The sequence below is a fragment of the Amblyomma maculatum genome, chromosome 3, assembly GCF_055883805.1.
Source record: "Amblyomma maculatum isolate TAMU_Amacu chromosome 3, ASM5588380v1, whole genome shotgun sequence".
Lineage (NCBI taxonomy): Eukaryota > Metazoa > Arthropoda > Arachnida > Ixodida > Ixodidae > Amblyomma > Amblyomma maculatum.
In genome coordinates, this window is record NC_139346.1 from 62,552,120 (window position 1) to 62,624,208 (window position 72,089).

Below are 72,089 nucleotides of genomic sequence, written 5' to 3' on the forward strand. Positions count from 1 at the left end.
GTCTGCAACCATGACATCACTGTTTATGGTATAGTAACTATAATATGCGTAGATATAATATGAGCAGGTTAATAGTTGTAGCAGTGTAAAGTGACAGTTCCAGTGATCACAAAATCTTAGCTTTATCAAACGTTATTCGTATATGATAACGAGGAACAAATGAAGTCAATTTCGAGCAATAACATCCCTTGTTTTTTTGTTATTTCGCGCGTGCCCAGCCTCAGAAGTTGAAGTTCGTAAATTACAAAAGTAAGAAAAAATGCGTGACCGTCAAATTCTTTTTACGTTTGAGAAGAGTTGACCTTGCAAAATAAATTCCAAATCGCTACCAAGAGAGGAAGCACCACGCACGCAACAGGAATAATCTTTTGTGCACTTGAGAGTATGTCCGGCGGCGGGAACAACTAAAAGAGCCGGAGGGAAGTTGAGACAGTTTTGAAGCTACATTTCCAGAAGAAGAATTCGAACTAGGGTATTATTTTGAACGCGCTTAGGGCACCCCTTTCTAGTGTCCAATTTCGATCCTTTGCATTGTCAATTTCATTATTTGGACGTACGTATTTTGCATTCGCATCCAGTTTATGTTTCTGTATATTTGTGCAGAACAATTGAGTTTAAAATTTTTGTTGCTTACTAATAGGCGTCTACCTCCATATTCTGCGTCAATTTGGCCTAAACAGCGCGCTGAATATTTTTTTTATATCACCCTTGGGAGAAACGCTTGCGAATACATGCTTATGGTTTTCACCGACCCAATGTTTGCAAGAATTTGTGTAACACGCGGCTCGTAAAATGCCGCTTTTGTTTTTAGATGAGGTGTGTGAAAGCGATTGCGAAAGTCGATTTGACCTGAGAGTCCTTTGCAGGTGCTTTTCACTTTGTTGTTTCCCACCTGCATGTTCATCGAAAATATCCTCGACTCCTAGAGCAGCTGATCTCATGATTTCCCTCTATATTAGGTTCAGCACCATTGAACCCTTCTATTTTTCTTGCACGTGAACTGTTAGTGCTTTAAGCAGCTTTACTCGGAAGGGGCAAGAAAACTCTCCATCCAAATTAGCCGCCATAACCTACTGTATAGGAATAATGGAAACAATATTGAAATAACTACTGAATGCTCTACCAACAATAAATCAGTGTATACATTTGTTCCTTTCTTCGTTCCTGCGTGGTAACAATTCAAACAAGATTTGGAGAGTACGGTGAGAAAAAGGACTGCGACAGGCCGCAAACGAGCGCGTAAAAAAAACAATGTTTTTCGGGCATCTATTTTGAGAGCAATTAAGGAAATACGAAGTGCATCGAGAATAAGCAATTTACAAAAAATGAAGCATGCAATGCCTCCCTTAATAATATAAATAGAAAGAAAGAGTTCGAAATGAAACTATAGTTTATTTACCCAAGCTTGGCCTAATTAGAAACGGACATAAAATATGGGCATGTATACAATTTATATACAATTCCAGGGAGAGGGTTATTGTGAGCATTGATCACATTTAGCAGGCACAGGGTCCCTGTCGGCTTTGTTCTCATCAAACGAAGCTGTCGAAGGAGTCGCGTTGTTACACAAGCACAACAATGTCGTCTTCATCAGAGTCACTGTCACTGTAGGAGTCATCAGGACACGAGGACGACATAATTTTCTCCGCTTTTTGTATCACCATGTTCACGAAAAAGCGCCAGCGAAGGCACACGCTTTGTCGACGGGAATGCACCAAGTCCATTTTGCTGCGCGAAACAGCTAGGATTCGGCAGGCGTCGATGTAAATCGCTTCACAATATGCGGTAGCTGGCTGAGGGACGCGCGCAGATGGAACTGAACCATTGTTGCTACCAGCAAAAGGCGATGTTGACTCCATGACTCGGCAAAAGTTGAGCAGGGACTCGTGAGGCCGCACGACTGAAGCTTGGATGCAACAAGCCAAGAATGGCTTGTTTTATGAAGCACTACACATTTTATGTGTCGAAGATGGAGAGGGTAGATAAAACTGGACTGGTTTAGGGAAAGCAGGGTCTTTACCCTTTCCTCCTCTAGTCCTGTGGAAGCCCGGCTGTTCACTCCCGTCATCTTATCTCTACAGAGAGAAAAACATATTCAGCACAAGCTGGTGGCGACCCACTTTTGCTCTCTTGCGAATTAGAGACTGACATAGGCTGGAGAGGTCCCTGTTCAGCACAGGGGAAGAATGACGACACCACACACAAAGCTCTTAATGTAATACCGACGGCCATGTTTTAATAGAATAAAGCGGCTCAAACTACCAAACTTTCACTAAGCACAGTTTCGAATGCCTGTCTATACCTTAGGCGTAAATGGATAAAAGGGGCACATGAGCACAAGGCAATGCGTGTTAGTGTCGGCACTGTTACTGTTTAAGGCTGAAATCACATGAGGAAACTTAGAATTCCAAAACCCGAAGCAGAGCAAAGTCTGCGAGTTCAATTAGGCGCTTTTCGCGGCGCTGTGATTCCTTTATCAGTGCTGGCTCACCGGCAAAAGCTTTTGTTTTTTGACAATTTTCTAGTTTATTGACGCGTGGACTATTAAAGAAAATGGCAAAGCTTGTTTTCTCCCGCCATGCGTGGAGGGAAGGTTATTTGGTGCGTTTCCCCTTACAAAATTGTCTATGATCACTTTATGCGATGTCTTTAGACAATATGATCATAGAAGCTATCGACCATCAAAAGAAAGTCTTTAGAACACGTATGATCTATGCATGACCTTTCTTCCGACAATTGGCCACCGTGATTGAATAGAATGTATTTACATAGAACATATTTATACCTCCTATGTTTATCCTATTGATAGCGTATATGGACGCTGTAACGACTGTGTTCCGATAATTGGCGACCGTTATTTTAAAGTTTCGTGTTCATACAAAGTATTAATATTTTGTGTAATGCTAACTATATTTCAAGTGTCCAATAATAATGTGTATTTTATTCACTGTTCACATTCGTGTAATATTTCGTGAAATGTGAGAGTGGTGAAAGAAACCAATGCAAATTAATACCTTCATTTATTGCACAAACCACTGACACAGAAACACTTGGTTTCCGATGGCAACGACATTGTGTGTTTGATGTAGCAGCCATATCAAATTTAACATGGTGTCACCTAGAAAAGAAATATACATACTCAAAATTTCTCTGCCAATTTCACACGCTTTGTGCTAGCATCACACACATCTCTCTTCACTCAGATGCCTCTTTTTCCTCAAAATATGGTAACAGGTTTCCAACCACTTTCTGTACAAACTAGTACCTGCAAAACACCCTCAGGAGATGGAGACTATTGCTGTGTTTAGTTGTATTCCTTTTGATCCTCTATATCATTCGACATTAGTTTATCACAATAGGGGCCCAGGAAACAAATGAGTGAAATTTACACGCCAGTATGCTTGGTCATCAGATAAACTCTCTCCTCTGCCATTTGCTACATCAAGCAAATACAATGTTGAGTGGCAACGTATCAGTATGCACACATACATTTTGGTGCATGCTACCAGAAAGTGATGCAACTATGCCTGTTTGCTCCCATTTTTCCTGAGTGATGCCTATGTTAGCCATAGCAGATAACACACACCTAAGTAATTACTGAAGGAGACCAGCTACACCAAGCACCTAGATGAATACAAGAGCAATGATAGGGAATGATGAAGTATATTATAGTTACCCTACAATATGTAGTCACACATACCTTTTGCTACTTATGCAGGTAACAAGTCTCAATAGTGTATTCCCAGAGAGTAAGAAAATAAGAAAGTGCCACTCATGCCAATCTTTTCCTTTCAAGAGCTTGTCACCAAAGTAAAATCTTTATCACATTTAAAAGCAAAATTTAGAATATTTCTTTTATAAGAAGTCCACATGGATGCTGAAGAAACTACGCTGCTACGTTCCACTGCTACTTGTCCCGGAAGTCAGGTTGCCTTGTTACTTGTCAGCACAGACCACGGCAAAAGGGGGTCTCCAGATATGGTCGAATGAAGCAACAAGAGGATTGCATGTACATATGAGAACACTAGTCAGAACAGCACGAAGAAAGATTTTTGAATAATAAAGGAAAAGTCAAATGCACAAGCAAAAGAAACATAGGAGGAGTATTACATATGGTTGCTGAGTGACAGCATGAAAAGCCCAGAATTGGAAACGCAATGCTCCACTGAGGAAAATTACATAATCATAAAATACATAAATACATAATAATCTAGGTATTCTTAGAAATAGTGGCAAGCCTTATGTAGGCACTATCGTTTGGAGATACGTGGAAAGACAAGTAAGATGGGGTGGTAAAAAATGACTGGTTTGGTTTATGTGGTTTAAGATCCAAAGCAACCCAGGCTATGAGAGATGCTGTAGGGGAGGACTTAAGAGCGTACGACGAGCTGGGGCTCTTTAACGTGCACTGACATCGCACAGAACATGAATGCCTTTTTGCTGCAATTTTGAGGTTACTGCTGAACTGGTCGTACTCAAAACAGGTTGGCGCTACTTTTATTTAAATTTAGACAAGGTCATTTTGAGGATACAAGACTTGCATGTGTCCCAGACACATTCAGGGAGACACTTTGGCGCTGTACAAAGGCTTAAAACGTGGAGAGCTTGTCTCATTAAAACCCACCCGGCCCCGCATAATCACTTTTTGGTACCTAGTATTGCCTGCTTTGGCTCGTCAATAGTAGGCTACCGACAATAGGAGCAAAATTATTTCATCCTTAAAAAATCGTGCAGCTTACTGCTGGAATATTCAGTCACACATAATTTTTGCTACACGTGCAGTTAACAAGTCGTAATAGTGTATTCCCGAGAGTAAGAAACCAAGAGAGTGCCATTCATGTCCATACTTTCCTTCAAGAGCTTGTCACCAAGGTAAAATCTTGATCACATATGAAAGTCAAATATAGGAGAAATACCTGTCTTTTATAAGAAATCCACATGGATGCTGAAGAAACCGTGCCGCTACGTCCCACTGCTACTTGTCCCGGAAGTCAGGTTGCCTAGTTTTTACTTGTCGGCACAGACCACGGCAACAGGGAGTCTCCAGATATGGCTCAATGAAGCATCAAAAGGACTGCATATGCATACGAGAACACTAGTCAGAACAGCAGGAAGAAAGTTATTTTGAATAATAAAAAAAGGAAAAGTCAAATGCACAAGTAACAGAAACAAACAAGGAATACTTCATATGTTGCTGAGTAACAGCATAAAAAGAGAAGCACAGAATTAGAAATACAATGCTCCGCAGAGGCAAACTACAGTAAAATGCTTGTGCACAAAATTCTCTTCTAGAGTGGAGGATTCATTGATATATGCACGGGGTTACGATTATCTATTGTGCATGCATACGATACTATAGGAATACATTACTGTCTGGGACATCAACCTCCACACCACCAGGTATCAAACTATTTCAGAAGTTTATGAAAGATTTCTATGCAATGACAGGAAGATCTTTCACTATCAAACACAGTTGCAAACAACACTAAAATCTAATGAGCCCATGTATGTTTCTCTTAAAAATGTGTGGACGAAGGAAATGTAGTTGCTGCTCCTTTTATTTATTTACTTGTAACTAATACTGCATCATTTCCAGCTATAGCATGCGTGAACACAATGCAAACAAACAATAGAGGTGAGCAAGCTTATCTAAAGATTTAGAATGACTTTTTGTAATAAAATGAACACAAATCATTTAACTAGCCACGTACAGGAGACAATGCATGTACTAAAACAGAGCTGCACAGATTTAAGAGCCTTAAAAGCTCTAGCAAAACACCCTTCTTGTCACTGTTGCCTTTTCACAAACACTACAGGCTGGCCGAGAGCTAGTTTAGATACAATACCCCTATTTATTGCATTCAAACTGATCACTTTTTCAAATACATTGATAAACACAGGTACACATGGCTGAGCTTTCAAAACATCATCTGTTGGACAAAACCCTCATTATACTCTTGGATAGGTCTGGTAATAAAGATCAGCATGGCGAACAGCCATTCGGCGCTTCCATGCGCTATGCAAGCTTAATAGCCTTATCAAATCTTACAGAACACTGCTGTAATTTTCAACACCTGAGAACCAAATTCCATGGGGGTTTGAAGGGACATCTTTGAGCAAAGTTCACTGTAGGATATTGCCCCCAAAAAACCCAATCACAACAATCTATAAACACATGTTCGACAGCCTCTGGCTTTCTGCACAAAATACAGTTCACACCCCATGGCAGAAAGATCTCGCTCTGCCATCTATGCTTATCCAGGCAGAACCCAAACATGCAATTTAAAAAAGAAGATTTTTAGCAGGCTGTAAAGGCATTCGTTTTACATGTTAGGATGCATTATTATTTGATAAACACAAAAGGGCCGCCACACTGATACTTCCCTTCGTATTGCAGCCCACCCCTTCTGTAACAAGCCCCTTCATGTTTGCAGAACTCAAAAACACACAAAACAATCTAACAAAAAATGTTCTCCAAACAGATAAATATCAACATATTACTTTTATTATTGCTAGTGACTATTTGGCTCTAGGGTTAACGGTGCATTTATTTAAGTTGTGAATAATATGAGCTCGGAAGTTAATTGCAAATCTTGGTGACTAGCAAGAAAGTAAATATTTGTGTATATGTTGCTTTGAGCAAAGTAAATGTTTTCATTTAGTCACAGAAAAACAGAATACCACTTGAACGAACGTCACTTCGATGATGTATTCAGTTGTACGAACTATATTAAACCCCCCCACTGAAGCTCTATTGAACACTATGCAAACGCACTTCATTTTAACAAACTTCAGTTATCGCTCATTTCAGTTCAACGAACATTTTCCGCGGTGCTATCCTATGTCTTCAAAGTCATACTGAGCGCTTAAAAAAGCACAGTCCGCACTCTTTGTAGCATATTTTTATGTTAAGAATCACTCTTCATTATCGCGTCAAGAAAAGTGGCGTTATTTAGCTTTAAAGTGAATTGGCTGTGTAAACTAGCTTATAACCAGATGAATCCATAGCTGTCTTTGCACGCTTATTTAGCTGTACAGTCATAGCCAGTCAAAGCCATATCTTCAGCCCTACTAGGCCCTTTAGCTCCAAGAATTGCGAATGTGTGCATTTTGGTTAACCATGATCTGCTTGGAGAAAATGAAAGCCTTTTCTCCTCAGCAGGCCGTTGCGATAGGCAAGATTCTCAGGAGCTTGCACAGTAATCAAGTTCAAAACCCCTGTAGTCCTTTCAAAAGTGCTGCGAAAGGTTACGCATTCTTCACTTGCAAATCAGCGCAGTGACAAATAAATGGGCCCAGATAAGATTTGAACAACCTAAAAATCTGTGACAGATTTTCTCTTCTTGGGCTCCAAAATTACCTCCGAAGGAGACTGCAGCCATGAAATTAGGAGACGCCTACTTCTGAGAAAGAGAGCAATGCTTAGCCTTGACCGCCTAGTAAAGAGCAGAGACATTAGTCTGCAAACCAAGATCCGTATAACTCGTGCTATGGTCTTTCCAGTTGTGATGTATGGATGCGAGAGTTGGACTGTGAAAAAGGCTGACCGCCGATGAAATGACGCGTTTGAATTTTGGTGCTGGCGAAGACTCTTGAGAGTTCCTCGGACTGCCAGAAGATCAAATCAGTCGATATTGTCGACCATAAACCCTGACTGCTCATTGGAGGGTCAAATTCTTAAGCTAAAGCTCAGCTACTTTGGTCATCTGATGAGAAGAGAGGAGTCGCTGGAGAAAGATTTGATGTTGGGAAAGATTGAGGGTCACCGGAGAAGGAGTAGGCAGCGAAGGCGATGGTTAGATGGCATCCTCGAGGCACTGCAGATTAAGGTATGTGATGTTAGGAAGATAGCGAGAGACCGGAAAGCGCAGCGTGACATGGTCCATAGGGTCACGAAGAGTCGGACACGACTGAACGACTGAACTGAATATTTCTTGAAGCTAATGGAAACAATCTTCCACGCATTCATTTCAGTCCAATGAATTTTCATTTACACAAACTTTTTCCTAAGGTCCCTTGAACTTTGTTCAAGTGAAGCATCAGTGTATGTGTACATATGCTGAGGCAGTCTAAATAAACAGTAACTGAATGTGAGAATGAACATGCACACATATGCACAGTGCAGTCAGCTATATTATTAAACTATGTTTTTCACTGAGCTAATAAAACACAGGTTTACTCAATTTTGCCTCAACTATAAATAGTAGGTACTACTGCAATAAAACAGCTAAGTATATCTCCTGTTTTAAAGCTCTGAAGAGGCCACGAAAACTTTTCTTTAGTGAAGACTCTGAGCAAGATTCACCAACACGTCAGTCTTGCGCTATATACACAGCAAGAATCATATAACAACACCGAGCTGGTCTCAAGCTTTGCTTTAATGAAGCCTGTTACACATCTGCCCTTTATATTCTCAAAAGAAAACAATAATTGCAAGAAAGCATGAACCAGTAAACATTTTACAGTTATAAAGCAAACACATGAATGCAAAAAACATCAGCATGTGATACCTACCAATTCAATGTCTCCTTTACAGGAAGGATGGTTTAGGGCAGGGCACCCATGGCTGATATAATAAATTGCCTCAACCGATTCATGACGCTCTCTGCTTCATATTCAGGCAGCACTCCCTCGATGGCAGATGAAATCTGCTGCAAAAGCAGTGTGACAATACAACTGCAGCAGCTGGACTGCAAGCATTATTGCCAAAAGAGCCGTAAACGCAGTAAAAGAAAGACTTCATTAAATCCATGCTTCTCAAAATCCATAACATACCATTACTTTCTCTATACTCCTAAAGAAAAGCTGTCTCAGAAAATGAATTCCTAGCAGCTCTAGGTCACATGCCATAAGTTACCAAAAAACTCGATCCAATCATCTGTTTCAATTCTGACCCTTGTCAGCAATGTTAAACATTATTAATTGAAGAATTTCCATAGTTGAAATTCACTTTTCAAAATATGCTGCTTCTCTTTGAAGGTTCTTAGAAACTAAACAAACCAGAAGACTAAGTTTGAAAGCTCGAACCCCTTAGTTTACAGCCAATTGTTAGCTTGACCCACATAACTTGCCACGCCGCCGTAAAAAAAAATGAAAACCGTTGAGACCTAAATAAACAATACGTACTGACCTACTCAGGATACAAATATAACTATATTACTGTGTTGGAGTCTGCGAATTGTTATGAATAAAATGATATATCCCCCCCCCCAATCTGTGCTTACTCGGAAGGAAAGCTTAAAATACAGTGTAATTTTACGCGCAAAAGTCGTTGCTTATGGACTATTGCAATCAACCTTGAATTACCGGCTCTATGTGCACATAGCTCAGCAAAGAAACCCTATAAATAAAAAAGATAGGTAGCGAGCGATCGCACCCATCTGATGGAAGATAAAAATAGCGTCTACATGGCTTTTACGCCTCTCTCAATATTTGAAGCTGACAGTTATGGCTGCGAGGCTAAGCGGTTGTTTACGTTTGAATAATTAGTAATAACTCCGCAAAAACAAACGCCTTAACTATCTGAACTTTGTTGCAAAATGATCGGAAAGAGGCCGCGGACCATCGAGGATCACTTTTTAGAACTTAACTAGGTGCTAAAACAGCTAAACGATGAAAAATCTTCCTAGCACATTGGTCGCGCTGTGTGCAGCAAATTAAATAATGGGTAAACGCGTGTAAGCTAAAAACTGCTCAGTTCAGAAACACGCGTGTAAGCTAAAAACTGCTCAGTTCAGAAACATACAATTTTCCGTGAGTATGCGCAAAGGGTTTATAAAAAAGGAATGAAAACTTTTAGTAACTTACGTTGAAGATTTCTGGCAGAAAGAAGTGTTTTTTTCCGTGCTCGACGTCGCCAAACTCCGCCTCCCCAAAAAGATTTTTGCAGGTCTTCGGTGCACGATCACGTGACACAATCACGTGACGCATGCCTCTATTTTTGCAGGCATTCGGAGAGCAATCACGTGACACATGGGTGCCGTAGGCAAGCCGTAGTCTCGGCGTCCGCTCACGCGAGTATCGTGGAGTTCGCTTTTTTTTTTAGTTGCGCTGCCGCGCTGCTCAGACGAAAGGCGGGAAGCGTGGAATGCCGAGCGAGCCCCGGTTCTGTGCGTTCGCAATCTTTTGCTTTCGTTATTTTTCTTCCGGTGGTTTTGTGGGGTGGCTGGTATACGAGGCGACGCAGAGACTCGGAGTGGCGAGCCCGCTTCTTCACAGCGCGCTGCATGGATCATGTGTTTGCTTTCCTCATTGTAATGAAAACTTGAGTTCTGACCGTATGCGGGGCCACACATATTGAGTACCTGCGCATAAGTTATTTGCACACACGCCCGCTCACACACATGCAGATTTGCAGTGGCGGAAAAGATATAGCCCTGAAGACTGAGAGCATTATCCATTTATGTTAAATAAACACGAAAAACTGATTGCTGATTTGGTTACTTTTACTCGGAGACAGCTTCGTGAATATTTTGTGAAACTTTGAAGCCATCCTTTTCGCTCTATTGATGACATCACTGCGGTATTACCATGAAATTGCGCTGTTATTCGGTAAACACATATCTATTTTCCTTTTTTTACTTTTGATGCTGTTCATCTCTGTAATGCCTGCAATGTTTATGCCTGTAATTTGTTCCATGTAAACTCTCAAGCAGTGTGCAACTGCTTTCTAGCCTAGAAGCACCTTGCAACCACAATCTCGAGAGGGTGGCTGCAGCTAGAACTAGCATAACGTTCTTAATGGATCACAACACACGGAAGGATGAATATGTTCAGCTACAGCTGGTTCATATTCCGTGGTTCTGCATGTTAATTGCTGTTAATTGTGCCGTAAGGGCGCTTAATTTAGGCACAGAACAAGGTCAGTGCTGCGGACCGCAGGTTGCGCGGTGATATAGTTCACCAGGCTGAATGAGCGCGATGCGAAGGCAGAGAGCGAATATGCGTGTTTCTGCGGGCGCATTCTATGCCGTTATGTGTGCTAGTTCACCCGCACCGCCCCCTTCTCTGCGCCTTCCCTCTTCCGCTCTCTTCTCTTACCATTAGCGCGCCTCCCTTCTCTACCCTTGCCCTTAGCACGAACCTCACCCAGACACCACCTCCAGCAAAAACGCAACAAACAAAAGTAGGACCTGTAGAGCACTCGCTCGGTTGAAGCACATGCCCAAAGGCTTCTCTGTGGTCTCGGATAACCTCCGCGAGCGAAACATACGATGCGCGCGGTCAGGAACATATGGGCTGAGATATGGCCGCTGCCTTGCCGGGAGCTGTGGCGCAGAAGTGAATAAGACAATCGCTAACATATTGAGCGCGGCGAAAGAAAATGTCGGCGACGCGGACACCGATTTGTTTCCATAAGTGGTGGGCAGGGGCGTAGCCTGAACAGTGGGGTGGCTCGACGGCGTATGGGCGCACAGTTCTGTGTATACCATCAAATAATGCTAAAGTCCCGCCCATACAGCTTCTGGGCTACGTGGATCCGGGCGTCCAGGGCGTGCGCCTCTTGGAGAGCATCGCGCGATGTAACCCGACAACACCACACAGCGCACATTCGCCATGGTAAAGTTTCCGGCGCTGTGGCTGACGGCGTGCTGTCCGCGTTCACCTTCCATTTGTGATGTTTTAGTCTTTAATGGTGCGAGCAAGCTCGCTAACAGGACTCAGTGCGTCCTCAACAAGAGCGGACGCTTGAAGAAATGCGCGATGAATAAAGAGTGAAATTGTAACAAGTTAAATTTTTCAAAATATAAAGTTATAGGTTTTTATCAATAATTCTTGCAATTGGTCCTATCAATTGTATTTTTCCATTTCTTTTTTTAACAGATGTTACTAATAATAAAAACAAAAAAAATAATTCAGATATGATTTGCAAAGAACAGCATGCACTCAGTCAGTTAATTGGGAGTATATACTTTCGATCTGAACATTTTTTCTGACATGCCAAATTGCTTCAATACATTGCAATAGCTGTGTATGAGTGTATAACCAGACATAATTGTCGAGGGCGTTATATGGCATCGATAAAAAAAAATTGAAAAAAATCCCGAAAAAAGGAGTTCAAATACTTTCGGAAGGTGTTTTGACCTCGAAACAGAGCCCTGGCTACGCCTCTGCTGTATATTGACAGGCGTATATACAGAGTATATTCTCCTAACAACTTGCTATGTACTAACTTTATATGAACTGATCTAAATACACAAAAGTAACCGTGTATGAACTTCGTATTTACACATGTTCATAGAGATTAAAAGTACGTACAAAATTGATAGAGTCAATATGGTGTTAATACGAATTCTAAAGACTGTTAACGACCATTTTTGTAAGGGGCTCGCCGCTTATTATGCGTGCTTGTCTTTTTAAAAGGTAATAACTTGGCTTATAATAGTCGGTAGCTGAATTGCAATATTATAACGAAAGGGCTCACTCGACCACAAGAGATATTTCTCGACAAAATAATAACAAACGCTGCTTACACACCACACATACTTGACAAGTGGTTTCTCCGAAGACACGAAGCACTCAAACACAACATATGCACGCACTGTCAGGAACAGTGTACAGCAGACCTAGAACATCTTATATGGCAATGTCCATCGTTTTCACTAGGAAGAAACAAAATTACGCATATTCCACACGACGACATGCCCACATTGGCAGATCAGGTTATATCAAGCACCGAAATACAACACTCCATTGCCACATACGGCAGAGAGAGCGGCCTGCTTCGAGTAGTGTGAGAGAGGTCGACTTACAGCGCGAAGATCGGCCGCATGGCAAGCAACAAGCAACAGCTTGAAGAACCGTTAGACGAAGTTACTCCCATCCCTCCTAACTCCCCAAGAACCCAAACAGCGGCCGAGAGCCATCCCTTCCTTTCAATAAAGGCTTCATTCATTCATTTTAACGCTCGCATAAAAAAATGAAAAATGTCGATAGCCGATAGCACCTCTTCCTGCTTTATGTTTTGATGGAGTGGATGCGTGGGCGAGTTAGTGTTACATAGTCAACGCAATATTCTGTTTAAAATTTTTTATAAGAGCGTTGAGAAAATGGATTCCAAATAGCAACTGTGCGTTATCTAGAAATATATAGTTATTCCCTATATAAATATTATGCCTTGAGGATTCGTCCCAACCATAACTAAAATCAACACCTCTTTGTTTCCTATTTCATAGTCTGGTTTTGTGATCTGCAACCATGACATCACTGTTTATGGTATAATGACTATAATATGCGTAGAAATAATATGAGCAGGCGTAATAGTTGTAGTAGTGTAAAGTGACAGTTCCAGTGATCACAAAATCTTAGCGTTATCAAACGTTATTCGTATATGATAACGAGGAACAAATGAAGTCCATTTCGAGCAATAACATCCCTTGTTTTTTTGTTAGCTCGCGCGTGCCCAGCCTCAGAAGTTGAAGTTCGTAAATTACAAAAGTAAGGAAAAATGCGTGACCGTAAAATTCTTTTTACGTTTGAGAAGAGTTGACCTTGCAAAATAAATTCCAATCGCTACCAAGAGAATAAGCACAACGCACGCGACCGGAATATTCTCTTGTGCACTTCAGAGTATGTCCGGCGGCGGAAACAACTAAAAGAGCCGGAGGGAAGTTGAGACAGTTTTGAAGCTACATGTCCAGAAGGAGAATTCGAACTAGGATAATTTCGAACGCGGTTAGGGCGCCCCTTTCTAGTGTCCAATTTCGATCCTTTGCATTGTCAATTTCATTATTTAGACGTACGTATTTTGCATTCGCATCCAGTTTATGTTTCTGTATATTTGTGCAGAACAATTTGGTTTACAATTTTTGTTGCTTACTAATATGCGCCTACCTCCATATTCTGCGTCAATTTGGCCTAAACAGCGCGCTGAATATTTTGTTTTATATCACCCTTGGGAGAAACGCTTGCGAATACATGCTTATGGTTTTCACCGACCCAAGGTTTGCAAGAATTTGTGTAACACGCGGCTCGTAAAATGGCTCTTTTGTTTTTAGATGAGGTGTGTGAAAGCAACTGCTAAAGTCGATTCGACCTGAGAGTCCTTTGAAGGCACTTTTCACTTTGTTGTTTCCCACTTGCATGTTCATCGAAAATATCCTCGACTACTAGAGCAGCTGATCTCATGATTTCCCTCTATATTAGGTTCAGCACCATTGAACCCTTCTATTTTTCTTGCACGTGAACTGTTAGTGCTATAAGCAGCTTTAGTCGGAAGGGACAAGAAAACTCTCCATCCAAATTAGCCGCCATAACCTACTGTATAGGAATAATGGAAACATAATTGAAATAACTACTGAATGCTCTACCAACAATAAATCAGTGTACACATTTGTTCCTTTCTTCGCTCCTGCGTGGTGACTATTCAAACAAGATTTGGAGAGTATGGTGAGAAAAAGGGCTGCGACAGGCAGCAAACGAGCGCGTAAAAAAAAACAATGTTTTTCTGGCATCTATTTTGAGAGCAATTAAGGAAATACGAAGTCCATCGAGAATAGGCAATTTACAAAAATGAAGCATGCAAAGCCTCCCTTAATAATATGAATAGCAAGAAAGAGTTCGAAATGAAACTATAGTTTATTTACCCAAGCTTGACTTAATTAGAAACGGACATAAAATATGGGCATGGATACAAAATATGTACAAGTTCCAGGGAGAGGGTTGTTGGCAGCTTTGATCACATTAGCAGGCACAGGGTCCTTGTCGGCTTTGTGCTCATCAAACGAAGCTGTCGAAGGAGTCGCGTTTTTACACAAGCACAACAATGTCGTCTTCATCAGAGTCACTGTAGGAGTCATCAGGACACGAGGCAGACATGATTTCCTCCGCTTTCTTTATCACCATGTTCACGAAAAAGCGCCAGCGCAGACACATGCTTTGTCGACGGGAACGCATCAAGTCCATTTTGCTGCGGGAAACAGCCAGGATTCGGAAGGCGTCGATGTAAGTCGCTTCACAATATGCGGTAGCCGGCTGAGAGACGCGCGCAGATGGAACTGAACTATTGTTGCTACCAGCAAAAGGCGATGTTGACTCCATGGCTCGGCAAAAGTTGAGCAGGGGCTCGCGAGGCCGCGCGACTGAAGCTTGGCTGCAACAAGCCAAGAATGGCTTGTTTCATGAAGCACTACACATTTCATGTGTCGAAGATGGAGAGGGTAGATAAAACTGGACTGGTTTAGGGTAAGCAGAGCCTTTACCCTTCCTCCTCTAGTCGTGTGGAAGCCCGGCTGTTCACTCCCGTTATCTTATCTCTACAGAGAGAAAGACATATTCAGAACCAGCTGGTGGAGACCCACTTTTGCTCTCGTGCGAATTACAAACTGACATGGGCTAGAGAGGTCCCTAAGCAGGACAGGTCATGTTTAAAAGCATGTTCAGAACAGGGGAAGATGAAGAATGACGACACCACACGCAAAGCTCTTAATGTAATACCGACGGCCATGTTTTAACAGAATAACGCGGCTCAAACTACCAAACTGGCACTAAGCACAGTTTCGAATACCTGTCTATAACTTAAGCGTAAATGTATAAACTGTGCGCATGAGCACAAGGCAATGCGCGTTAGTTTCGGCACTGGTACGGTTTGAGGCTGAAATCAGATGCGGCAACATAGAATTCCAAAACCCGAAGCAGAGCAAAGTCTGCGAGTTAAATTAGGCGCTTTTCGCGGCGCTGTGATTCCTTTGGTAGTGCTGGCTCACCGGCAAAAACCTATAGTTTTTTTACAATTTTATAATTTGTTGACGCGGGGACTTTTAAAGAAAATGGCAAAATGTTTTTTCTCCCGCCATGCGTGAGTAAAAGTTTTTTTGGTGCGTTTCGGCACGCAGCTTATTATGTGTGCTTGTGTTTTAAAAAAGTAATAATTTGTCTTATAATAGTCGGTAGCTGAATTGCAATATTTTAGCATTTTAACGCTCGTCATAAAAAACAAAAAATATCGATAGCCGATAGCATCTTATCCTGCTTTATTTTTTGATGGAGTGGAAGCGTGGGCGAGTTAGTGTTACAAAGTCAATGCAATATCCTGTTTAAAATTTTGTATAAGAGCATTGCGAAAATGGATTCCAAATAGCAAGTGTGCGTTATCCAGAAATACATAGTTATGCCCTATATAAACATTATGCCTTGAAGATTCGTCACAACCGTAACTCAAATCAAAGTCTCTGTTTCCTATTTCATACTCTGGTTTTGCGATCTGCAACCATGACATCACTGTTTATGGTATAGTAACTATAATATGCGTAGAAATAATATGAACAGGGGTAATAGTTGTAGCAGTGGAATGTGACAGTTCCAGTGATCACAAAATCTTAGCTTTATCAAACGTTATTCGTATATGATAACGAGGAACAATTTAAGTCAATTTCGAGCAATAACATCCCTTGTTTTTTTGTTAGCTCGCGCGTGCCCAGCCTCAGAAGTTAAGGTTCGTAAATTACAAAAGTAAGGAAAAATGAGTGACCGTCAAATTCTATTTACGTTTGAGAAGAGTTGACCTTGCAAAAAAAACCCAAATCGCTACCAAGAGAGGAAGCACCACGCACGCGACCGGAATATTCTCTTGTGCACTTCAGAGTATGTCCGGCGGCGGAAACAATAAAAGAGCCGGAGGGAAGTTGAGACAGTTTAAGCTGCATGTCCAGAAGAAGAATTAGAACTAGGATAATTTTGAACGCGCTTAGGGCGCCCCTTTCTAGTGTCCAATTTCGATCCTTTGCATTGTCAATTCCATTATTTAGACGTATGTAATTTTGCATTCGCAGCCAGTTAATGTTTCTGTATATTTGTGCAGAACAGTTGGGTTTACATTTATTGTTGCTTACTAATAGGCGCCTACCTCCATATTCTGCGTCAGTTTGGCCTAACCAGCGCGCTGAATATATTTTTTGATATCACCCTTGGGAGAAACGCTTGCGAATACATGCTTATGGTTTTCACCGACCCAAGGTTTGCAAGAATTTGTGTAACACGCGGCTCGTAAAAAGCCGCTTTTGTTTTTAGATGAGGTGTGTGAAAGCGATTGCTAAAGTCGATTTGACCTGAGAGTCCTTTGAAGGTGCTTTTCACTTTGTTGTTTCCCACTTGCATGTTCATCGAAAATATCCTCGACTACTAGAGCAGCTGATCTCATGATTCCCTCTATATTAGGTTCAGCACCATTGAACCCTTCTATTTTTCTTGCACGTGAACTGTTAGTGCTATAAGCAGCTTTACTCGGAAGGGACAAGAAAACTCTCCATCCAAATTAGCCTCCATAACCTACTGTATAGGAATAATGGAAACAATTTTGAAATTACTACTGAATGCTCTACCAACAATAAATCAGTGTATACATTTGTTCCTTTCTTCTTTCCTGCGTGGTAACTATTCAAACAAGATTTGGAGGGTACGGTGAGAAAAAGGACTGCGACAGGCAGCAAACGAGCGCGTGAAAAAAAAACAATGTTTTTCTGGCAACTATTTTGAGAGCAATTAGGGAAATACGAAGTGCATCGAGAATAGGCAATTTACAAAAAATGAAGCATGCAAAGCCTCCCTTAATAATATGAATAGTAAGAAAGAGTTCGAAATGAAACTATAGTTTATTTACCCAAGCTTGGCTTAATTAGAAACGGACATAAAATATGGGCATGGATACAAATTATATACAAGTTCCAGGGAGAGGGTTGTTGGCAGCATTGATCACATTTAGCAGGCACAGGGTCCTTCTCGGCTTTGTTCTCATCAAACGAAGCTGTCGAAGGAGTCGCGCTTTTACACAAGCACAACAATGTCGTCTTCATCAGAGTCACTGTAGGAGTCATTAGGACACGAGGCAGACATGATTTCCTCCGCTTTCTTTATCACCATGTTCACGAAAAAGCGCCAGCGCAGGCACACGCTTTGTCGACGGGAACGCATCAAGTCCATTTTGCTGCGGGAAACAGCCAGGATCGGCAGGCGTCGATGTAAGTCGCTTCACAATATGCGGTAGTCGGCTGAGAGACGCGCTTAGATGGAACTGAACCATTGTTGCCACCAGCAAACGGCGATGTTGACTCCATGACTCGGCAAAAGTTGAGCAGGGACTCGCGAGGCCGCATGACTGAAGCTTGGCTGCAACAAGCCAAGAATGGCTTGTTTCATGAAGCACTACACATTTCATGTGTCGAAGATGGAGAGGGTAGATAAAACTGGACTGGTTTAGGGAAAGCAGAGTCTTTACCCTTTCGTCGTCTAGTAGTGTGGAAGCCGGGCTGTTCACTCCCGTTATCTTATCTCTACAGAGAGAAAAACATATTCAGCACCAGCTGGAGGTGACCTACTTTTGCTCTGGTGCGAAAACAGACTGACATGGGCTGGAGAGGTCGCTAAGCAGGACAGGTCATGGTACAAAGCATGTTCAGCACAGGGGAAGAAGAAGAATGACGACACCACATGCAAAGCTCTTAATGTAATACCGACGGCCATGTTTTCACAGAATAACGCGGCTCAAACTACCAAACTGGCACTAAGCACAGTTTCGAATACCTGTCTATAACTTAAGTGTAAATGTATAAATATGCGTATGAGCAAAAGGCAATGCGCGTTAGTGTCGACACTGGTACGGTTTGAGGCTGAAATCACGTGCGGCAACTTAGAATTCCAAAACCCGAAGCAGAGCAAAGTCTGCGAGTTAAATTAGGCGCTTTTCGCGGCGCTGTGGTTCCTTTGGTAGTGCTGGCTCACCGGGAAAACCTTTAGTTTTTTTTTACAATTTTATAGTTTATTGACGCGTGGTCTTTTAAAGAAAATGGCAAAACGTTTTTTCTCCCGCCATGCGTGAGTAAAAGTTTATTTGGTGCGTTTCGGCGCGCCGCATATTATGTGTGATTGTGTTTTAAAAAAGTAATAATTTGGCTATAATACTCGGTAGCTGAATTGCAATATTTTAGCATTTTTAACGCTCGTCATAAAAAACAAAAAATATCGATAGCCGATAGCATCTTTTCCTGCTTTATTTTTTGATGAAGTGGAAGCGTGGGCGAGTTAGTGTTACATAGTCAACGCAATATCCTGTTTAAGATTTTGTATAAGAGCATTGCGAAAATGGATTCCAAATAGCAAGTGTGCGTTATCCAGAAATATATAGTTGTGCCCTATATAATCATTATGCCTTGAGGATTCGTCACATCCGTAACTCAAATCAACGTCTCTGTTTCCTATTTCATACTGTGGTTTTGCGATCTGCAACCATGACAACACTGTTTATGGTATAGTAACTATAATATGCGTAGAAATAATATGAGCAGGCGTAATAGTTGTAGCAGTGTAAAGTGACAGTTCCATTGATCACAAAATCTTAGCTTTATCAAATGTTATTCGTATATGATAAGGAGGAACAAATGAAGTCAATTTCGAGCAATAACATCCCTCGTTTTTTTGTTCGCTCGCGCGTGCCCAGCCTCAGAAGTTGAATTTCGTAAATTACAAAAGTAAGGAAAAATGCGTGACCATCAAATTCTTTTTACGTTTGAGAAGAGTTGACCTTGCAAAATAAATTCCAAATCCCTACCAAGAGAGGAAGCACCACGCACGCGACAGGAATATTCTCTTGTGCACTTCAGAGTATGTCCGGCGGCGGAAACAACTAAAAGAGCCGGAGGGAAGTTGAGACAGTTTTGAAGCTACATGTCCAGAAGAAGAATTCGAACTAGGATAATTTTGAACGCGCTTAGGGCGCCCCTTTCTAGTGTCCAATTTCGATCCTTTGCATTGTCAATTTTATTATTTGGACTTACGTATTTTGCATTCGCATCCAGTTTATGTTTCTGTATAATTGTGTAGAACAATTGGGTTTACAATTTTTTTGCTTACTAATAGGCGTCTACCTCCATATTCTGCGTCAATTTGGCCTAAACAGCAGGCTGAATATTTTTTTATATCGCCCTTGGGAGAAACGCTTGCGAATACATGCTTAAGGTTTTCACCGACCCAAGGTTTGCAAGAATCTGTGTAACACGCGGCTCGTAAAATGGCGCTTTGTTTTTAGATGAGGTGTGTGAAAGCGATTGCGAAAGTCGATTCGACCTGAGAGTCCTTTGAAGGTGCTTTTCACTTTGTTGTTTCCCACTTGCATGTTCATCGAAAATATCCTCGACTACTAGAGCAGCTGATCTCAGAGTCCTTTGAAGGTGCTTTTCACTTTGTTGTTTCCCACTTGCATGTTCATCGAAAATATCCTCGACTACTAGAGCAGCTGATCTCATGATTTCCCTCTATATTAGGTTCAGCACCATTGAACCCTTCTATTTTTCTTGCACGTGAACTGTTAGTGCTATAAGCAGCTTTAGTCGGAAGGGACAATAAAACTCTCCATCCAAATTAGCCGCCATAACCAACTGTATAGGAATAATGGAAACAATATTGAAATAAGTACTGAATACTCTACCAACAACTAATCAGTGTATACATTTGTTCCTTTCTTCGTTCCTGCGTGGTAACTATTCAAACAAGATTTGGAGAGTACGGTGAGAAAAAGGACTGCGACAGGCAGCAAACGAGCGCGTGAAAAAAAAAACAATGTTTTTCTGGCATCTATTTTGAGAGCAATTAAGGAAATACGAAGTGCATCGAGAATAGGCAATTTACAAAAACTGAAGCATGCAAAGCCTCCCTTAATAATATGAATAGCAAGAAAAAGTTGGAAATTATTTACCCAAGCTTGGCTTAATTAGAAACGGACATAAAATATGGGCATGGATACAAATTATATACAAGTTCCAGGGAGAGGGTTGTTGGCAGCATTGATCACATTTAGCAGGCACAGGGTCCTTGTCGGCTTTGTTCTCATCAAACGAAGCTGTCGAAGGAGTCGCGTTTTTACACAAGCACAACAATGTCGTCTTCATCAGAGTCACTGTAGGAGTCATCAGGACACGAGGCAGACATGATTTCCTCCGCTTTCTTTATCACCATGTTCACGAAAAAGCGCCAGCGCAGGCACACGCTTTGTCGACGGGAACGCATCAAGTCCATTTTGCTGCGGGAAACAGCCAGGAGTCGGCAGGCGTCGATGTAAGTCGCTTCACAATATGCGGTAGTCGGCTGAGAGACGCGCAGATGGAACTGAACTATTGTTGCCACCGGCAAAAGGCGATGTTGGCTCCATGGCTCGGCAAAAGTTGAGCAGGGACTCGCGAGGCCGCACGACTGAAGCTTGGCTGCAACAAGCCAAGAATGGCTTGTTTCATGAAGCACTACACGTTTCATATGTCGAAGATGGAGATGGTAGATAAAACTGGACTGCTTTAGGGAAAGCAGAGTCTTTACCCTTTCCTTCTCTAGTCGTTTGGAAGCCCGGCTGTTCACTCCCGTTATCTTATCTCTACAGAGAGAAAGACATATTTAGAACCAGCTGGTGGTGACCCACTTTTTCTCTCCTGCAAATTACAAACTGACATGGGCAGGAGAGGTCCCTAAGCAGGACAGGTCATGGTTAAAAGTATGTTCAGCACAGGGGAAGATGAAGAATGACGACACCACACGCAAAGCTCTTAATGTAATACCGACGGCCATGTTTTAACAGAATAACGCGGCTCAAACTACCAAACTGGCACTAAGCACAGTTTCGAATACCTGTCTATAACTTAAGCGTAAATGTATAAACACTGCGCGTGAGCACAAGGCAATGCGCGTTAGTGTCGGCACTGGTATGGTTTGAGGCTGAAATCACATGCGGCAACTTAGAATTTCAAAACCCGAAGCAGAGCAATGTCTGCGAGTTAAATTAGGCGCTTTTCCGGCGCTGTGATTCCTTTGGTAGTGCTGGCTCACCGGCAAAACCTATAGTTTTTTACAATTTTATAGTTTATTGACGCGGGGACTTTTAAAGAAAATGGCAAAACGTTTTTTCTTCCGCCATGCGTGAGTAAAAGTTTATTTGGTGCGTTTCGGCACGCCGCTTATTATGTGTGCTTGTGTTTTAAAAAAGTAATAATTTGGCTTATAATACTCGGTAGCTGAATTGCAATATTTTAGCATTTTTAACGCTCGTCATAAAAAACAAAAAATATCGATAGCCGATAGCATCTTTTCCTGCTTTATTTTTTGATGGAGTGGAAGCGTGGGCGAGTTAGTGTTACATAGTCAAAGCAATATCCTGTTTAAAATTTTTGTATAAGAGCATTGCGAAAATGGATTCCAAATAGCAAGTGTGCGTTATCCAGAAATATATAGTTATGCCCTATATAAACATTATGCCTTGAGGATTAGTCACGACCGCAACTCAAATCAACGTCTCTGTTTCCTATTTCATACTCTGGTTTTGCGATCTGCAACCATGACATCACTGTTTAATGTATAGTAACTATAATATGCGTAGAAATAATATGAGCAGGCGTAATAGTTGTAGCAGTGGAAATTGACAGTTCCATTGATCACAAAGTCTTAGCTTTATCAAACGTTATTCGTATATGATAACCAGGAACAAATGAAGTCAATTTCGAGCAATAACATCCCTTGTTTTTTTGTTAGCTCGCGCGTGCCCAGCCTCAGAAGTTGAAGTTCGTAAATTACAAAAGTAAGGAAAAATGCGTGACTATCAAATTCTTTTTACGTTTGAGAAGAATTGACCTTGCAAAATAAATTCCAAATCCCTACCAAGAGAGGAAGCACCACGCACGCGACAGGAATATTCTCTTGTGCACTTCAGAGTATGTCCGGCGGCGGAAACAACTAAAAGAGCCGGAGGGAAGTTGAGACAGTCTTGAAGCTACATGTCCAGAAGAAGAATTCGAACTAGGATAATTTTGAACGCGCTTAGGGCGCCCCTTTCTAGTGTCCAATTTCGGTCCTTTGCATTGTCAATTCCATTATTTAGACGTATGTAATTTTGCATTCGCATCCAGTTTATGTTTCTGTATATTTGTGCAGAACAATTGGGTTTACAATTTTTGTTGCCTACTAATAGGCGTCTACCTCCATATTCTGCGTCAATTTGGCCTAAACAGCGCGCTGTATATTTTTTTATATCGCCCTTGGGAGAAACGCTTGCGAATACATGCTTAAGGTTTTCACCGACCCAAGGTTTGCAAGAATCTGTGTAACACGCGGCTCGTAAAATGCCGCTTTTGTTTTTAGATGAGGTGTGTGAAAGCGATTGCGAAAGTCGATTCGACCTGAGAGTCCTTTGAAGGTGCTTTTCACTTTGTTGTTTCCCACTTGCATGTTCATCGAAAATATCCTCGACTACTAGAGCAGCTGATCTCATGATTTCGCTCTATATTAGGTTCAGCACCATTGAACCCTTCTATTTTTCTTGCACGTGAACTGTTAGTGCTATAAGCAGCTTTAGTCGGAAGGGACAAGAAAACTCTACATCCAAATTAGCCGCCATAACCTACTGTATAGGAATAATGGAAACAATATTGAAATAACTACTGAATGCTCTACCAACAATAAATCAGTGTATACATTTGTTCCTTTCTTCGTTCCTGCGTGGTAACTATTCAAACAAGATTTGGAGAGTATGGTGAGAAAAAGGACTGCGACAGGCAGCAAACGAGCACGTGAAAAAAGACAGTGTTTTTCTGGCAACTATTTTGAGAGCAATTAAGGAAATACGAAGTGCATCGAGAATAGGCAATTTACAAAAAATGAAGCATGCAAAGCCTCCCTTAATAATATGAATAGCAAGAAAGAGTTCGAAATGAAACTATACTTTATTTACCCAAGCTTGGCTTAATTAGAAACGGACATAAAATATGGGCATGGATAGAAATTATATACAAGTTCCAGGGAGAGGGTTGTTGGCGGCATTGATCACATTTAGCAGGCACAGGGTCCTTGTCGGCTTTGCTCTCATCAAACGAAGCTGTCAAAGGAGTAGCGTTTTTACACAAGCACAACAATGTCGTCTTCATCAGAGTCACTGTCACTGTAGGAGTCATCAGGACACGAGGCAGACATGATTTCCTCCCCTTTCTTTATCACCATGTTCACGAAAAAGCGCCAGCGCAGGCACACGCTTTGTCGATGGGAACGCATCAAGTCCATTTTGCTGCGGGAAACAGCCAGGATTCGGCAGGCGTCGATGTAAGTCGCTTCACAATATGCGGTAGTCGGCAGAGAGACGCGCGCAGATGGAACTGAACCATTGTTGCCACCAGCAAACGGCGATGTTGACTCCATGACTCGGCAAAAGTTGAGCAGGGACTCGCGAGGCCGGATGACTGAAGCTTGGCTGCAACAAGCCAAGAATCGCTTGTTTCATGAAGCACTACACATTTCGTGTGTCGAAGATGGAGAGGGTAGATAAAACTGGAGTGGTTTAGGGAAATCAGAGTCTTTACCCTTTCCTCCTCTAGTAGTGTGGAAGCCGGGCTGTTCACTCCCGTTATCTTATCTCTACAGAGAGAAAAACATATTCAGCACCAGCTGGTGGTGACCCACTTTTGCTCTGGTGCGAAAACAGACTGACATGGGCTGGAGAGGTCGGTAAGCAGGACAGGTCATGGTTAAAAGCATGTTCAGCACAGGGGAAGAAGAAGAATGATGACACCACACGCAAAGCTCTTAATGTAATACCGACGGCCATGTTTTAACAGAATAACGCGGCTCAAACTACCAAACTGGCACTAAGCACCGTTTCGAATACCTGTCTATAACTTAAGTGTAAATGTATAAATATGCGTATGAGCACAAGGCAATGCGCGTTAGTGTCGGCACTGGTACGGTTTGAGGCTGAAATCACATGCGGCAACTTAGAATTCCAAAACCCGAAGCAGAGCAAAGTCTGCGAGTTCAATTAGGCGCTTTTCGCGGCGCTGTGATTCCTTTGGTAGTGCTGGCTCACGGGCAAAACCTGTAGTTTTTTTACAATTGTATAGTTTATTGACGCGGGGACTTTTAAAGAAAATGGCAAAACGTTTTTTTTCTCCCGCCATGTGTGAGTAAAAGTTTATTTGGTGCGTTTCGGCACGCCGCTTATTATGTGTGCTTGTGTTTTAAAAAAGTAATAATTTGGCTTATAATACTCGGTAGCTGAATTGCAATATTTTAGCATTTTTAACCCTCGTCATAAAAAACAAAAAATATCGATAGCCGATAGCATCTTTTCCTGCTTTATTTTTTGATGTAGTGGAATCGTGGGCGAGATAGTGTTACATAGTCAGCGCAATATCCTGTTTAAAATTTTGTATAAGAGCATTGCGAAAATGTATTCCAAATAGCAAGTGTGCGTTATCCAGAAATACATAGTTATGCCGTATATAAACATTATGCCTTGAGGATTCGTCACAACAGTAACTCAAATCAACGTCTCTGTTTCCTATTTCATAGTCTTGGTTTTGCGATCTGCAACCATGACATCACTGTTTATGGTATAGTAACTATAAGATGCGTAGAAATAATATGAACAGGCGTAATAATTGTAGCAGTGGAAAGTGACAGTTCCAGTGATCACAAAATCTTAGCTTTATCAAACGTTATTCGTATATGATAACGAGGAACAATTTAAGTCAATTTCGAGCAATAACATCCCTTGTTTTTTTGTTAGCTCGCGCGTGCCCAGCCTCAGAAGTTGAAGTTCGTAAATTACAAAAGTATGGAAAAACGCGCGACCGTCAAATTCTTTTTACGTTTGAGAAGAGTTGACCTTGCAAAATAAATTCCAAATCCCTACCAAGAGAGGAAGCACCACGCACGCGACAGGAATATTCTCTTGTGCACTTCAGAGTATGTCCGGCGGCGGAAACAACTAAAAGAGCCGGAGGGAAGTTGAGACAGTTTTGAAGCTACATGTCCAGAAGAAGAATTCGAAATAGGATAATTTTTAACGCGCTTAGGGCGCCCCTTTCTAGTGTCCAATTTCGATCCTTTGCATTGTCAATTTCATTATTTGGACGTACGTATTTTGCATTCGCATCCAGTTTTTGTTTCTGAATAATTGTGCAGAACAATTGGGTTTACAATTTTTGTTGCTTACTAATAGGCGTCCACCACCATATTCTGCGTCAATTTGGCCTAAACAGCGCGCTGAATATTTTTTTATATCACTCTTGGGAGAAACGCTTGCGAATACATGCTTATGGTTTTCACCGACCCAAGGTTTGCAAGAATTTGTGTAACACGCTGCTCGTAAAATGCCGCTTTTGTTTTTAGATGAGGTTTGTGAAAGCGATTGCGAAAGTCGATTCAACCTGAGAGTCCTTTGAAGGTGCTTTTCACTTTGTTGTTTCCCACTTGCATGTTCATCGAAAAAATCCTCGACTACTAGAGCAGCTGATCTCATGATTTCCCTCTATATTAGGTTCAGCACCATTGAACCGTTCTATTTTTCTAGCACGTGAACTGTTAGTGCTATAAGCAGCTTTAGTCGGAAGGGACAAGAAAACTCTCCATCCAAATAAGCCGCCATAACCTACTGTATAGGAATAATCTAAAGAATATTGAAATTACTACTGAATGCTCTACCAACAATAAATAAGTGTATACATTTGTTCCTTTCTTCGTTCCTGCGTGGTAACTATTCAAACAAGATTTGGAGAGTACGGTGAGAAAAAGGACTGCGACAGGCAGCAAACGAGCGCGTGAAAAAAAAAACAATGTTTTTCTGGCAACTATTTTGAGAGCAATTAAGGAAATACGAATTGCATCGAGAATAGGCAATTTACAAAAACTGAAGCATGCAAAGCCTCCCTTAATAATATGAATAGCAAAAAAAAGTTGGAAAATTATTTATCCAAGCTTGGCTTAATTAGAAACGGACATAAAATATGGGCATGGATACAAATTATATACAAGTTCCAGGCAGAGGGTTGTTGGCAGCATTGATCACATTTAGCAGGCACAGGGTCCTTGTCGGCTTTGTTCTGATCAAACGAAGCTGTCGAAGGAGTCGCGTTTTTACACAAGCACAACAATGTCGTCTTCATCAGAGTCACTGTAGGAGTCATCAGGACACGAGGCAGACATGATTTCCTCCGCTTTCTTTATCACCATGTTCACGAAAAAGCGCCAGCGCAGGCACACGCTTTGTCGACGGGAACGCATCAAGTCCATTTTGCTGCGGGAAACTGCCAGGATTCGACAGGCGTTGATGTAAGCCGCTTCACAATATGCGGTAGTCGGCTGAGAGACGCGCGCAGATGGAACTGAACCATTGTTGCCACCAGCAAAAGTCGATGTTGATTCCATGACTCGGCAAAAGTTGAGCAGGGACTCCCGAGGCCGCACGACTGAAGCTTGCCTGCAACAAGCCAAGAATGGCTCGTTTCATGAAGCACTACACATTTCATGTGTCGAAGATGTAGAGGGTAGATAAAACTGGAATGGTTTAGGGAAAGCAGAGTCTTTACCCTTTCCTCCTCTAGTCGTGTGGAAGCCCGGCTGTTCACTCCCGTTATCTTATCTCTACAGAGAGAAAAACATATTCAGAACCAGCTGGTGGTGACCCACTTTTGCTCTCATGCGAATTACAAACTGACATGGGCTGGAGAGGTCCCTAAGCAGGACAGGTCATGGTTAAAAGCATGTTCAGCACAGGGGAAGATGAAGAATGACGACACCACATGCAAAGCTCTTAGTGTAATACCGACGGCCCTGTTTTAACAGAATAACGCGGCTCAAACTACCAAACTGGCACTAAGCCCAGTTTCGAATACCTGTCTATAACTTAAGCGTAAATGTATAAACTGTGCGCATGAGCACAAGGCAATGCGCGTTAGTGTTGGCACTGGTACGGTTTGAGGCTGAAATCACATGCTGCAACTTAGAATTCCAAAACCCGAAGCAGAGCAAAGTCTGCGAGTTAAATTAGGCGCTTTTCGCGGCGCTGTGATTCCTTTGGTAGTGCTGGCTCACCGGCAAAACCTTTAGTTTTTTTACAATTTTATAGTTTATTGACGCGTGGACTTTTAAAGAAAATGGCAAAACAATTTTCTCCCGCCATGGGTAAGTAAAAGTTTATTTGGTGCGTTTCGGCACGCCGCTTATTATGTGAGCTTGTGTTTTAAAAAATTAATAATTTGGCTTATAATACTCGGTAGCTGAATTGCAATATTTTAGCTTTTTTAACGCTCGTCATAAAAAACAAAAAAATATTGATAGCCGATAGCATCTTTTCCTGCTTGATTTTTTGATGGAGTGGAAGCGTGGGCGAGTTAGTGTTACATAGTCAACGCAATATCCTGTTTAAAATTTTGTATAAGAGCATTGCGAAAATGGATTCTAAATAGCAAGTGTGCGTTATCCAGAAATATATAGTTATGCCCTATATAAACATTATGCCTTGAAAATTTGTCACAACCGTAACTCAAATCAACGTCTCTGTTTTCTATTTCATAATCTGGTTTTGCGATCTGCAACCATGACATCACTGTTTATGGTATAGTAACTATAATATGCGTAGAAATAATATGAGCAGGCGTAATAGTTGTAGTAGTGTAAAGTGACAGTTCCAGTGATCACAAAATTTTAGCTTTGTCAAACGTTATTCGTAAATGATAACGAGGTACAAATGAAGTCAATTTCGAGCAAGAACATCCCTTGTTTTTTTGTTAGCTCGCGCATGCCCAGCCTCAGAAGTTGAAGTTCGTAAATTACAAAAGTAAGGAAGAATGCGTGACCGTCAAATTCTTTTTACGTTTGAGAAGAGTTGACCTTGCAAAATAAATTCCAAATTGCTACCAAGAGAGGAAGCACCACGCACGCGACAGGAATATTCTCTTGTGCACTTCAGAGTATGTCCGGCGGCGGAAACAACTAAAAGAGTCGGAGGGAAGTTGAGACAGTTTTGAAGCTACATGTCCAGAAGAAGAATTCGAACTAGGATAATTTTGAACGCGCTTAGGGCGCCCCTTTCTAGTGTCCAATTTCGATCCTTTGCATTGTCAATTTCATTATTTGGACGTACGTATTTCGCATTCGCATCCAGTTTATATTTCTGTATAATTGTGCAGAACAATTGGGTTTACAATTTTTGTTGCTTACTAATAGGTGTCTACGTCCATATACTCCGTCAATTTGGCCTAAACAGCGCGCTGAATATTTTTTTTTATATCACCCTTGGGAGAAACGCTTGCGAATACATGTTTATGGTTTTCACCCACCCAAGGTTTGCAAGAATTTGTGTAAAACGCGGCTCGTAAAATGCCGCTTTCGTTTTTAGATGAGGTGTGTGAAAGCGACTGCGAAAGTCGATTCGGCCTGAGAGTCCTTTGAATGTGCTTTTCACTTTGTTGTTTCCCACTTGCATGTTCATTGAAAATATCCTCGACTACTGGAGCAGCTGATCTCATGAATTCCCTCTATTTTAGGTTCAGCACCATTGAACCCTTCTATTTTTTTTTTGCACGTGAACTGTTAGTGCTATAAGCAGCTTAACTCGGAAAGGACAAAAAAACTCTCCATCCAAATTAGCCTCCATAACCTATTGTATAGGAATAATGGAAACAATATTGTGTATACATTTGTTCCTATCTTCGTTCCTGCGTGTTAACTATTCAAACAAGATTTGGAGGGTACGGTGAGAAAAAGGACTGCGACAGGCAGCAAACGAGCGCGTGAAAAAAAAAACGTTTTTCTGGCAACTATTTTGAGAGCAATTAAGGAAATACGAAGTGCATCGAGAGTAGGCAATTTACAAAAAATGAAGCATGCAAAGCCTCCCATAATAATATGAATAGCAAGAACGAGTTCGAAATGAAACTATAGTTTATTTACACAAGCTTGCCTTAATTAGAAACGGACATAAAATATGGTCATGGATACAAATTATATACAAGTTCCAGGGAGAGGGTTGTTGGCCGCATTGACCACATTTAGCAGGCACAGGGTCCTTGTCGGCTTTGCTCTCATCAAACGAAGCTGTCGAAGGAGTCGCGTTTTTACACAAGCACTACAATGTCGTCTTCATCAGAGTAACTGTAGGAGTCATCAGGACACGAGGCAGATATGAATTCCTCCGCTTTCTTTATCACCATGTTCACGAAAAAGCGCCAGCGCAGGCACACGCTTTTTCGTCGGGAACGCATCAAGTCCATTTTGCGGCGGGAAACAGCCAGGATTCGGCAGCCGTCGATGTAAGTCACTTCACAATATGCGGTAGTCGGCTGAGAGACGCGCGCAGATGGAACTGAACCATTGTTGCCACCAGCAAAAGGCGATGTTGACTCCATGACTCGGCAAAAGTTGAGCAGGGACTCGCGAGGCCGCACGAATGAAGCTTCGCTGCAACAAGCCAAGAATGGCTTGTTTCAAAAAGCACTACACATTTCATGTGTCGAAGATGGAGAGGGTAGATAAACCTGGACTGGTTAGGGAAAGCAGAGTCTTTACCCTTTCCTCCTCTAGTCGTGTGGAAGCCCGGCTGTTCACTCCCGTTATCTTATCTCTACAGAGAGAAAAACATATTCAGAACCATCTGGTGGTGACCCACTTTTGCTCTCGTGCGAATTACAAACTGACATGGGCTGGAGAGGTCCCTAAGCAGGACAGGTCATGGTTAAAAGCGTGTTCAGCACAGGGGAAGATGAAGAATGACGACACCACACGCAAAGCTCTTAATGTAATACCGACGGCCATGTTTTAACAGAATAACGCGGCTCAAACTACCAAACTGGCACTAAGCACAGTTTCGAATACCTGTCTATACCTTAAGCGTAAATGTATAAACTGTGCGCATGAGAACAAGGCAATGCGCGTTAGTGTCGGCACTGGTACGGTTTGAGGCTGAAATCACATGCGGCAACTTAGAATTTCAAAACCCGAAGCAGAGCAAAGTCCGATTTATATTCGGCGCTTTTCGCGGCGCTGCGATTCCTTTGGTAGTGCTGGCTCACCGGCAAAACCTTTAGTTTTTTTACAAATTTATAGTTTATTGACGCGTGGACTTTTAATGAAAATGGCAAAACGTTTTTTCTCCCGTCATGCGTGAGTAAAAGTTTATTTGGTGCATTTCGGCACGCCGCTTATTATGTGTGCTTGTGTTTTCAAAAAGTAATAATTTGGCTTATAATACTCGGTAGCTGAATTGCAATATTTTAGCATTTTTAACGGTCGTCATAAAAAACAAAAAATATCGATAGCCGATAGCATCTTTTCCTGCTTTATTTTTTGATGGAGTGGAAGTTTGGGCGAGTTAGTAATACATAGTCAACGCAATATCCTGTTTAAAATTTTGTATGAGAGCATTGCGAAACTGGAGTCCAAATAGCAAGTGTGCATTATCCAGAAATATATAGTTATGCCCTATATAAACATTATGCATTTGAGGATTCGTCACAACCGTAACTCAAATCAACGTCTCTGTTTCCTATTTCATAATCTGGTTTTGCAATCTGCAACCATGACATCGCTGTTTATGGTATAGTAACTATAATGTGCGTAGAAATAATATGAGCAGGCGTAATAGCTGTAGCAGTGGAAATTATAGCTCCATTAATCACAAAATCTTAGCTTTATCAAACGTTATTCGTATATGATAACGAGGAACAAATGAAGTCAATTTCGAGCAATAACATCCCTTGTTTTTTTGTTAGCTCGCGCGTGCCCAGCCTCAGAAGTTGAAGTTCGTAAATTACAAAAGTAAGGAAAAATGCGTGACCGTCAAATTCTTTTTACGTTTGAGAAGAGTTGACCTTGCAAAATAAATTCCAAATCGCTACCAAGAGAGTAAGCACCACGCACGCGACCGGAATATTCTCTTGTGCACTTCAGAATATGTCCGGCGGCGGAAACATCTAAAAGAGCCGGAGGGAAGTTTAGACAGTTTTAAAGCTACATGTCCAGAAGAAGAATTCGAACTAGGATAATTTTGAACGCGCTTTGGGCGCCCCTTTCTAGTGTCCAATTTCGATCCTTTGCATTGTCAATTTCATTATTTGGACGTACGTATTTTGCATTCGCATCCAGTTTATGTTTCTGTATAATTGTGTAGAACAATTGGGTTTACAATTTTTTTGCTTACTAATAGGCGTCCACCTCCATATTCTGCGTAAATTTGGCCTAAACTGCGCGCTGAATATTTTGTTTTATATCACCCTTGGGAGAAACGCTTGCGAATACATGCTTATGGTTTTCACCGACCCAAGGTTTGCAAGAATTTGTGTAACACGCGGCTCGTAAAATGCCGCTTTTGTTTTTAGATGAAGTTTGTGAAAGCGATTGAGAAAGTCGATTCGACCTGAGAGTCCTTTGAAGGTGCTTTTCACTTTGTTGTTTCCCACTTGCATGTTCATCGAAAATATCCTCGACTACTAGAGCAGCTGATGTCATGGTTTCCCTCTATATTAGGTTCAGCACCATTGAACCCTTCTATTTTTCTTGCACGTGAACTGTTAGTGCTATAAGCAGCTTTAGTCGGAAGGGACAATAAAACTCTCCATCCAAATTAGCCGCCATAACCTACTGTATAGGAATAATGGAAACAATATTGAAATAACTACTGAATACTCTACCAACAACTAATCAGTGTATACATTTGTTCCTTTCTTCGTTCCTGCGAGGTAACTATTCAAACAAGATTTGGAGAGTACGGTGAGAAAAAGGACTGCGACAGGCAGCAAACGAGCGCGTAAAAAAAACAATGTTTTTCTGGCATCTACTTTGAGAGCAATTAAGGAAATACGAAGTGCATCAAGAATAGGCAATTTACAAAAACTGAAGCATGCAAAGCCTCCCTTAATAATATGAATAGCAAAAAAAAGTTGGAAAATTATTTATCCAAGCTTGGCTTAATTAGAAACGGACATAAAATATGGGCATGGATACAAATTATATACAAGTTCCAGGGAGAGGGTTGTTGGCAGCATTGATCACATTTAGCAGGCACAGGGTCCTTGTCGGCTTTGTTCTCATCAAACGAAGCTGTCGAAGGAGTCGCGTTTTTACACAAGCACAACAATGTCGTCTTCATCAGTGTCACTGTAGGAGTCATCAGAACACGAGGCAGACATGATTTCCTCCGCTTTCTTTATCACCATGTTCACGAAAAAGCGCCAGCGCAGGCACACGCTTTGTCGACGGGAACGCATCAAGTCCATTTTGCTGCGGGAAACAGCCAGGATTCGGCAGGCGTCGAAGTAAGTCGCTTCACAATATGCGGTAGTCGGCTGAGAGACGCGCGCAGATGGAACTGAACTATTGTTGCCACCAGCAAAAGGCGATGTTGGCTCCATGGCTCGGCAAAAGTTGAGCAGGGACTCGCGAGGCCGCACGACTGAAGCTTGGCTGCAACAAGCCAAGAATGGCTTGTTTCATGAAGCACTACACATTTCATATGTCGAAGATGGAGATGGTAGATAAAACTGGACTGGTCCTTCTCTAGTCGTTTGGAAGCCCGGCTGTTCACTCCCGTTATCTTATCTCTACAGAGAGAAAGACATATTCAGAACCAGCTGGTGGTGACCCACTTTTTCTCTCCTGCAAATTACAAACTGACATGGGCTGGAGAGGTCCCTAAGCAGGACAGGTCATGGTTAAAAGCATGTTCAGCACAGGGGAAGATGAAGAATGACGACACCACACGCAAAGCTCTTAATGTAATACCGACGGCCATGTTTTAACAGAATAACGCGGCTCAAACTACCAAACTGGCACTAAGCACAGTTTCGAATACCTGTCTGTAACTTAAGCGTAAATGTATAAACACTGCGCGTGAGCACAAGGCAATGCGCGTTAGTGTCGGCACTGGTACGGTTTGAGGCTGAAATCACATGCGGCAACTTAGAATTCCAAAACCCAAAGCAGAGCAAAGTCTGCGAGCTAAATTAGGCGCTTTTCCGGCACTCTGATTCCTTTGGTAGTGCTGGCTCACCGGCAAAACCTATAGTTTTTTACAATTTTATAGTTTATTGACGCGGGGACTTTTAAAGAAAATGGCAAAACGTTTTTTCTCCCGCCATGCGTGAGTAAAAGTTTATTTGGTGCGTTTCGGCACGCCGCTTATTATGTGTGCTTGTGTTTTAAAAAAGTTATAATTTGGCTTATAATACTCGGTAGCTGAATTGCAATATTTTAGCATTTTTAACGCTCGTCATAAAAAACAAAAAATATTGATTGCCAATATAATCTTTTCCTGCTTTATTTTTTGATGGAGTGGAAGCGTGGGCGAATGAGTGCTACATGGTCAACGCAATATCCTGTTTAATATTTTGTATAAGAGCATTGCGAAAATGGATTCCAAATAGCAAGTTTGCGTTATCCAGAAATATATAGTTATGCCCTATATAAACATTATGCCTTGAGGATTCGTCACAACCGTAACTCAAATCAACGTCTCTGTTTCCTATTTCATACTCTGGTCTTGCGATCTGCAACCATGACATCACTGTTTATGGTATAGTAACTATAATATGCGTAGAAATAATATGAGCAGGCGTAATAGTTGTAGCAGTGGAAAGTGACAGTTCCATTGATCACAAAGTCTTAGCTTTATCAAACGTTATTCGTATATGATAACGAGGAACAAATGAAGTCAATTTCGAGCAATAACATCCCTTGTTTTTTTGTTAGCTCGCGCGTGCCCAGCCTCAGAAGTTGAAGATCGTAAATTACAAAAGTAAGGAAAAATGCGTGACCATCAAATTCTTTTTACGTTTGAGAAGAGTTGACCTTGCAAAATAAATTCCAAATCCCTACCAAGAGAGGAAGCACCACGCACGCGACAGGAATATTCTGTTGTGCACTTCAGAGTATGTCCGGCGGCGGAAACAACTAAAAGAGCCGGAGGGAAGTTGAGACAGTTTTGAAGCTACATGTCCAGAAGAAGAATTCGAACTAGGATAATTTTGAACGCGCTTAGGGCGCCCCTTTCTAGTGTCCAATTTCGATCCTTTGCATTGTCAATTTCATTATTTGGACGTACGTATTTCGCATTCGCATCCAGTTTATATTTCTGTATAATTGTGCAGAACAATTGGGTTTACAATTTTTGTTGCTTGCTAATAGGCGTCTACCTCCATATACTGCGTCAATTTGGCCTAAACAGCGCGCTGAATATTTTTTTATATCACCCTTGGGAGAAACGCTTGCGAATACATGCTTATGGTTTTCACCCACCCAAGGTTTGCAAGAATTTGTGTAAAACGCGGCTCGTAAAATGCCGCTTTCGTTTTTAGATGAGGTGTGTGAAAGCGATTGCGAAAGTCGGTTCGATCTGAGAGTCCTTTGAAGGTGCTTTTCACTTTGTTGTTCCCAACTTGCATGTTCATCGAAAATATCCTCGACTACTAGAGCAGCTGATCTCATGATTTTCCTCTATATTAGGTTGACCACCATTGAACCGTTCTACTTTTCTTGCACGTGAACTGTTAGTGCTATAAGCAGCTTTAGTCGGAAGGGACAAGAAAACTCTCCATCCAAATTAGCCGCCATAACCTACTGTATAGGAATAATCTAAAGAATATTGAAATTACTACTGAATGCTCTACCAACAATAAATAAGTGTATACATTTGTTCCTTTCTTCGTTCCTGCGTGGTAACTATTCAAACAAGATTTGGAGAGTACGGTGAGAAAAAGGACTGCGACAGGCAGCAAACGAGCGCGTGAAAAAAAAAAACAATGTTTTTCTGGCAACTATTTTGAGAGCAATTAAGGAAATACGAATTGCATCGAGAATAGGCAATTTACAAAAAATGAAGCATGCAGAGCCTCCCTTAATAATATGAATAGCAAGAAAAAGTTCGAAATGAAACTATAGTTTATTTACCCAAGCTTGGCTTAATTAAAAAACGGACATAAAATATGGGCATGGATACAAATTATATACAAGTTCCAGGCAGAGGGTTGTTGGCAGCATTGATCACATTTAGCAGGCACAGGGTCCTTGTCGGCTTTGTTCTGATCAAACGAAGCTGTCGAAGGAGTCGCGTTTTTACACAAGCACAACAATGTCGTCTTCATCAGAGTCACTGTAGGAGTCATCAGGACACGAGGCAGACATGATTTCCTCCGCTTTCTTTATCACCATGTTCACGAAAAAGCGCCAGCGCAGGCACACGCTTTGTCGACGGGAACGCATCAAGTCCATTTTGCTGCGGGAAACTGCCAGGATTCGACAGGCGTTGATGTAAGCCGCTTCACAATATGCGGTATTCGGCTGAGAGACGCGCGCAGATGAAACTGAACCATTGTTGCCACCAGCAAAAGTCGATGTTGATTCCATGACTCGGCAAAAGTTGAGCAGGGACTCCCGAGGCCGCACGACTGAAGCTTGCCTGCAACAAGCCAAGAATGGCTCGTTTCATGAAGCACTACACATTTCATGTGTCGAAGATGTAGAGGGTAGATAAAACTGGAATGGTTTAGGGAAAGCAGAGTCTTTACCCTTTCCTCCTCTAGTCGTCTGGAAGCCCGGCTGTTCACTCCCGTTATCTTATCTCTACAGAGAGAAAAACATATTCAGAACCAGCTGGTGGTGACCCACTTTTGCTCTCATGCGAATTACAAACTGACATGGGCTGGAGAGGTCCCTAAGCAGGACAGGTCATGGTTAAAAGCATGTTCAGCACAGGGGAAGATGAAGAATGACGACACCACATGCAAAGCTCTTAGTGTAATACCGACGGCCCTGTTTTAACAGAATAACGCGGCTCAAACTACCAAACTGGCACTAAGCCCAGTTTCGAATACCTGTCTATAACTTAAGCGTAAATGTATAAACTGTGCGCATGAGCACAAGGCAATGCGCGTTAGTGTTGGCACTGGTACGGTTTGAGGCTGAAATCACATGCTGCAACTTAGAATTCCAAAACCCGAAGCAGAGCAAAGTCTGCGAGTTAAATTAGGCGCTTTTCGCGGCGCTGTGATTCCTTTGGTAGTGCTGGCTCACCGGCAAAACCTTTAGTTTTTTTACAATTTTATAGTTTATTGACGCGTGGACTTTTAAAGAAAATGGCAAAACAATTTTCTCCCGCCATGGGTAAGTAAAAGTTTATTTGGTGCGTTTCGGCACGCCGCTTATTATGTGAGCTTGTGTTTTAAAAAATTAATAATTTGGCTTATAATACTCGGTAGCTGAATTGCAATATTTTAGCTTTTTTAACGCTCGTCATAAAAAACAAAAAAATATTGATAGCCGATAGCATCTTTTCCTGCTTGATTTTTTGATGGAGTGGAAGCGTGGGCGAGTTAGTGTTACATAGTCAACGCAATATCCTGTTTAAAATTTTGTATAAGAGCATTGCGAAAATGGATTCTAAATAGCAAGTGTGCGTTATCCAGAAATATATAGTTATGCCCTATATAAACATTATGCCTTGAAAATTTGTCACAACCGTAACTCAAATCAACGTCTCTGTTTTCTATTTCATAATCTGGTTTTGCGATCTGCAACCATGACATCACTGTTTATGGTATAGTAACTATAATATGCGTAGAAATAATATGAGCAGGCGTAATAGTTGTAGTAGTGTAAAGTGACAGTTCCAGTGATCACAAAATTTTAGCTTTGTCAAACGTTATTCGTAAATGATAACGAGGTACAAATGAAGTCAATTTCGAGCAATAACATCCCTTGTTTTTTTGTTAGCTCGCGCATGCCCAGCCTCAGAAGTTGAAGTTAGTAAATTACAAAAGTAAGGAAGAATGCGTGACCGTCAAATTCTTTTTACGTTTGAGAAGAGTTGACCTTGCAAAATAAATTCCAAATTGCTACCAAGAGAGGAAGCACCACGCACGCGACAGGAATATTCTCTTGTGCACTTCAGAGTATGTCCGGCGGCGGAAACAACTAAAAGAGTCGGAGGGAAGTTGAGACAGTTTTGAAGCTACATGTCCAGAAGAAGAATTCGAACTAGGATAATTTTGAACGCGCTTAGGGCGCCCCTTTCTAGTGTCCAATTTCGATCCTTTGCATTGTCAATTTCATTATTTGGACGTACGTATTTCGCATTCGCATCCAGTTTATATTTCTGTATAATTGTGCAGAACAATTGGGTTTACAATTTTTGTTGCTTACTAATAGGTGTCTACGTCCATATACTCCGTCAATTTGGCCTAAACAGCGCGCTGAATATTTTTTTTTATATCACCCTTGGGAGAAACGCTTGCGAATACATGTTTATGGTTTTCACCCACCCAAGGTTTGCAAGAATTTGTGTAAAACGCGGCTCGTAAAATGCCGCTTTCGTTTTTAGATGAGGTGTGTGAAAGCGACTGCGAAAGTCGATTCGGCCTGAGAGTCCTTTGAATGTGCTTTTCACTTTGTTGTTTCCCACTTGCATGTTCATTGAAAATATCCTCGACTACTGGAGCAGCTGATCTCATGAATTCCCTCTATTTTAGGTTCAGCACCATTGAACCCTTCTATTTTTCTTGCACGTGAACTGTTAGTGCTATAAGCAGCTTAACTCGGAAAGGACAAGAAAACTCTCCATCCAAATTAGCCTCCATAACCTATTGTATAGGAATAATGGAAACAATATTGTGTATACATTTGTTCCTATCTTCGTTCCTGCGTGTTAACTATTCAAACAAGATTTGGAGGGTACGGTGAGAAAAAGGACTGCGACAGGCAGCAAACGAGCGCGTGAAAAAAAACGTTTTTCTGGCAACTATTTTGAGAGCAATTAAGGAAATACGAAGTGCATCGAGAGTAGGCAATTTACAAAAAATGAAGCATGCAAAGCCTCCCATAATAATATGAATAGCAAGAACGAGTTCGAAATGAAACTATAGTTTATTTACACAAGCTTGCCTTAATTAGAAACGGACATAAAATATGGTCATGGATACAAATTATATACAAGTTCCAGGGAGAGGGTTGTTGGCCGCATTGACCACATTTAGCAGGCACAGGGTCCTTGTCGGCTTTGCTCTCATCAAACGAAGCTGTCGAAGGAGTCGCGTTTTTACACAAGCACTACAATGTCGTCTTCATCAGAGTAACTGTAGGAGTCATCAGGACACGAGGCAGACATGAATTCCTCCGCTTTCTTTATCACCATGTTCACGAAAAAGCGCCAGCGCAGGCACACGCTTTGTCGACGGGAACGCATCAAGTCCATTTTGCTGCGGGAAACAGCCAGGATTCGGCAGGCGTCGATGTAAGTCACTTCACAATATGCGGTAGTCGGCTGAGAGACGCGCGCAGATGGAACTGAACCATTGTTGCCACCAGCAAAAGGCGATGTTGACTCCATGACTCGCAAAAGTTGAGCAGGGACTCGCGAGGCCGCACGAATGAAGCTTCGCTGCAACAAGCCAAGAATGGCTTGTTTCATTTAGCACTACACATTTCATGTGTCCAAGATGGAGAGGGTAGATAAAACTGGACTGGTTTAGGGAAAGCAGACTCTTTACCCTTTCCTCCTCTAGACTTGTGGAAGCCCGGCTGTTCACTCCCGTTATCTTATCTCTACAGAGAGAAAAACATATTCAGAACCAGCTGGTGGCGACCCACTTTTGCTCTCGTGCGAATTACAGGGTGACATGGGCTGGAGAGGCCCCTAAGCAGGACAGGTCATTTTTAAAAGCATGTTCAGCACAGGGGAAGAAGAAGAAGAATGACGACACCACACGCAAAGCTCTTAATGTAATACCGACGGCCATGTTTTAACAGAATAACGTGGCTCAAACTACCAAACTGGAAGTAAGCACAGTTTCGAAAACCTGTCTATAACTTAACCGTAAATGTATAAACTGTGCGCATGAGCACAAGGCAATGCGCGTTAGTGTCGGCACTGGTACGGTTTGAGGCTGAAATCTCATGCGGCAGCTTAGAATTCCAAAACCCGAAGCAGAGCAAAGTCTGCGAGTTAAATTAGGCGCTTTTCGCGGCGCTGTGATTCCATTGGTAGTGCTGGCTCACAGACAAAACCTTTAGTTTTTTTACAATTTTATAGTTTATTGACGCGTGGACTTTTAAATAAAATGGCAAAATGTTTTTCTTCCGCCATGCGTGAGTAAAAGTATATTTGGCGCGTTTCGGCACGCCGCTTATTATGTGTGCTTGTGTTTTAAAACAGTAATAATTTGGCTTATAATACTCGGTAGCCGAATTGCAATATTTTAGCTTTTTTAACGCTCGTCATAAAAAACAAAAAAATATTGATAGCCGATAGCATCTTTTCCTGCTTGATTTTTTGATGGAGTGGAAGCGTGGGCGAGTTAGTGTTACATAGTCAACGCAATATCCTGTTTAAAATTTTGTATAAGAGCATTGCGAAAATGGATTCTAAATAGCAAGTGTGCGTTATCCAGAAATATATAGTTATGCCCTATATAAACATTATGCCTTGAAAATGTGTCACAACCGTAACTCAAATCAACGTCTCTGTTTTCTATTTCATAATCTGGTTTTGCGATCTGCAACCATGACATCACTGTTTATGGTATAGTAACTATAATATGCGTAGAAATAATATGAGCAGGCGTAATAGTTGTAGTAGTGTAAAGTGACAGTTCCAGTGATCACAAAATTTTAGCTTTGTCAAACGTTATTCGTAAATGATAACGAGGTACAAATGAAGTCAATTTCGAGCAATAACATCCCTTGTTTTTTTGTTAGCTCGCGCATGCCCAGCCTCAGAAGTTGAAGTTAGTAAATTACAAAAGTAAGGAAGAATGCGTGACCGTCAAATTCTTTTTACGTTTGAGAAGAGTTGACCTTGCAAAATAAATTCCAAATTGCTACCAAGAGAGGAAGCACCACGCACGCGACAGGAATATTCTCTTGTGCACTTCAGAGTATGTCCGGCGGCGGAAACAACTAAAAGAGTCGGAGGGAAGTTGAGACAGTTTTGAAGCTACATGTCCAGAAGAAGAATTCGAACTAGGATAATTTTGAACGCGCTTAGGGCGCCCCTTTCTAGTGTCCAATTTCGATCCTTTGCATTGTCAATTTCATTATTTGGACGTACGTATTTCGCATTCGCATCCAGTTTATATTTCTGTATAATTGTGCAGAACAATTGGGTTTACAATTTTTGTTGCTTACTAATAGGTGTCTACGTCCATATACTCCGTCAATTTGGCCTAAACAGCGCGCTGAATATTTTTTTTTATATCACCCTTGGGAGAAACGCTTGCGAATACATGTTTATGGTTTTCACCCACCCAAGGTTTGCAAGAATTTGTGTAAAACGCGGCTCGTAAAATGCCGCTTTCGTTTTTAGATGAGGTGTGTGAAAGCGACTGCGAAAGTCGATTCGGCCTGAGAGTCCTTTGAATGTGCTTTTCACTTTGTTGTTTCCCACTTGCATGTTCATTGAAAATATCCTCGACTACTGGAGCAGCTGATCTCATGAATTCCCTCTATTTTAGGTTCAGCACCATTGAACCCTTCTATTTTTCTTGCACGTGAACTGTTAGTGCTATAAGCAGCTTAACTCGGAAAGGACAAGAAAACTCTCCATCCAAATTAGCCTCCATAACCTATTGTATAGGAATAATGGAAACAATATTGTGTATACATTTGTTCCTATCTTCGTTCCTGCGTGTTAACTATTCAAACAAGATTTGGAGGGTACGGTGAGAAAAAGGACTGCGACAGGCAGCAAACGAGCGCGTGAAAAAAAACGTTTTTCTGGCAACTATTTTGAGAGCAATTAAGGAAATACGAAGTGCATCGAGAGTAGGCAATTTACAAAAAATGAAGCATGCAAAGCCTCCCATAATAATATGAATAGCAAGAACGAGTTCGAAATGAAACTATAGTTTATTTACACAAGCTTGCCTTAATTAGAAACGGACATAAAATATGGTCATGGATACAAATTATATACAAGTTCCAGGGAGAGGGTTGTTGGCCGCATTGACCACATTTAGCAGGCACAGGGTCCTTGTCGGCTTTGCTCTCATCAAACGAAGCTGTCGAAGGAGTCGCGTTTTTACACAAGCACTACAATGTCGTCTTCATCAGAGTAACTGTAGGAGTCATCAGGACACGAGGCAGACATGAATTCCTCCGCTTTCTTTATCACCATGTTCACGAAAAAGCGCCAGCGCAGGCACACGCTTTGTCGACGGGAACGCATCAAGTCCATTTTGCTGCGGGAAACAGCCAGGATTCGGCAGGCGTCGATGTAAGTCACTTCACAATATGCGGTAGTCGGCTGAGAGACGCGCGCAGATGGAACTGAACCATTGTTGCCACCAGCAAAAGGCGATGTTGACTCCATGACTCGCAAAAGTTGAGCAGGGACTCGCGAGGCCGCACGAATGAAGCTTCGCTGCAACAAGCCAAGAATGGCTTGTTTCATTTAGCACTACACATTTCATGTGTCCAAGATGGAGAGGGTAGATAAAACTGGACTGGTTTAGGGAAAGCAGACTCTTTACCCTTTCCTCCTCTAGACTTGTGGAAGCCCGGCTGTTCACTCCCGTTATCTTATCTCTACAGAGAGAAAAACATATTCAGAACCAGCTGGTGGCGACCCACTTTTGCTCTCGTGCGAATTACAGGGTGACATGGGCTGGAGAGGCCCCTAAGCAGGACAGGTCATTTTTAAAAGCATGTTCAGCACAGGGGAAGAAGAAGAAGAATGACGACACCACACGCAAAGCTCTTAATGTAATACCGACGGCCATGTTTTAACAGAATAACGTGGCTCAAACTACCAAACTGGAAGTAAGCACAGTTTCGAAAACCTGTCTATAACTTAACCGTAAATGTATAAACTGTGCGCATGAGCACAAGGCAATGCGCGTTAGTGTCGGCACTGGTACGGTTTGAGGCTGAAATCTCATGCGGCAGCTTAGAATTCCAAAACCCGAAGCAGAGCAAAGTCTGCGAGTTAAATTAGGCGCTTTTCGCGGCGCTGTGATTCCATTGGTAGTGCTGGCTCACAGACAAAACCTTTAGTTTTTTTACAATTTTATAGTTTATTGACGCGTGGACTTTTAAATAAAATGGCAAAATGTTTTTCTTCCGCCATGCGTGAGTAAAAGTATATTTGGCGCGTTTCGGCACGCCGCTTATTATGTGTGCTTGTGTTTTAAAACAGTAATAATTTGGCTTATAATACTCGGTAGCCGAATTGCAATATTTTAGCTTTTTTAACGCTCGTCATAAAAAACAAAAAAATATTGATAGCCGATAGCATCTTTTCCTGCTTGATTTTTTGATGGAGTGGAAGCGTGGGCGAGTTAGTGTTACATAGTCAACGCAATATCCTGTTTAAAATTTTGTATAAGAGCATTGCGAAAATGGATTCTAAATAGCAAGTGTGCGTTATCCAGAAATATATAGTTATGCCCTATATAAACATTATGCCTTGAAAATGTGTCACAACCGTAACTCAAATCAACGTCTCTGTTTTCTATTTCATAATCTGGTTTTGCGATCTGCAACCATGACATCACTGTTTATGGTATAGTAACTATAATATGCGTAGAAATAATATGAGCAGGCGTAATAGTTGTAGTAGTGTAAAGTGACAGTTCCAGTGATCACAAAATTTTAGCTTTGTCAAACGTTATTCGTAAATGATAACGAGGTACAAATGAAGTCAATTTCGAGCAATAACATCCCTTGTTTTTTTGTTAGCTCGCGCATGCCCAGCCTCAGAAGTTGAAGTTAGTAAATTACAAAAGTAAGGAAGAATGCGTGACCGTCAAATTCTTTTTACGTTTGAGAAGAGTTGACCTTGCAAAATAAATTCCAAATTGCTACCAAGAGAGGAAGCACCACGCACGCGACAGGAATATTCTCTTGTGCACTTCAGAGTATGTCCGGCGGCGGAAACAACTAAAAGAGTCGGAGGGAAGTTGAGACAGTTTTGAAGCTACATGTCCAGAAGAAGAATTCGAACTAGGATAATTTTGAACGCGCTTAGGGCGCCCCTTTCTAGTGTCCAATTTCGATCCTTTGCATTGTCAATTTCATTATTTGGACGTACGTATTTCGCATTCGCATCCAGTTTATATTTCTGTATAATTGTGCAGAACAATTGGGTTTACAATTTTTGTTGCTTACTAATAGGTGTCTACGTCCATATACTCCGTCAATTTGGCCTAAACAGCGCGCTGAATATTTTTTTTTATATCACCCTTGGGAGAAACGCTTGCGAATACATGTTTATGGTTTTCACCCACCCAAGGTTTGCAAGAATTTGTGTAAAACGCGGCTCGTAAAATGCCGCTTTCGTTTTTAGATGAGGTGTGTGAAAGCGACTGCGAAAGTCGATTCGGCCTGAGAGTCCTTTGAATGTGCTTTTCACTTTGTTGTTTCCCACTTGCATGTTCATTGAAAATATCCTCGACTACTGGAGCAGCTGATCTCATGAATTCCCTCTATTTTAGGTTCAGCACCATTGAACCCTTCTATTTTTCTTGCACGTGAACTGTTAGTGCTATAAGCAGCTTAACTCGGAAAGGACAAGAAAACTCTCCATCCAAATTAGCCTCCATAACCTATTGTATAGGAATAATGGAAACAATATTGTGTATACATTTGTTCCTATCTTCGTTCCTGCGTGTTAACTATTCAAACAAGATTTGGAGGGTACGGTGAGAAAAAGGACTGCGACAGGCAGCAAACGAGCGCGTGAAAAAAAACGTTTTTCTGGCAACTATTTTGAGAGCAATTAAGGAAATACGAAGTGCATCGAGAGTAGGCAATTTACAAAAAATGAAGCATGCAAAGCCTCCCATAATAATATGAATAGCAAGAACGAGTTCGAAATGAAACTATAGTTTATTTACACAAGCTTGCCTTAATTAGAAACGGACATAAAATATGGTCATGGATACAAATTATATACAAGTTCCAGGGAGAGGGTTGTTGGCCGCATTGACCACATTTAGCAGGCACAGGGTCCTTGTCGGCTTTGCTCTCATCAAACGAAGCTGTCGAAGGAGTCGCGTTTTTACACAAGCACTACAATGTCGTCTTCATCAGAGTAACTGTAGGAGTCATCAGGACACGAGGCAGACATGAATTCCTCCGCTTTCTTTATCACCATGTTCACGAAAAAGCGCCAGCGCAGGCACACGCTTTGTCGACGGGAACGCATCAAGTCCATTTTGCTGCGGGAAACAGCCAGGATTCGGCAGGCGTCGATGTAAGTCACTTCACAATATGCGGTAGTCGGCTGAGAGACGCGCGCAGATGGAACTGAACCATTGTTGCCACCAGCAAAAGGCGATGTTGACTCCATGACTCGCAAAAGTTGAGCAGGGACTCGCGAGGCCGCACGAATGAAGCTTCGCTGCAACAAGCCAAGAATGGCTTGTTTCATTTAGCACTACACATTTCATGTGTCCAAGATGGAGAGGGTAGATAAAACTGGACTGGTTTAGGGAAAGCAGACTCTTTACCCTTTCCTCCTCTAGACTTGTGGAAGCCCGGCTGTTCACTCCCGTTATCTTATCTCTACAGAGAGAAAAACATATTCAGAACCAGCTGGTGGCGACCCACTTTTGCTCTCGTGCGAATTACAGAGTGACATGGGCTGGAGAGGCCCCTAAGCAGGACAGGTCATTTTTAAAAGCATGTTCAGCACAGGGGAAGAAGAAGAAGAATGACGACACCACACGCAAAGCTCTTAATGTAATACCGACGGCCATGTTTTAACAGAATAACGTGGCTCAAACTACCAAACTGGAAGTAAGCACAGTTTCGAAAACCTGTCTATAACTTAACCGTAAATGTATAAACTGTGCGCATGAGCACAAGGCAATGCGCGTTAGTGTCGGCACTGGTACGGTTTGAGGCTGAAATCTCATGCGGCAGCTTAGAATTCCAAAACCCGAAGCAGAGCAAAGTCTGCGAGTTAAATTAGGCGCTTTTCGCGGCGCTGTGATTCCATTGGTAGTGCTGGCTCACAGACAAAACCTTTAGTTTTTTTACAATTTTATAGTTTATTGACGCGTGGACTTTTAAATAAAATGGCAAAATGTTTTTCTTCCGCCATGCGTGAGTAAAAGTATATTTGGCGCGTTTCGGCACGCCGCTTATTATGTGTGCTTGTGTTTTAAAACAGTAATAATTTGGCTTATAATACTCGGTAGCTGAATTGCAATATTTTAGCATTTTTAACGCTCGTCATAAAAAACAAAAAATATCGATAGCCGATAGCATCTTTTCCTGCTTTATTTTTTGATGGAGTGGAAGCGTGGGCGAGTTAGTGTTACATAGTCAACGCAATATCCTGTTTAAAATTTTGTATAAGAGCATTGCGAAAATGGATTTCAAATAGCAAGTGTGCGTTATCCAGAAATATATAGTTATGCCCTATAAAAACATTATGCCTTGAGGATTCGTCACAACCGTAACTCAAATCAACGTCTCTGTTTCCTATTTCATACTCTGGTTTTGCGATCTGTAACCATGACATCACTGTTTATGGTATAGTAACTATAATATGCGTAGAAATAATATGAGCAGGCGTAATACATTTAGCAGTGGAAATTGACAGTTCCATTGATCACAAAATCTTAGCTTTATCAAACGTTATTCGTATATGATAACGAGGAACAAATGAAGTCAATTTCGAGCAATAACATCCCTTGTTTTTTTGTTAGCTCGCGCGTGCCCAGCCTCAGAAGTTGAATTTCGTAAATTACAAAAGTAAGGAAAAATGCGTGACCGTCAAATTCTTTTTACGTTTGAGAAGAGTTGACCTTGCAAAATAAATTCCAAATCGCTACCAAGAGAGGAAGCACCACGCACGCGACCGGAATATTCTCTTGTGCACTTCAGAGTATGTCCGGCAGCGGAAACAACTAAAAGAGCCGGAGGGAAGTTGAGACAGTTTTGAAGCTACATGTCCAGAAGAAGAATTCGAACTAGGACAATTTTGAACGCGCTTAGGGCGCCCCTTTCTAGTGTCCAATTTCGATCCTTTGCATTGTCAATTTCATTATTTGGACGTACGTATTTTGCATTCGCATCCAGTTTATGTTTCTGTATAATTGTGCAGAACAATTGGGTTTACAATTTTTGTTGCTTACTAATAGGCGTCTACCTCCATATTCTGCGTCAATTTGGGCTAAACAGCGCGCTGAATATTTTTTTTATATCGCCCTTGGGAGAAACGCTTGCGAATACATGCTTAAGGTTTTCACCGACCCAAGGTTTGCAGGAATCTGTGTAACACGCGACTCGTAAAATGCCGCTTTTGTTTTTAGATGAGGTGTGTGAAAGCGATTGCGAAAGTCGATTCGACCTGAGAGTCCTTTGAAGGTGCTTTTCACTTTGTTGTTTCCCACTTGCATGTTCATCGAAAATATCCTCGACTACTAGAGCAGCTGATCTCATGATTTCCCTCTATATTAGGTTCAGCACCATTGAACCCTTCTATTTTTCTTGCACGTGAACTGTTAGTGCTATAAGCAGCTTTAGTCGGAAGGGACAAGAAAACTCTCCATCCAAATTAGCCGCCATAACCTACTGTATAGGAATAATGGAAACAATATTGAAATAACTACTGAATGCTCTACAAACAATAAATCAGTGTATACATTTGTTCCTTTCTTAGTTCCTGCGTGTTAACTATTCAAACAAGATTTGGAGAGTACGGTGAGAAAAAGGACTGCGACAGGCAGCAAACGAGCACGTGAAAAAAGAACAATGTTTTTCTAGCAACTATTTTGAGAGCAATTAAGGAAATACGAAGTGCATCGAGAATAGGCAATTTACAAAAAATGAAGCATGCAAAGCCTCCCTTAATAATATGAATAGCAAGAAAGAGTTCGAAATGAAACTATAGTTTATTTACCCAAGCTTGGCATAATTAGAAACGGACATAAAATATGGGCATGGATACAAATTATATACAAGTTCCAGGGAGAGGGTGTTGGCAGCATTGATCACATTTAGCAGGCACAGGGTCCTTGTCGGCTTTGTTCTGATCAAACGAAGAAGTCGAACGAGTCGCGTTTTTACACAAGCACAACAATGTCGTCTTCATCAGAGTCACTGTAGGAGTCATCAGGACACGAGGCAGACATGATTTTTTCCGCTTTCTTTATCACCATGTTCACGAAAAAGCGCCAGCGCAGGCACACGCTTTGCCGACGGGAACGCATCAAATCCATTTTGCTACGGGACACAGCCAGGATTCGGCAGGCGTCCATGTAAGTCGCTTCACAATATGCGGTAGTCGGCTGAGAGAAGCGCGCAGATGGAACTGAACCATTGTTGCCACCAGCAAAAGGCGATGTTGAGTCCATGGCTCGGCAAAATTTGAGCAGGGACTCGCAAGGCCGCACGACTGAAGCTTGGCTGCAACAAGAAAAGAATGGCTTGTTTCATGAAGCACTACACATTTCATGTGTCGAAGATGGAGAGGGTAGATAAAACTGGACTGGTTTAGGGAAAGCAGAGTCTTTACCCTTTCCTCCTCTAGTCGTGTGAAAGCCCGGCTGTTCACTCCCGTTATCTTATCTCTACAGAGAGAAAATCATATTCAGAACCAGCTGGTGGTGACCCACTTTTGCTCTCGAGCGAATTACAAACTGACATGGGCTGGAGAGGTCCCTAAGCAGGACAGGTCATGGTTAAAAGCATGTTCAGCACAAGGGAAGATGAAGAATGACGACACCACACACAAAGCTCTTAATGTAATACCGACGGCCATGTTTTAACAGAATAACGCGGCTCAAACTACCAAACTGGCACTAAGCACAGTTTCGAATACCTGTCTATAACTTAAGCATAAATGTATAAACTTTGCACACGAGCACTAGGCAATGCGCGTTAGTGTCGGCACTGGTACGGTTTGAGGCTGAAATCACATGCGGCAACTTAGAATTCCAAAACCCGAAGCAGAGCAAAGTCTGCGAGTTAAATTAGGCGCTTTTCGCGGCGTTGTGATTCCTTTGGTAGTGCTGGCTCACCGGCAAAACCTATAGTTTTTTTACAATTTTATAGTTTATTCACGCGGGGACTTTTAAAAAAAATGGCAAAATGTTTGTTCTCCCGCCATGCGTGAGTAAAAGTTTATTTGGTGCGTTTCGGCACGCCGCTTATTATGTGTGCTTGTGCTTTAAAAAAGTAATAATTTGGCTTATAATACTCGGTAGCTGAATTGCAATATTTTATCATTTTTAACCCTCGTCATAAAAAACAAAAAATATCGATAGCCGATAGCATCTTTTCCTGCTTTATTTTTTGATGGAGTGGAAGCGTGGGCGAGATAGTGTTACATAGTCAACGCAATATCCTGTTTAAAATTTTGTATAAGAGCATTGCGAAAATGTATTCCAAATAGCAAGTGTGCGTTATCCAGAAATACATAGTTATGCCCTATATAAACATTATGCCTTGAGGATTCGTCACAACCGTATCTCAAATCAATGTCTCTGTTTCCCATTTCATACTCTGGTTTTGCGATCTGCAACCATGACATCACGGTTTATGGTATAGTAACTATAATATGCGTAGAAATAATATGAACAGGCGTAATAGTTGTAGCAGTGGAAAGTGACAGTTCCAGTGATCACAAAATATTAGCTTTATCAAACGTTATTCGTATATGATAACGAGGAACAATTTAAGTCAATTTCGAGCAATAACATCCCTTGTTTTTTTGTTAGCTCGCGCGTGCCCAGCCTCAGAAGTTGAAGTTCGTAAATTACAAAAGTAAGGAAAAATGAGTGACCATGAAATTCTTTTTACGTTTGAGAAGAGTTGACCTTGCAAAAAAAAACCAAATCGCTACCAAGAGAGGAAGCACCACGCACGCGACCGGAATATTCTCTTGTGCACTTGTATGTCCAACGGCGGAAACAACTAAAAGAGCCGGAGTGAAGTTGAGACAGTTTCGAAGCTGCATGTCCAGAAGAAGAATTCGAACTAGGATAATTTTGAACGCGCTTAGGGCGCCCCTTTCCAGTGTCCAATATCGATCCTTTGCATAGTCAATTCCATTATTTAGACGTATGTAATTTTCCATTCGCATCCAGTTTATGTTTCTGTATATTTGTGCAGAACAATTATGTTTACAATTTTTGTTGCTTACTAACCCAGGCAGCACAAAATGTCGGGCCCTTGCGGGTCCCTTATGGGCAAAAGGGGCAGGGCCAGCCCGCCTAAAACCCCTGTTGGACCCCTGTGGAGAGCATGTGGGCAAGCCCAAATTGGGCTGGCCCCTGTTCATTCTACATGGGTCCCACGTAGGTATTGCAAGGGCTAACCAAGTCCGCATGCCCCCATCAAGTCTGCATCGGTCCCTTGCAGGCTTCTTGAGGGCAGATAAGAAGCAGATGTGGGCTCCATGCTGGAAAGCCCAAGTAAGGTAGTCCACACAGAACCACCGTTGGTCCCTCACCGGCTGTGATGGGGCTGGCAAGCATGCAAGCCTGCATGCTACCGACATCGGTCCTTTGTCGCATACTTGAGGGCAGACTGAACCAAAATGTGGGCATTTTGCCGGTACTGTTTGGGCAAGCCCAAATGGGGCTGCCTGCCCAAAACTGATCTTAGACCTACCTCAGTTATGCTGGCATGCAGCCCTGTTGTGCAATGTAAACGTGGGCTCGATGTAGAAAACACGTTGGCAAGCCTAAATGAGGCTGCCCACACAAAGCTGCTGTTGGACCGACATAGGGCATAGAAGGGCTGGAAAGTTATATGCCCGCATGCTTCCCACATTGGTCCCTAGTTGGGCGCTTGAGGGCAGATTGAATTGAAATGTGGGCAAAAAGCCTGCCAAGCCCAAGTGAGGCTGCCCACACAAAACTGCTGTTGGACCTACATCGGGTGTAGTGTGGCTGAAAAGCTGTATGCCTGCATTCTTCCCACATCGGTCCCTAGTCGGGTATTTGAGGGCAGAGTCTTTGGGAGAATTATTACCAAGCCCATATAGGGCTTACCAAGATGACATCTCTTTTTACATCAAACATGGGGTAAGCTGCATGTATTGTTATCAGTATCAATAAAATTTTCACCCGGCACTAAAAAATAAACCACAACAAATGCAAATAGGGCTGTCTGCACACAAATTTACTTCAGCTGGTTTGGAGGGAGGAAGGTGGGATGTCTGTGTGGATAATTTTACTGCAAGCAGCAGTAACATAGAACGAACTCAATGTCACTCTTTCTTGCTATGCATGGTTTCCGTGGTTTTTAGCTATCATTATAAAACTAAATTCAGATTGCACTTTATCATGCCTATTCTTTCTATATATATATACATATTGAGCACTCTTGATTGAAATTGTGTTATAGCCAGTGCATCTTATATCTCAATCAATTAAGAGGACAAGGTGGTTCCAGTAAATGTGCTGAAGAAAGTGAGATATATATGCAAACTATATATTTTGTAGGTAGCCCTTCAAAATATACAAAAGTACAGGGCTAAGCACGAGGTTCGGCAGTGATGTTGGCATTAAATGAGGGCTAAAAGAAGCTTCCTAGAAGTGATATCATAGAAGTTTATGAAAAGTATGCAGGTAAGACACAGAGCACATGTAAATTAAAACCAATGGTGTTTTATGATGAGCAGGTAGCTGACATGAGAATAGAAGCCACTTAAATCATGCAGGTGCTTCCACAGGGCAGAAAAACATTTGAACAGAGGCCTTTTTCTGGTAATTTACAAGATCCAGCCAGTGATTAGAGGAGCAAAATGATACGACTTGAAAAAGCAACTCTATTATTGTATACAACTGCTGCTTTTGAATATTTTTTTCTTCTGTGCATGGCTTGGCGCGTATGCATTGATGCTGTACTGCCCAGCTCCGTTCACAAACACGTATGCTTAAACGAGGTGGTTATCATCTTGTAAATTTGTTGCCAATAAATCATTAAAAAAAACTTACAGTTGCAGTGAAGCATCTACCCGTATTCATGGACTGGCACCTATTAGCCTTCAGCAATAGTCCAAATATGTTAAAATTGTAATATGAGTAAATACTTTGATGCATTAGAGAAGAACATTGAATTGTGTTCTTTAAAGCTGCACTGATTTTTTTTGCTAATACACCATGCCATAGGTCACAGGCTGTAGTTTTCAGTACCTCGTCTAAGTCTGCATCCTTGAATGTGAAACACCTTTTTTTTCTGTGTAGAACTGAGCATTCACTTTGTAAATGTTTTGTATTACCTTGCAAGTCTGTCATATCGCTCATAAAAGTAATGCACTCTTGTATGTGCTAAATAATAAAAAGCAAAACTAAAATACTGTTTTAAAGCATACTACTTAATTTAAGCATTAAGCACTTTATGAGAATAGAATCAGCACGAAGATGACAAAATAGTAAGCTGAAACTAAAGAAATATATATGGCAAGGAAAACCTAAATTGTTTATTCAAGAACTATGTGCACCAAGTAAAGAATCCACTATACAAAAAATGTTTCACATTATGCGTAACTTATGCGTCGAAAGCTGGACAACTTTTCTTCACAGCCATACAGCAGTATAAGGGCACAAATTGCTCAGCCTCACAAAAAAAGCTGTAATTAACACTTTTCTGAAGTGTAACAAGTACAACAAAACCATCTGGCTGCCAAAACCTTGTTTGGGGCATTAATAATAAACATTATTTCTTGGTTAGAGGTCATTACAGCAGACATAAGAATAAAATAACAGGCTGGCTATCACCACCAGAAAAGGAACAATTGAGGCCTGCCTCTTCCAGAGAGGAGAGCAAAAAGAAAAAACTGGAAGCAATACAATTAGTCACTACGCAATTCATAAATGAAAACAAGAAACAAAATACAGTATATATAGTCGAGCCCACTTATAATCAATGCTCAGTTATGGTGAATGTGGACAGAGTTACCGCCAAATTGTGTCAAGGCAACGGTGGTGCACCTCATGTAGGACCACAGCAGTCAGGTAGTGCACTGCCATATTCCCTCCTCCTCAGAGTAAACAATTTCACTTCTAACAACATCAGGGATCAAAGAGTGTTTCTTCAATACCTCGACACCCAATCTCTCACTTCTGAAAAAAAGCAGGGTCTGTTCAAATCGTCTACCCTAGTTGTGCCTGTTCAAGAAGTGCACCTCATTTACATTCCTTTGAATGGTGCAGTATGCGCATGCTGCACTTCTGTATTTATTCTGCAAAATGCCAATTTAATACAGCACCTGTCATTGGTGTCGGCAGAATTTTGTATGGATCGAGGGGGGGGGGGGGCAAACCAACTGCATAGGGGAACGGGGCATAAACATTCCCCCACCCGTATTTTATGCCGTTGGGGACGAAATAAACATTTCAGAAAGTTTCTTGTTACTGGTGTCCGCAGGAAAAAACAAAGCAAGAATGGAAGTGGTGGCTTGAAAGGAAGAGGATAAGGGGGGGAGGGGGGGGACCCCATGTAGACACCTATGGCACCAGTTGTTAATGTGCACTCTCTCAAGCTAAAAAATATAGGTAGCTGTCCCTTTTTGAAAGGAGGATGTTGGCAGCTGCATGCGGCCTGTAGCATTAGGAGTCGGACTGTAAACCCGAGCCTCCACACTTGAGCCTTCACAGTAGGATTTCAGCACATGTTACGGAGCGTTCCCAAATGGCAACTGTCGTACTTCAAAGTCAGGAACACCTCCCGAAAATCAGTGCATACCAACACACCAGCTCCAACTTCAGCATCGCTTTTCTACACAGCGTCCAAACATTCTTGTCGTCTAGCAATAGCTCGACTACATCCGTAACACAACCCCCCTCCCCCGCACAACAAGCACAGTCCCGGTGCTTGCTAAAAAGAGGTGCGGGAATAGTTGTGCTTAAGACAGGCCACATGAACAATTTATGTAGGTGATGCAGAGGAATCGGGCATAGGAGATGGATGTAATCTTGTAGGCCACATCACTCAGTTGCTGCAAGACGCGGTAGGGACCCATGTAATGAGGCATGAGCTTCTCGTGGGTAGTGAACATCTCGATAATGATGGTTGTAACGGAATTTTTTGGCCATCTGCAAAGCCATGAGATGATCCCGAGCAATCTTTCGGGCGGCGTCGGCGCATACTAAGGCATCGGAAGCTTGACTGCTGTCATGGTCTTCAGCAGGCAGCAAACCGCCAAAAGCAGCTGGGGGTCACAGCCAAGAGGAGATAAAGGGGCAAGTAGCCGGTTATAACTTGATGGGACGAACTGTACGTAAATGTGACAAAAGGCAAATGATATTCCAGCCATGATGGTGGTCAGAAACGCACATGGACAGCATGTACGTAAGCATCCAGTTAAGGTGCTCAGTAAGGCCATTCATCTGGGATGATATGCCATTGTGAAATTATGGTGGGTAGAGCATGACCAGAGCGAGTCGTAACAGCTTTACAAATGAAACGAGCCTCAATCTTTAAGCAGCTGACGGGGAGCGTCATGAAGCAGGGTGATGTCATGGAGAAAAACAATCAGTGACGCCGGAAGCACAGCTAGTCTGGATAGCTTGCGTAACAAGTACCTGGGCCAACATAGCAGTAAAAAGTTTTATGGTACTAGTGCGAGTGCACTCAAATCAAACAGACTTTTGGTAACCGTAGAGGCAATATTAAATTCGGGACATATGTAGTCTAGGTTAAACTATTTTACTATATGTGCCAGGCAAAAATGTATGCCTGTGAATATGATACTCTTGATGCTATAAAGGACAGCAAGCTTTGAATTGCCATCTAGTGCAAGAACACACATGGCCGCGACTAGCAGTTGTGGTTCGTGGTGCTGTTATGCCCTTTATGCTCTACAAGCAATGCAGCCTTGGATGGTAAGCAACCTTTTGTCCTCAGTCCTGCAGCAAGTATCAATGTAAATTTAAATGAGGATTGGAATAACCAGTAACTTTTTTGCCAAGTGATTCACCGAGTTCTACTACCAAACAAAGAACACAATTACTTTCTCTTGACAACGGTACGGTGCACCACTTGCTTGCTTCCCCGACATCAGTGACCATGATCTAGTTCCACTGAATGCAACATGCAAGATCAATCATCACACATGGGAGTCAGTTATGCACTGAAGTGCCTTACAGGCAACATATCAGTGAATACTGATAGCATTTGACAGACTATGTGGCAATGTCTCAGCCATAATATCTGCAAGATGCCTTTCAAGAAGTACAAACAAACCTGGTTATATTGTGTATCACAAACTACTTCTACTCGGCAGGCTTTTTACAGGCTTGGAAATGACAGATAATATTGCTGAATGCCCACATAATCTCACTGAAGAAATTATGACAATGTAGCATTGATGCACTGCTTCACAAAATATTGCTTAGAAGACTAAGTGGACAATGATGCAAAACTAGAGCCATTCACTCACGAACACAAAGGATGAGCATTTTATGGGCTCCAGCTGAATCTCATGAAGACAATGTTGAGAAGACTGGTTTGCCACTGGCTGCCAAATTCCAAACATGGTTATATATGCCTGGAAAGCAGCTTGCTGACTGTAAGGGTTTTGGTGAGGATCACGTGGCTACGTGATAAAGCCTCTTTTGAAAACGAAGTTCTGTTAATGGTGGACTGTTTCTAATGAAATAGAGTCCACATCTGTCTGACTATTTTGCTGCAATATGGAAAGACCGCAACTAACATCAGGTATAAAGAACATAATCAGTGTGACCATTAGGTTAGATATAAGTGGGCTCAACAGTGTTGGCCAAAACAAAGGAAAAAAAGCAGGCAGGACACAAAGCACACAACCCAAATCACACAAAACATAGAAAAATATATATCAAAACAAAAATGAAAACAACACACAGTAAATTTGTGTCACACCAAGTGCAGAAACAACCAATGTGCGCCCGAAAATTGTACACAACTCTGAAATAAACACACAGGCCGTATTGCAATCAACCCACTAAAGCACCAATCTTATAAACATAAAAGACAAAAATGCAAAATCTTCTTGGTCACTCCGACACATATCTTGCAGGAAAGTAGTTCCCTAGAGTGGTACAATAAAGCTTTAGTTGCTGGCATTGTGCAGGAAAGTAAATAAAAATAACTGCCAACTACAATGGCATTAATAGCTTATATGACAGTGGGACACATTTGTCACACTAGCTTCAAATGCTGGCAAATGGACAGTGCTACACATAAATATCACATTTTTGCATGCTAAGCCCCAATGAGCTATAAAACAAGCGATCAGAACATTTATATTGATACGTGGCAAGGTTAGTGCACGAAGGTTAGTCCAGGATGACGCCGCACACAAAGCGCATAAGAACAGCAGCGTCAACCTCCTTCTAGCACCAAACGTTGCTACCACTTTGTCTTCTTCTGTGTCACTGTCGCTAATCGTTGTCTTTGTTAACGTCCAGCAATGCAGGGAATATATGTCACGAGTGCGACCCATCTGCTGTTGGACGAGTAATGGCACCAATACCGTGACCACTGGCGTCGGTGCGTACCTCTGTTGGTGCCGAAGGATTGAAGTGTGCCAGGACGGGCGGGTTGGTGAGGGCTGCAATGAGCGCAGAAAAGGCTTGGGATTGTTCTTGGTCTCAGCAAAATGGAGCGTCGTTCTTCAAAAGATTGGTGAGTGGACGAGCCGTCTCCGCAAAGTTGGGTACAAACCGCCGAAAATAGGAGCAAAGCCCAAGAAAACTACTCACGTCACTGGTACAACGGGGTGTAGGAAATGCACTTACAGCACATATTTTGTCTGGATCGGGTTGAATGCCACGGGCGTCGACCACGTGACCGAGCACCTTGAGTTCACGTCGGCCGAAGCCACATTTCTTCGAGTTCAGCTGAAGGCCAGCTCTTCGGAAGACGCCAAGAATGGCATCAAGGCAATGGAGATGGCTCTCGAATGTAGAAGAAAATACAATGACGTCATCAAGATAGCACAAGCACGTCGTCCATTTCAAGCCGCGCAGGAGAGAGTCCATCATGCGCTCGAATGTTGCGAGTGCATTACACAAGCCGAAAGGCATCACCTTGAATTGGCACAGGCCATCGGGAGTGACGAAGGCGGTCTTCTCTCGGTCCCGTTCGTCAACTGCGATCTGCCAATAACCGGAACAAAAATCAATGGAAGAGAAATAGCTGGCACCGTGCAAGCAGTCGAGGGCATCGTGTATCCTGGGGAGCGGGTAAACGTCTTTCTTTGTAATTTTGCTGAGGTGTCGGTAATCAACGCAGAATCTCCAGGTATTGTCCCTTTTTTAAACAAGCACGACAGGCGACGCCCAGGGACTGCTCGAAGGCTCTAGAATGTTTTTTGCTAACATCTTGTCCACTTCATCTTGTATGACTCGTCGTTCAGAAATGGCAACTTGATAATGTCTTCTGTGAATTGGGCGAGCGTCTCCGGTATCGATACGATGTGTAACAAGGGACGTTTGATCACCAAAATCAAAAATATCGCTGAACGAATTCAGAAGACTCGTAAGTGCTGTAGCACGGTCAGGGCGCAAGTTAGGTGCAAGCATTCCTGATATGCGGGCCTCCGGAGGTGGGGACGGTGCAGGTCCTGTCGACACTTTAGGAGTAGGGTCAGGTAAAAGAGCGGCAACTGTAACGTCAGACAGTGGGGTCAGTTCGGCGAGAGCAATGCGCTCAGGAAGAATGTGCACAAAAAGGTAAAAGTTCAAGACTGGAATATAAGCGTTGTTATTTTCTACGTGCACGATGTTATGAGGGAGAGCGATTCTACGCTGTAGTGTCACGTCGGTTATGGGGCAAACAACGTAGTCGCCATCAGGAATGGAGGGGAAAGGCGACATGAGCACATACACTGCAGCTTCTGGTGGCAGACGAGTAAATGTAGAAGAGCGGAGACGGCGCGTTGAAATATCAGAGACCTGTTTGTCAGGAAAGAGTGGCAAGTCCAGATGAAGCAGTCGAGAAGAACAGTCAATGAGTGCGGAATATGCAGTTAAAGAGTCGAGTCCTAATATAACGTCGTGAGGGCACCTGGTGAGGACTGTAAATAGCACAGGGATATGGCGGTTGGCAATGGTAATTTTCGCAGTACACATACCAATCACAGTAGCTGTGTTGCCATCAGCAACACGAACTATAGATGAGGAAGCGGGTGTGAGGACTTTGTTGAGACGTTCACGGAGCGAGGAACTGAGGACGGAAATGTGGGTGCCAGTGTCAATAAGGGCAGAAAATGAGACTCCGTCCACAAAAATTTCAATGAGGTTACATCTGGGTGAAAGGGTCAGTTCCGAGTTGACAGTCCGGGTCGGTAATGCAGCGTCACTCCCGGGCGCTGCACTCCCTAGTTTCCCAAGTAGGCGACGGCGTATGATGGGGAGGAGTTGCAACGAGGCAGCGGTGAACGAGATCGATGAGACCGTGGTGATGGAGATCGGCTGGAGTGACGGACACTTGAGACGGCTTCGGTGTGAGGTTCATCTGGGTGAGGAGAGAAGTGTCCAGGTCCATCATATGCGGGGCGGAGCTGTTCAGGTTGGGCAGGGAAGCGTCGAGGCCCGTAGTAGTACCGTCGGTCAGCGTTGTAATAAGAACGAGGGGTGGGGAAGGTGCGACTGCGGCAATAATGTGAAGTGTGGCTGGCTCGACAGCAAATAAAACAAATTGGCCTGTCATCTGAGGTGCGCCACTCTGCAGGATAGCCACTAACGTAGCGACGTGGGGGAGCTTGGCTAGCGGTTGCAGCAGCCACTACAGGAACAGGATGCGATGGTGACGAGGGTGGTACGGGGTTGGAGGAAAGACCGACGTTGGCAAGTTCCTGGCGGTTCCTGGCGGACAACAGCCTGTATCATGGCCACAGTGTCGGGCACTGGAGATGGGAGTGGTGCAGGAGCTAAGGCCTCGAGTTCTCGCCTGACGATCCGAGTCATTGTTGTGGACTGAGAAGGCTGTTACAGAGGAGCCAGATCATTGCAGGATGATGTAGCTGCTGTGTTCGGAAGGCGCTCAAAGCGATGTACCAGGCGTCGTTGTTTAGCCTGCTCGAATTTTCGGCAAACTTGAAGCACCGACTAGACGGTAGAGCAATCCATGCAGAAGAGGATGTTGAACGCATCATCTGCGATGCCCTTGAGGATGTGCCCTAGCTTTTGCGACACAACGCGAGCACGTCTTGAATCTAGGCCAGGTAGGACTCCGTGGTGGATAGGGCGCGAGACGAAATTTCGGTTTTGGCTGCGAGAGCCCGTCCAACGGGCTTCCCGAACAAGTCGTGAAGCTTTTGCATGCAAATTTCCCAGATCACCAGCTCGTGCTCGTGATTTTGGAACCCCGTGCGAGTGGTTCCCGCCAAATAGAAAATCAGATTGGCCAGCATGATGGTCGCGTCCCAGTGATTGTTCCTGCTGCATCGCTCGTATTCATCCAGCCAGTCGTCAACATATGTCTTGTCTTTGCCATTGAAGATGGGAGGGTGGCGGATTTTTGTGAGGATGAGTGGCTGCGCCGATGTTGTTGCGGTGGTAGGAGCTGCCTCAGAGGTCATAGTGGCCGTTGTTGACACTGCGCAAATCCAGCTTTCGGCTGCTTGAATGGATTTATGTGTGCACACGGGGATCTTTAGTCACCTCCACCAAGATGATACGTGGCAAGGTTAGTGCACGAAGGTTAGTCCAGGATGATGCAGCACACAAAGCACAGAAGAACAGCAGCGTCAACCTTCTTCTAGCACCAAACGTTGCTATCACTTTGTCTTCTTCTGTGTCACTGTTGCTGATTGTTGTCTTCTTTAACATCCAGCAATGCAGGGCATATATGTCACAATATCCTTCTTTAGTAGGCTTGCTTTACATTCTTCACATTTTTACAAGTAACGAGTTTTACCCCACCGTGGTGGTGCAGTGGTTATGTCGCTCGGCTACTGTGCCCAAGGATGTGCAATCGAATCCCGGCTGTGGTGGTCGCATAAAGGCGAAAAGCAAGATGTCCGTGTGCTGTGCAATGTCAGCGCAGGTTAAAGAACCCAAGGTGGTCAAAATTTGCGAAGCTCTCCACAACGGCATCTGTCAGCCCGAGTTGCTTTGGGACATTAAACACCATAAACCAAACCAGAACCATTCCAAGAGAGTTAGCTGCTGAGCTAGTCTGTGTTGCACTGAATACCCTGTAATTATGGCAGAACCATTTCCCATGCCAATCATTATTCAATAACAGTTTTTGTCTCAGTGGAACCAAATAACGTGCAAACTTTGGCACCCCTAATTTTTTAAGCATGGTGAATGAGGGGAAACACTACAAAACCTGATTTCCATGGAAGTTTCACACATTTAGAACAGAAAAATTCTGCAGGCCACTTCTTCAGTTCACGCGACACTCCTTTAGTGCGAAAAATCTGCAGCTTTTCACAAGATGTGGGGATCGTGTAAAAACTTCCAACCTGAATATGTTGATGGCCAAAGATGAACTCGGGTGTTATTTCTGTCACATTTACAATGTGGTCATTTTTAAGCAGACAGCATGAGTCTTTCTCAACACCAGTTTTCAGTGATGAGACACCTGTTAGCAGCACACATTGTGGGGGTTCTATTGAGGAATGGGCCAGCTCAGAGAGCCTGCGACTGACCTGTTCAAGTGGCTTGCTGTTTGTTCTGAGAAGTGCTTTTAGCTGGCCCAAACTGTTCTCAAAAGGAAATGCACTAACTCTGTCCAGTAGGCCATACAAAAGGCAGTCATCTGCAATGTGGCACATCATATTCACATTATAAACTAAGAAATATGGACCATAAAGCGGGGCTGCTTGCTGAGCAAAGTACTGATGGAGCCGTGAAGCTTAGCTGTTCATTTCAATGCACAGCACTTCGTGCAGCAAAATGCGCATGGCAACATGTAAACAGAGGAAGTGCTGGTAGCAGTCTTTTTGCAGCAGGTCACGCAACAAAACAGGACCAATTTAAAGCAAGAATGCCCTAAATTCAACGGCCTTCCACCTCTCCAGCTCGTCGAGAGACCTTGGTTGCCGAGCAAATTCAGTAGGCAGTTTACTCGCCTCCAATCTTGCGCTCAACATTCTTCTTTGTTGTGCTCCAAGACGGTGGGGCAAAGGTCCTGATATACATGTGTGCAAGAGCTTGCGGACAACTCCTAAACACACTGAATGCATATAATCAATAGGAAACTTTTACCATGTCAATGCGGAGTTCAATAAGTGGACTCACTCCATGGTGGTGGCCAGGGTCTGCCATAGCTCGAAATGAGTCATCGGTTCTGTGCTGAAAGGCAACGCATATAGGAAATGTCTGCCGACGGTCAGATCGTTCACCTTTTGGCTACAGCGATCGCAACCATAAAATCCCATGTGCCCTTTTATGCATTTGATATATGACCTAGCTGGCGCATCACATATTATGGCAGTTACGGAGATGTTGTAATGTGTTCCATGAACATCTATTCCTGACACCTCTAGGTCCTTCACTTCATCAATAAAGGGCCGCAGAAAGTCCTCAATGCTAGTTGGCTTTTTTTTTTGTCACAGTGAACAGCAACGACAAATGGTCGGTTGTGTACACAGTTTGACACACGACATAGCACAACCCAAAAGCTGACAGAAGAACTTTTGAAGATAGGAAGACCATCTATATTCATATGAAGTTCGATGCTGTGGCTCTGTTGCGGGCGGAGGCCTAATCTCACGCGGCTTTCAATTTGTGGTTTTAAGTCAAAATATACGACATTTCTTTGCACGTTTGCCTTTCTCTCTGTTTTCAGCAGAGTCCTTGTGTCACTTGGCACTGGATGACCAAGCCTCTGGAAAAGTAAGCAGAGATCATTGATGGCCGAGTGCGTCAACGAATGTTTGAGAGCAATTTCCCTCAGTTCGTCGCGAACGTTGACACATGAGCCACTTGCTTCTGGACCAGAAACGTCACTAGCAGCATCCGAATCTCTCAGCTCTTCAGCGGCCATGGCACGTCTTTCGGCAGAGTCTTCGGAGAAGTTCTCAGAGGTGCTTACTGAGCCAGAACATTTATCATCATAGTCCTGAGCAGACTGCTCTGCCAGATATGGGCTTCTCTGGAAGTCTACGCGTGCGCCTGAACGGTCAGCCGGTTCAATGTCACGGCCGGTAGCCTCGCGCATAGTGGATGTTTCTGGTCCATTTCCGTCATTTGAAATGTCACGAAAAAAGTCATTGACCTCTCGCTGCAATCGCCGGTATTTTTCCCACTTGCTCATGATTTCCGCTTGCTCTGAAGCCACAAAAGCTTAAACCAGCTTGCGAACTCCGGCCACCAACACAACCACCCGTCTACGATGTCAGTCACGGCGCACTGCAGTGCACTCAGTACACACACTAAACACTCACTAAAATACTGCACAAAACAGGACAATGCACTATACCACGCACTGAAAATACTCGCAGTAGAGATGAGACACCACGCAAAAGACAAAGCGATAAACAAGGGAAGGGCAAATACGACAGCAACACAAACAAACACAATGAAAACAATGATGAAAACTACGGATGGGGATTGGATTGAATTCGTTCCGTCACGTTTATTCGTGGATGGTGGCGCGCAGAAACTCCTTGGTATGCATTATTTCCGTAATTTTTAGCTGTCATTATAAAGCTAAATTCAGATTATACTTTATCATGCCTATTATTTTTATATGTAGCGGGAACAAGAGGTTTAAAAAAAAATGCCGTAGTAGCATTTGAGCAGACGACGCTCTGGCGTTGATGATGATGATAAACTTGTGGCCATGCCGCCATACCCTTTGAATCGGGTGGACACTCACACAGTACTCAGCCAGAGTGCAAACACACACCAGAGTTGCACAGTTACGCATACACTGAGTTACGCAGTTACACACACGCACACACACAATCAATAGCTGCCACCGATCGGCGGCGCACTGTCTTCCACCACTCTCTTCTGAGCAGCGCCACCAGTCGACAAATAGGGGATATATATATATATATATATATATATATATATATATATATATATATATATATATATATATATATATATTGTTATTGGTAAATGATTAGGAAAGCATTTACATGGCATTGTTCTCGTCGTTCGTTCAACACATTTTCAACGACGTTTTTGTGGCGCACTAGTCTTGAGCGCCACTAGAGAGCCTTTGTGTATGCGTGAATTTTAGTGTGTCATAAGTGAATAGCGTCTGTAAATAGCATTTGACTGATTTTTGTTGATTTTGTTCTCGTGTCAAGACCAGGCAATCACAAAAAAAAAGTTTTTGTGGCGCACTGGATTAACACCAACCACCTCTGTACTGATGCCACTGAAACATCTGTTCGACTCCTGTGTTTTAATTCTTTTGAATAGCTTTTTTTTTTGCAATTGCCTTCACCGTAATTATTTCCTGCCTTCAGTGAGGGCGTGTTAACTTTAGGTTGCATTCACAGACGCCTTTCAGTAACAATCGCCGTTTACAGTGAGTGTATGTTACCTTCAGGTTGCGTTCAGAGAGACCTTCCGCAACAATCGCCGTTTAACTCGCTGAGAGCGCCGTCTGCTCCAGTGCGCCTACGGGATATGGTTTGGCATACGCGGACGTACGCGCATTCAGATCATAATCTGAATATTGTACGTGTCTGCGGCCTCACGTTCAGTTCATGGTCTGAGTCGTGAGTGAGGCGTCGGACTCGAATTCAGATCGCGATCTTAAGTTGATAGCGCGGGCTCAGGCTCAGATCATGATCTGTGCTTTCTTGACGACGGTGTGCGCCTTTTTTTTTCTCTAGGGGGGGGGGGGGGGATTTTACATAGCCGCGACAAAGACCGCTTGCGTACCTACATATTTCGGTGACCGGTAGAGATAATCCTGTGCGCCGCCTCCTGCATGCGCACTCCCGGACGTTTTTGAAGCGAAAGTTTCACTACGCCAGCTTTTCGGGCCGCCAGCGTAGCGCGCCGGTGTTCAGCTGCCTTGAAAGATATACGCGGCTTTCCAATTCGATCACCTGGGGATACGTGCGTTGACATCGCACAGCACACGAACGCGCCGCCTTCCCCTTTGGCGGCTGCGTTTCGGTGGAGGAGAGACTCCACCGAAAACTCCACCGAAACGCAGCCGCCAAAGGGGAATTCGCGATCCCGACCGCCAGCGGCTGCGTTTCGATGTATGCAAAAGGCGGCCGTGCGCTCTGCACTGTCACACGTATAAAAATCCGTAGGTGGTCGAAATTACTCCCTAGTCCTCCACTACGGCTCCTCTTTGTCTCTTTTCATTTTCACTCCCAACTTCCTACCTCCCCTTATGATGCGGTACAGGTGTCGACAGAAAAATATGGTCTGGCAGATAACCTGCGCCTTTCCCTTCCTGTGAACCAATTATTATATTATTATATTAATTTAATTCTAATGAACATATTTACAATGGAAGCGAAGGCTTGCTAGGTGTAACAGGTCTTTATGTGACATTAAATTTGCCCTCCAGGTTACCTGACCTAATTAGGTGTGGGCGTCCATGATTTCGTGGTGTTCACACAAATGTATACTGCGCCTTCCTTAATTTCCCGATAATAATAAGAATATATAATTGGGGAAAAGAAGGAAGGCGCTGTATACATTTGGGTTAATACCACGAAATCGTGGACACCCGAACTTAATTAGGTCAAGGTCATCTGAAAAATTAAAAACGAAGATGCAGCCCTGGGTTTTGCGATGTCCGCGCACTTTAAAGAACCATGAGGTGGCCAAATTATTCCACTGCCTTCCACTACGGGATCTCTTTCTCTCCACTTCCACTCCCATCTTCCTTCTCTCAAGTCTGACAGATACTGCGCCTTTCCTTTCCTTTTTTTTTAGGCTGATTTCTTTTATTATTTATAGGAAGGGAAAGGCGCGGTAACTGTCTCACTTGTTTTCTGTGGACACCGCAACCGCGCCGTAAGGGAAGGGAGGAAGGTGGGAGTGAAAGTGGAAAGAGAGAAAGAGGAGCCGTAGTGGAGGGCTACGGAGTAATTTCGACCACCTGGGGATCATTAATATGCGCTGACATCGCACAGCACCAATCTACAATATACAAGAAGAAATATGAAAATTTATCTTAACCCTAGTGTAGGTGTCCACAATTCCATGACGTCCACTCAAAAGTATAAGGCCTTCCTTTCCCTAAAACCTAATTTAAATAACAATTACGAAAAAAGAAAAACGCTGATTGAAAATCCGGTGTTAAAGAGGCTAATCAGCACTTACAGCTTTCGCTGTATCACTAGGTTCAAGTCATGCTCAAACCCGCAATTTTTATGCACTTTCACACAATGAATATCTTGCCACGTATGCAACATAACCTTTTCGGACTTTTTTGTTCCGGCAACCTATATAGACATATTAAAATTTGATTGTATTTAATAACAAAGTATAACACGAGGCGTGGTGCTTCACTTACACGAAATAAAAACGTTCAAACAGTCACACGCGCAAAAAAAAAAAAACAAAAAAAAACGAGGCCTTCTAGAAAAGTATTGCCTCCGTCGATCATGAGCCTTAGGACTTAATTGGGGGTCGTGGACTTGGGAAATTGCTCAACTCAGTGAGTGAGTCCGATTAAATCATTCGAGTCGAAATAAATCAATGAGTCCAGATGAGTCGTGATTCGAGATGAGTGAGCTAAAAATGAGTCGTGATTCTACTGTGAGTTGCTTGTCGAGATGTGCATATATGAGCCCAGCAGATACTCCTAATCGAATCGTAACAATGACTAGATGAATCGTGAGGCAGATCGAGTGAGGTAATTGTGAGTCTGAGTATTTTCGCAATTTCGGTGATCCCGAGCATGTGTGAATATATATTAGATTAGATTTGAGTGAACCCGCAAGCTGACCAAAATTGTGTTAGTGAGCCGAGCGCGGGCATTCCCGACTTTGCCGAGGTATATGGTGCACAGTCGTCCACATACGTGTATGTGCCCGCTAAAACGACGAACGTACGTCATCACTCTTAATGAACAATAATGAAAACAGCAATAATATTTTATTAAGCATTCACTGCAGTGGCCCAGCCCTGCTTAAAAAGGCAGTATTGCCACGATGGTTTGCTGACCCTGACCTACGACCCAAGGTATATAGTGAGATGTGAGGTGAGGAAAAGATTAGATATGTGAGAGAGGATGAGATGCGGGGATGAGGAAAAAAAGGGGACCGAAATTGAGAATGGAACTATGCACGACAACCTTACACCTCTGTCACAAGTTCACTTTCGATCCTCATTGAATTCGATCTGCATTGAGGTTTTCAAGAATTGAAGCGTCCCGTGCTACAGGGGCGTTTTCAATGAGCATTGAGAAATTTTCCTCGTGTGCGCTTTAGAGCTCACTTATGATGAGGGTGCCGATGACCTCTTTCGAGTTTGCTTGAAATCTCAAGAGTGCATAAAGAAGCAGCTTGAAGTCAAGCAGGCTCGAGCTCGATTGCACTTGAAAGTTGCCGAGCGACAACCTCGGTCTGCATTGAGTTGAATGCAGATCGAGTTCAATGAGGATCGAAACTGTCCGTGTGACAGGGGTACTAATGTGCGCCGCCTTCGTTTAATTGCCGATACATCAGAGCAAATTCAGGCGGTGGGAAAGATTGGGCGATGATAAAAGGCAACTGTTGCCTATAGAGACCATGGAGGACCCAAGATATCAACACAAACTTGACGCAAAATGAAATTAGTAGCTTGTAATGTGTTATCCTGGCTCAGTGCTCCACACAGGAGCAAAATAACTGTCTAAAGTCCCGGCGCGACTTGACTAGTTTTGCTTTCCGATTTACAAAAAAAAAAACGAAAAAAAAAAACACGGTCGCGTTTTCGTACGGTCAACTAAAAGTGCCGAGGCGACACATCCGTAATTTGCTGGCGTTTATCGTACGAAAGAGTCCATACGTTATACTATATGTTTCTATTGTTCGTGGCGTGCAGTGTGGCGAGAAGCGATATGTACATACACGCGTTCTGCAACTTTATCGAACCCGTCTTGGAAAATTTTCCCGCCTCGACCGGTGGGAAAATTTTTCAAGGCGATTCCGATATAGTTGCAGAACACTGTATTTGTCTTCTGTCACAGAACCGGCCTGCTATACATACAGCGCGCACAAGATCTATAAGACCATGGCATCGGGCGAGGAGGTTGTCGAAACGCCTCCTCTCTGGACTCTTGCAAACCGGTTCCGCTGCCCCCTCCACTGTGCTGACGTCAGGCGCACACAACAGCCCAGCGGGAATTATGGAGACGCCCAGGGGGCCGTCGTTGCAAATGTCTAAACGTGGCACCTGAAAAGTCTAGTTTGCTTAGTTTTTTTTTTTTTTTTCATCTTAAAAAACAATATGACCGTCATCTTCCCAGTCCGCGTCTGCACGTTAAAAAAAAATACTAGTAATGAATGTTTTGATCGCAAGAAGACGCGTTCAACTGTTTAGCTTCAACGTTTACTGTTGTTCCTTATATGTCTACTTATTTGTTTATGCTGCTCATAGAGTTAATTTGATGCTACTTAAGGAGGTTATATAGATATCACCGATATAACCTTCTTCATGTTGCTTGATGTCAGAGGAGGCGCTGTGCTGGCTTTCCCTCGCACTGTACCCTCGCAGCACCTCCTCATCCTCTCCCTCATCTTGCAAAAGCCAAAGCCACCAAAGCCACCACAGCATTACCGCCTTTTTTGACCGTCGACAGTGACAGGGTGACAACGTGCGCTGCATTCCCGCCTTCTTTGCCGTCGACAGCCAACGTACGTGTGCTGCATTAATATGGATCGCCGTTTGAATGACCGGTAAGTACTCTTCTTGTCCTAATAAAATCTAACTTTTTCGAGTTTCTCTGCAGTTCAAGTCGATGACACCCGTTCCATGTGTTGAAATGAAAGGCTGTTACTGCGGCCCGCGAGTGCTTTGTTTGCGCAGCTAGAGTTCGCGCAGCTACATACAGGTTCCAGCAAAAGAAAATGGTGCATTGTATTGGCTGCAAACATTTTTTGCGCTTTCCCCAGCTGAAATTGTCACCTATATGGAATGCGCCTGCAGTTAGTGGATGCTTGCCAAACGGGCACTTGTGCACACGACTAGCACCACTTCTCGCGCCGCCTCGACGTCGGCAGATGCAACTGCTGGGCTTGTGCGTTGATTTTTTCTCCGGGTGGATTTTGGCAGCTTCGCCGAATTAGAGCTCGAGCTCTGATTTTTTTTTTTTTATGTCAGAATAAGCTGTAGTACGAGCGGTGCTCTGAGTGATTCGGTTGGTATGACAAGGCATGGATGCTAATTTAAGCTGGCAAATAGGGCTGCTAATTGAATTAAATCATACCTTAGACTGTCTTTATATAGGGTGCGTTGTAGACATGTGGCCGCGCTGTTGAATATTACTTGGCGCCTGTACTGAAATGCGAACCTAGCGAAAACAAACCAAGGCGTGCGCATAGGTGCCGCGCCTTATCACAAGCTTCGATCGGTAGTCAAATTGGTCAAATCCCCTTCACTTGCGCGGGCTGACGCGTTTTTGACGGTCTAATAGGCCACATCTTTCAAATGTACACGCCTTCGTTTGGCGAACACAACCTGGTGCACGTGTTGAATCAGTGTTATGGAGAACCGATGTTTCTTCAGTTCGCCTAGGGAAGGTACGATTGCACTCAGCAGAATATCGCGCTCCGTTTATTAGGTTCGCACCTTTACACTGTTTGTAGTTCGTAGCACCTCTTGCACCACATTTCACAAGGGTTAAGAACTACCTGATCCTTTGTTCTTACCCGCCGCTAGGGTGGCGCAGAGAAGTCAGAGCAAGTCTGCGGTTTCTTTCAGCGCGGTTTTCAAGCGATTGTTTGTCAACAGTAAAACGAAAGAAATTGTACTGTGCATTTTGCGATGTTATGTTGCCAGTGCCTTTCTACAGGGCCTTGTACAGTGCAGGCCCCGGTGCAGATGTGTTGCTTTGGGAAGTTATCCCACAAACCAAACCTAACTATGTGTTTTTTTTTTCATTAGTGTGAATAATTGTGACTTTTAAATCTGGTGAATTGATAACATCGGTTATTCGCACAGTTGTATAAAAAGTGTTAGTGAAAGACCATTTCCCAATTGTGCATCCCTCCTATAGCAGCAAGAGTCTGAGCAGATGGATTTTAGCAGCAGCTTTCGCTGGTCGCGTTAAACATGTGGTTCAAGGAATGGCAGCATGGTTTGGTTTGGTTTGGTTTGTGGGGTTTAACGTCCCAAGGCAACTCAGGCTATGAGAGACGCCGTAGTGGAGGACTCCGGAAATTTCGACCACCTGGGGTTCTTTAACGTGCACTGACATCGCACAGCACACGGGCGCCTTGCTTTTCGCCTCCATCGAAAAGCTGCCGCCGAGGCCGGGATTCGATCCCGCGTCCTTGGGAACAGTAGTCGAGCGCCGTAACCACTGCGCCACCCCGGCGGGGTATTGGCTACCACTTTTTTTAATGACTGTGATGCATGCCATAATGAACCCAAACTGCTGTGTATGTAAAAATGTGCTTTGCCGGGCACTAAACTTTTAGCTCCCATAAGTATCTGCAGTGTCTTGAGATGCAGCAGATGTGGTGTAAGGGGTTTTTGGGTTCAAGTCAGAAGTCAACTTTCCTCTGCCCATTGATGCAATAGCACAAATTAAGCAGAAGCCTGGCTTAATTAAATTGTCTGCATATTTATATTATAGCTGGTCTAAGTTAAGGATGGGCATATCACATCCAAGATACAATGAATTGGATGCAAAATTTTATACCTTTGTTTACTCTCTATATAGGAAAAGAAAGCGAGTGCGACACGACCGCATGTACTGTGTGGTTTTATTCACCAATGAAAAAGACTCCGTCGGGGCAGTGCCAGTTTGCTGGCTGAGCAAAAGCACGACGAGGTGCATGTGGCCCCCAAAAGGCACTGGGCCTCATGCTGTCGATCAGATGGCCCGCAATAGGCTGAAGCCTGGCCCTGATTGGCAACGGTGTCCCTGCAGGGTGCTGGGTTATGCAGGTATGAGCAGCTCCTTTATTCACAATATATTTACCGTCCTAAACATCGCTACATTAATACTTGCCTGTTTTGGCATGAAACTAAGCTTCTTGATTTTCTGACAAGCACAAGCAGTGAAAAGTGGTGGTAGCATATCGTAAAGTACACAGGATAGAATTTACAATGTTGGTTTTCCTGGTTGACATATTCTTCCACAAATAAATGCAACACATCCAAAGGTTCGATGAGATTTGAGTACTGCAAAAATTTGCGCCTAGTTAAGGCTTGCACAAAAATTTGAATTTGCAGATGACCAGATATGAAAGATGACCTGTGAACAAATGCTTTCATGTAATATTGTTTTATCTTGCATGTATAGCTCATGTCGCTCTAGTCTATGCAGCTGGTGAAGCTGTGTCCAGTACCCTGTGCACCTGGTTTAGTCACTTTAATTCTTTTACAAAATAGATACTTACGCTGACGCCAAAAGAAAAATGGAAATAGCGGAGCAGACTTCGCACATTGAGTCTGCCAACTGAAGTGAAGACTTTTCATCACGAAAAAGACACGGTGAGTTCACCATTAGGACTTAAACTGTTGCTGTGTGAAGTTACGTTAATCCTTTACTCCCAAAAGTGCACAAATAAAAACATTATTGGCCTTTAACTCCATTTATTCCGATTAAGACTGTGAAAGCATTGTTTGTTGTTGCTTGGCATGGTTTGCTTGTCGGTTTAGCATTGAGAGACACATAAATGTAGCAAGAGTGTGTCTTCCCCAAAATGAAAATTGGCCGATTTCGAGGAAAGGAAAGGCGCACTGTGTGTCTCGTTTCTCGATAGACGCCTTCTACAGTAAGAGCATACAATTGGAGGTACATATGTTGTTGGTTCAAATCGCTATCACTAATTACCTCCAACTTGATGGGAAGTAAGATAGTATGACACCACCCTGAGTGCTTCTCAAAGAATGGTTGCGCCACAATTTTAATGTGAAATCACGTGATATATATATATATATATATTTCGGACATACAAGTGTAGCATGTTTTGATAGGCTTTGAACCTCCAGATTAATGCAAAAGCAATCCTGATGGCTGCAGCTGCTTTCCGTTGAGAGGCGAGGCACAAGGCTCCTATGTGCTATGTGGCGTCAGTGCACTTTACCCCATGAGTTGACAAGCCCTCCACTAAGGCATCTCTCAGTAATGATATCAGTTTGGGACGTTAAACCTCATAAACAACACTAAACCACCCGCCTGTCCCATCGTGATACTGTCACGACTCGAGCCCTAGGGAGCCGTGAAGGTACACGTAGGTGAGAACCCTAGAATAAGGTCAGTTTCTAGCTCCGATAACAGAGTCTAGCACCAGCGCGCCTCTCGAGCTAGCAGCCGCTTCGTCATCGTCGTCCCCAAGTGCGGCGGCCGCACGGCGCTAGGCATGTGGTATACGATCAGTTCCACGTCGTCCGAAAACAGACAGCCGTTAAATCACGTCCATTGTGCGTGCCTACAATCAGCATTTCTAAAAACGTTGCTCGTGGTCCACAAAGCAAACCAAACCAGCTATGCTATTTTGCAGAAACCTGCTGCTTGCACGTCTCATTTTCGCCGACCCGCAAGGGCACGTGTGTCTCAGGTTTGCTTGACTCAAGTAGTGGTCTGCAGCAGCGCTGCTTGGTTTTGTATTTGGTGAGAGCGCCAGCTCCGTGGCACTCACTGCATCAACGTGCGAAGCTTGTGATAATTTTTGGTGATGACATTTATACCTCCAGCCACCAATCAATATGTGGAGATGTTCTCAGTTTGGTCACAAAATACATCAAGGGTTACATATAAATGATCACTTCCAATTGGGAGCTGCTTGGCTCTGCAGAAAATTTGAACAATGCGAGATTTTAAATATGCGATTTTGAGTTAAAGCTTTACTGAATTACTCTCGGTGCTCGTTTGGCATGGTGTTTTTTTCTAAAATGGCTTGTATTAACCACGTAGGCAAAATAAAGTGGAGCAGGAAGAGGTTAGAGAGGCGCAATAAGATTTGACCACTGAAAGACAAAAAAAAACTCGATGCAACAACGTCTGTGATTTAACGAAGTTTTTCCTGAATGTACGCTTTCATTATATTGAGGTTCAACTGTACTGCATTACACTGTGAGGGTTAAGATTTGCTCACAGGCCTTGCAGGGCTCAGAAAGGAGCTAATCGTGGTTAAGATTGTGCCGAGAGGTAATATTGCATTTGGGTATTTGTTTCAGTTCCAGATATACAACTTCGCATGCCTCGGGTTGAGGACGGTAAGTGCATTTCTTTTCCTTTTACATGAAGTACAATATTAATATGTGACTCCTGGGGTTTTATGAACATCACATGTTTTGGAGTTCCTTTACATTTGCACAAGTGTTTTT